Here is a 72,089-nt window from a genome sequence, read left to right as displayed (position 1 = left end):
GTGACGCACACACCTGCCCACGCTCAGATGCTCTTTAGACCAAAGCATCCAAATCCACCCCCATCATCAATCTCCTCCCCACCTCTCGCACTAAACCAGCAGGTGTGCAGGTGCCTCCTTTCCCCTGCACGGCTCCAGCTTCCATGTCAGCGCAGGTAGCCCACCCCTGGGGTTTGCTGCCTGCCTGGAAGCTTGGCTGGAGGTGAAGTCTTCTTGGCAGGAAATTGCAGTGGCCCCAATTTGTGCAGAAAGGAGTGAGCTGCTGCCGGGACCTGGGGGCAATGTTTTATTTACTTGAAAAGGAAAGAACCTTCCCCTGCAAATTCCACAGATTCCTCCAACTCTTTTATTCTCCCCAAATAAGCAGTCGTGTCTCATTTGGGCTGGACGTGAGGGCAGTGCTGGACGCTCCCAGAGCCAGTGAAGAAAAGGAGCAACTGCAGGGCTGGTTATATGTAAAATACACTAATCCCCCAGACCTCAGAAAGAAAGGAAGGGGCAGGATGTGTGATCCGCTGCACACAGGCAGGGGACAGCAAGGTGCACATTGGGCAGGGGAAATGCACACACAGACACAGCACTGGAGTGTGCAAGCTGTACAGCTGGATAGGGTTTTCCAGGGTTGCATTCCCAGCCAGAAATAAACAGAGACCTCGAAACTGGCTGCTGACATCAAGGTGCTGTAAATATGCCTACGTGGGCTGCATGAGCCCTATAATTTTGCCACTAATCAAATTACTTTGGGCACTAAAATAAAATGCAAGTCTTTAGACAAGGCTGACCTGACACCTCTTGGAGACTGGGTTCACCCCCAAGGGTAGGGTAACAGTAATGCACGCGCAGACACTGCCCAGGTGCACCAAGCAGACGGCAAACCAAACCAGTGTCTCAAGAAACAGTAACACTCTAATGATAAAAAGAAAAGGAGGACTTGTGGCACCTTAGAGACTAACCAATTTATTTGAGCATAAGCTTTCGTGAGCTACAGCTCACTTCATCGGATGCCTTTTCTTTTTGCAAATACAGACTAACACGGCTGTCACTCTGAACTCTAATGATACTTTGCAATTCTACAGCACCCTCTGGCCACAGAGCTCCATGCACTTGTGAAGCATGAATGATTTCAGCCTCCCAAGCTCCTGTCAGGTAACCTCTGTGCAGAAAAGGAAACCAGTGCACAGAGGTTAGGTCAGGCAGTGAGTCCGTGTCAGAGCTGCAAACAGACTCCACGCCCCCGGACTCCAAGTCCTGCACTTTAATCACAAACCCATCATCCTGCCTCCCTGCATGCCCAGAACCCACACAGGCAAAGACCCGTTGTCAGGGACTATAATGCTACAAGGCTCATTGCTATCATCTTCTAGTCTGACCTCCTACTTAGCACAGGCCACAGGACTTCCCTGAGGTAAATCCTGGCTGATCCAGAGCAGATCTTTTCCAAAAACCTCCAATTCTGATTTAAAGATTTCAAGTGATGGAGAAAGCACCACCCTTGGCAAGTTGTTCCAATGATTAATCATCATCACTGGGAAACATTTGCTCTTTATTTAGTCCAAATTTGTTGAGCTTCAGCTATTGTCTAGAGCAATTATGTTTAAATAGTCAAGTACTTAAGTTAAACGACCTCTGTTGCTGGGATTTCAGTCTGACATGGAGGCAAACGGACAAAAGAGAAGGCAAAGGGACTGCACATTCAAAATGGAGTTTGCAGCTTGGTAAAGCTACATACAGAGAATTCATAAATTGTACAGACAGATTCCCCAACTCAGACCTGTCCTCTTCATTATTTACCACTTCCGCCATCCTTGTGTTGCCTGCACACGTTATCAGCAAGGACTTATATTTTCTTCCTTTTCATTGGTAAAAACTTTACATAGTGTAGGGCCAAGACCCATTCCCTGCAAGACCCAATTAGAAACACACCCGCGCAATGATGACCCTCCAGTTGCAATTACAGTCCTATCAATTAGCCATGGCAGGAATGCATACATGGATCACACCCAGACAGACAGGCAGCAAGTGCATGAACATCCACGCTGCAGGAAGTGAAGAGGGCAATGGAAGGCCGGTGAGTTGGGGAGGCAGAGAGTCCATGCACATGTCCAATGGAGCCTTTGCAGCTGCAGAGAAGCAGCCACTGTACGTTGGGGCCCAGTAGGATGACCAGACAGCAAGTGTGAAAAATTGGGACAGGAGGTGTGCGGTAATAGGTGCCTATATAATAAAAAGCCCCCAAATTTGGGACTCTCCCTATAAAATCGGGACATCTGGTCACCCTAGAGCCCAGTAATCTAACAGTACTGTGTGTGGAAGTTTCATGGGAACACACGAGAGCGGTTCATTCATAGACACCAGCAAGGGAGTCCTGAAGGCCCTCAGTGTGTGAAGGAGGCTATGCAGCTGAAATTAGCAGAAGATTCATTAGCAGGAAAGGCAAGGTGCTGGACCAACAGGCAGCCATGGGCCCACTGTAAAGAAAGACGAGCTGAACAAATAATTTACCCCCAGTATTTCATCCTGAGAAATGGCAGGATTCCTGTGAGCAGGACCCAGTCCCTGCACATGTTCTAGTGATTGCAATTTGGTTAACACTATTCACAGACAACAAATATGCCACCAGTCAGGATAAGACTGTAACCTCTCATTTGAATCAGCTTCTGCACCAGAGGACTGGAGAATAGCTAATGTGACGCCAATTGTTAAAAAGGGCTCCAGAGGTGATCCTGGCAATTAGAGGCCGGTAAGCCTGACTTCAGTACAGGGCAAAATGGTTGAAACTATAATAAAGAACAATATCGTCAGACATATAGATGAACATAATCTGCTGAGGAAGAGTCAACATGGTTTTAGTAAAGGGAAGTCATGCCTCACGAAAATACTAGAATTCTTTGAGGGGGTCAACAAGCATGTGGACCAAGGGGATCCAGTGGATACAGTGTACTTAGATTTTCAGAAAGCCTTTGACAAGGTCCCTCACCAAGGCTCTTACGCAAAGTAAGCTGTCTTGGGATAAGAGGGAAGGTCCTCTCATGGATTGGTAACTGGTTAAAAGATAGGAAACAAAGGGTAGATATAAATGGTCAGTTTTCAGAATGGAGAGAGGTAAATAGAGAGTGGTGTCCCCCACAGGTCTGTTCTGGGACCAATCCTATTCAACATATTCATAAATGATCTGGAAAAAGGCGTAAACAGTGAGGTGGCAAAATTTGCAGATGATACAAAATTACTCAAGATAGTTAAGACTCAGGCAGACTGCGAAGAGTTACAAAAGGATCTCTCAAAACTGGGTGACTGGGCAACAAAATGGCAGATGAAATTTAATGTTGATAAATGCAAAGTAATGCACATTGGAAAGCATAATCCTAACTATACATATAAAATGATGGGGTCTAAATTGGCTGTTAGCACTCAAGAGAGAGATCTTGGAGTCACTGTGGATAGTTCCACTCAATTTGCAGCAGCAGTCAAAAAAGCAAACAGAATGCTGGGAATCATTAAGAAAGGGATCAATAATAGGACAGAAAATATCATGTTGCCTATATAAATCCATAGTACTCCTACATCTTGAATACTGTGTGCAGATGTGGTCACCCCATCTCAAAAAAGATACATTGGAATTCGAAAAGGTTCAGAAAAGGGCAACAAAAATTATAAGGGGTATGGAACAGCTTCCGTATGAGGAGAGATTAATAAGACTGGGACTTTTCAGCTTGGAAAAGAGATGGCTAAGGGGAGATATGATTGAGGTCTATAAAATCATGACCGGTGTAGAGAAAGAAGATAAGGAAGTGTTATTTACTACTTCTCATAACACAAGAACTAGGGGTCACCAAATGAAATTAATAGGCAGCATGTTTAACACAAACAAAAGGAAATATTTCTTCACACAACGCACTGTCAGTCTGTGGAACTCTTTGCTAGAGGATGTTGTGAAGGCCAAGACCAAGGGTTTAAAAAAGAACTAGATATATTCATGGAGGATAGGTCCATCAATGGCTATTAGCCAGGATGGGCAGGAATGGTGTCCCTAGCCTCTGTTTGTCAGAAGCTGGGAATGGGCGACAGGGGAGGGATCACTGGATGATTCCCTGTTCTGTTCATTCCCTCTGGGGCACCTGGCACTGGCCACTGTCGGCAGACAGGACACTGGGCTGGATGGACCTTTGCTCTGACCCAGTAGGGCCGTTCCTATCTTCATCTCAGGGCCCTGTCCAGCCCAGTACCCAGCTGGCCAGTACCAGTGCCGCCGCCCGCCACCCCCCGTTTCATACCCAAGCCGGGCTCCAGCTTGCTCCATGTGTTCGCGGCTGGGCATGCAGGAAGCGAGCGTTGGCCCTTGAAGACAGGTGTGCAGTGCTGTGTGTGTGTGCAAGAGTCACACAACCCCTCCGTTGAGCTGTCAATCAGCCGGCGGCTTCTTTGAGTCAACAGGCCGTGGCTGGAGCTCCTCTGCCTTGCTCGCACACACTGCTCTGCGTGGGACACTCCATGCCAGGCCTTTCCCGGCCAAAGCCTTGGGCTTGCATTACCCCAGGCTGGTACTTCACGAAACTTTCCTGGGGTTGTGGGGAGGGCAGGATTGCTGATCCCTGGATCCTGCAGCTTCTTCATCCTCCAGGCTGCGAATTGCAACCTTCCCTTCATCCCCAAAAGGGTTTGATCTAATGCTCCCAGACTCCTCTCTGCCCATTGGATCTGTCAGCGTGGGTGAGTTCATCATATTGCTGAGCAGTTTTCTAACCTTTCACAGTTGCGGTATATTTTGCTGTCTGCCACGCAGTCACTAGCCACCAGCGCTTCCCCTGACGCGATGCAGCACTATGGCTAGAATGCCTAGGACAGTGGCCTAAGGAATGGAAAGGAAAACACTCAGTGAGGGTAAATGATGCTCAGCAGCCAGACAGTGGGGTAGTTCTGAATTATCCGGGGGGGCTCTTTTCAGAGTTCCTCTGCTTGTAGGGTCAGCTCGTGTTCCAGCAGCAAGAGCTGCCTCCAGAAGCCCCTTCAGTAGGGGATGGTGCTAACTTGGGGTGTACATGTTTAAGGCTCTAGCCCCCGGTTCCACTTTATATCTAGGTACCTACCCCATTGTAAAATGGCTTGCTGTCCCCCCGCCCCAGTGAAAGGGTTCTGTGGTGGATGAGCTCCATACAGATGGACCTTTTACCATAGTTAATTCGTGGTAATTGGTCCTACACAAAGGGCTACTGGAAGGCAATGCTTGTTCCAGTCTCTACAGAAGTTTTACAAAGAAACCTCATCAAGTAAGTTCTGGGAACTAGGCACATTTTAAAACCTATGGTAAGTTGTGCGAAATGAATTCTTCGGTATAGTGAACTGCTTCAGGACGGGTTTTACCAGAGAATTTACCAGAGTCCATAGCTACCTATAGAACAGTTCCCAACAGACATTGCAACTAACAAACACAAAGGGCAAATTCTGCTCTCCTTAGCACAGCTGGAAAGCTGGAGTGAGCACATGGGTTTCAAGCAGTATTCTGCCGCCTGCCCCCCTCTGAGCTGGCACCTGCCCAGCCGTGATGCCCCATCTGCCCGGGATCCTGTCCATTAGCTCTCCTGGGTCACTCTCACTTCCTGCTACAAACCTTCTGTTTCCCTCTGGTCCCAGCTGGTTCCCCTGGTGAACAATTTGCTGTGCGCTGGGAAGGCTACATAAGGACACAAGCCGTGCTGAGTGAGGGGCTGGCTTAGCCTCACTGGAGATGGGAACCAATCACAACTGGTCACAGCTCTGTGGACATCGGTGCTGGAACTAGGGGTGCTGGGGGGGGGGCTGCACCCCCTGGCTCGACCTGGTTTCCATTATAAATAGTGTTTACAGTTTGGATTCGACATGCACAACGTGGCAGGTTTCTGAGTTTTCTATCGCTCAGAATGACTCTTATAAAAGCAGCCAGCCCATCTCTCATTTTTCTCAGGTACGGGCTCTCTCCTGGAGCCAACACCGGAAGCTCTCTGGGCATTCTTCTGATGTAGATTTTTGGTTGTTGTGGATAAGAAATCTTTGGCTGCTCAAGAAAACCCTTATGAACAACACCACAGACTTAGCAATAGATGCAGGGGAAGGGGGCCATATTCTGGGCCTCCAATGCTCAACAGGCTTTTCAGCCTCTCGTTTGGTAAAATTGCAGAGATTTAGGTACAAAAAAAGAAAAGAAAAAGAAAATGAATCTAAGCAGGGGGTGGAAAATCCAGAGCACCCGCCATGGAGGGAAATGGCTCATGCTAGGGACTGTGTGAATGGAGAGAATGGCTGGGGGTGGGTGCTGCGGAGGGGAGAGCATGTGCAGCTCTGGGTTTGTATGTCTACGTTTGTGTGTGTGTGTGTGTACTCACGTGGTAGGGTGAGAAATGCATCTCTCTCTCTCTCTCTCCTGTCTCTGGGTATGCCCATGACTGATGTACCCTCAGGAAAATACAGTTATCAATTCTTATAAATTGCTACCCGTATCATGCAGTAATTTGCTAGTACATTACAGCAGAGGTTCTGTGACGTGACATTAGGGGAACACATGTGAGAAACGACGCTTTCCCGAATCCCTCTCGACCGTCGGGGCTGAGATGCTCGTTCCTTTTGTCAGATCCTCCTGTTCAATTAACAATTGATCATTTCCCACAAGAGCGCTGCGGTTCACCAGGCGGCATTCTATGTCCCTGATTCCCTTCTTGGAAACATTGACTGCTTGGGGTGTAATTCCCGAACCCTTACTAGAGTAAACTGCTGCTAATGACTCAGTTTCCCTAACCAGGGGACTGTGCTCACTCTTCATTGCTACTCCTTTCTGCCTTAATTATGGCATATTTTAAGGCTTCCCAACATGCGGGCAGAGCCAAACAGGTCTTCACTGATTCATTGCAATCAAAAGTTGCATTCCAGGAATTCTGCAACCTAGGAAATAATCCTCTTTGCAGTCTGTAATTTTTGTAATGATAATGTTGTAATGATAATGCTGAACATTGTAGCAGTTTTGCAGACACTAACCGTGAGTTCTGCTTTAATGTGTCTAATTGTGATAATGACTCTAATGCCAGGTATTCCTGCAGCCTGGCACATTTACTGTAATAAGCGGGTGTTACTCTTCATGGCAGGATAAGTCATTACGGTTCCACAGGGGTCGAAGAACTGGTTCACGCCGTGTTGTACCTGCAGTAGAGTGGTGAATCTTGGTCTGGTTGCAAGCCCTGTAGTGAGCCAGTGTCTGCGGTGTCCTGCTGTACGTTTCCAGGGAGAAGGGGAGGTTTAACTCAGTGCAGATGGACAGCCCCAGCCTTAGTTGCCACATAAACTTTTGTCCATGTCAGTTTGTTAGAAGCTCAGGATTTGCCCGTTTACTAAATGGAGCGGCTGGAAGTGCACTGTCTGGGAGCCTTCGCCCCTCACACTCAGGTCCTCCAATGGGACCCGAACCCACCTGCTCCTTCAGCCTGGGCTGGGCCAAGCAATATTTTGTCCTCATCCCTAGTGAGAGACCCACCAACCTGGGCGCAGCAGCTCTGGCATCTGCCATACAGGTGACGTGACACACACCTATAGGAAGGGCCCAGTTTCTGCCCATTTCCCAATGCTAGATACAAGCCGTTCCCTGTGGGAGCTGGAACTGTCTGAACTTTGGGAAACACCTGTTGAACCATACGTGGGTTCAAACTAGCCCTCAGCCGGAGGCAGCCACAAAATAGCCGGTTTGTGGGGGACCAGCACAGGAGACCCGGCACTCTGGTTTATGGGACTACTGTGTGTAGTTCCCAGGCCATTGGATCTGAGTTTTCGTTGAAGGCCCTTTCTCATGGATGACTGTAGTGGGGCTGCGGCATAGCACGCAATGAGAACAGGCACTGCAGGCTGCAGTTAGAACACCACTTGCCCTGCAGGGTTGGGGGTTCTCTCAGGGGTACTGGTTTAACCCAAACTGACACCAAGTCAGCAAATGTCTCCAGTTGCATGTTTCTGCCAGGCAGCAAACAGGAAAACACAACTCCCCGGCCACCTCCTCGGTTCCCCTCACGTTCCCTGCCCCAGCGGGCAGTCAGCACCGCCCACTGCCTTGCCCCCTGCTTTCAGGATAGTGCGTCTAGACTCGGCTACACTTGCTGAGCTCCCAGCTGGCAGTGCCTCCCAGGGCTGCCTCGCACCCGCAGCTGGGAATTAGCCCCAGGCCCTGGGTTGTTGTCTGACTTGGCTCAGTACATCTGGATCCCCTGCCATGGTTGATAAAACCTGCAGCCTCAGACACACAGACCAGCCTCTTTTGTTTCATTAAGGCAGGTTCTCCTGCCCGTGGGCCTCAGCGAAAGCCATGGCACATAGCCATGAGATCCAGCCAGTGGAACTGTTAGCAGCCTAGTACTTTCTGGCAGTTTAGGGGAGGAGGCAGATCCATGTCTGCTCAGCTCATGCCTGGAGAATTATAGCTGTTATGTTGTTTTTGTGGGAAGCAAAGGGATAGTTCTCCTAACATATGTTTAATTTCTGCAAATAAATCCCCCTGCACCGAAACCTCCCACTTCCTTTACGTGCTCAGATATTTCCTCATGATTTGCAGGTAGAACCTATACCCTGGCTTGCACACAAAAGCACATGCTGAAGCAACGTGCCCTGGTAATATAAACATTTTCCCTGGAGCCATGGCCTTTCCTGCAGGGAAGACAGCAGGATGCAGTGTCTCACACACATCAGGTATGGATGTCTTTTCAAATGTATATTTCAGGACACAAATAAACACAGAACCATCTGATGTGCTATTCCCTGGGATTTCTGTCCAGCAGCTGCTATGGCAAGCACAGTTCCCAGAAAACAATCCAAACTCGCATGCAACTATATTTACAAACAGCTTATTAAAAAGTGCTTAAAATAGTAAGTACTTGGGGACTAGCTAGCTCCCTGGAGACTTGTGTGCTGTCAGTCACAAGAGGAACTATACTCTCTGGTCTCATTCTCATTTGGACATGGAAAGTCATCTAGCTACAAGGGCAGGGGGTGCTGCAGTGCAAAGAGGCTGAGCTGTGCGGAAAGGTGGAGGACTGGAATTATGGGGCTGCCCTACATCAAGAGAATTGAGGTGCACTGGCAGAGATGGGAAGAGAAGCCCACATTCACTATCCCTTGCTCTGCCCTGGGTCTTTGGGATCTCTCAGACTGTCTCAAATACTTTAACAATGAGATTCCTTCTGTTGTCTGACAAAGTGGGCAGGTTCTCTGCAGAGGGCCAGGGCTCTCCAGGTTCACCAGTCAGCACTCAATTTGCCATAAAACCCACTGTCAGGGAGCTCTGTGGGATCATGGATATGAATTGCTTTGACCCTCACTTATGTTGATAAGGTGGAGTATTAAATCTCTATTTTGGAAGCATTAAGTCTGTGTAATAGAGTGATGCCATGAGCAGTTTGCAATAAGCTGGAGGAATATTACTGTCCTGGGAGACAGACAATCCAACCACAGCCTCAAATTGATAACAGACATGGTAGCTCCAGCTCAGCCTGCCTATTAATTAGGATTATATTGTACATGTAAGAAGATGCTCAGTTACACCGGCAGCTACTTGTTGCTTTCCTCTCCCCATTGTAAACAACGTGCCTGGAGCCAGAGCACAGACAGGTACGCAGCTTTAACTCACTAAGCCTCGACCACATGGTTATATGCTTGAATCTTTGCTATAGAAAATTAATTTTGGTAGTCCTTAGTACAGCAGATGCAGGGCCTTTATTCTGCTCTTACATAAACAAGCAGGAATTGCTGGGGTCACCTGCATGCATGGACCAGGGATTGCTGGGGTCACCTGCATGCGTGGACCCACGAGGGATGAAGGCGTGAACCTTCCTCTCTCCCAGGCAAGGCATTCAGAGACCGTGCCGCTGCCATTGCTCTGAATGGCCACGGCCGAAGCGCGAAGAGCTAATGTGTCAGTATCCCGAACGAGCAGCGAAATAGCCGATCCCTGTGTGAGGCTCAGCACCTGCCTGGCGCACTGATGTCACCAGCTCCTTCTCCAGCTGGTTCCATCTCGCAGGACAAGAAACTTGAAAATGCAGTTTTAGCTTCAATTTATGTTTCCTCCTCCCTCTGCTCAGCGTCTGAGAGCAGCCACTGGCCAGGTGCGGGATCCGTCTTGCTCTGCCGCCACCGCCCGGCCCTCGCACACAGCCGCTTTCACACCTTGCAGCAGGCGTGGTGCTCACTCCGACTCGTGGGCACTCACTGATTTAGTCTGACTGCAGAGCCTCACTTGGTATCTAAATTACGGGTGTCAGTACTCTAATTTAGCACCTTTTGTTCCTCTCCCTGGGATTTATTGGCAAGTCTGCAACAGGCCAGGGAGGCCAAACTCCATGCGGATGCTAAGGGCTCATCAAGGCCTCTGCATTGCTCAGAAAACAGCTGATTTCTTTCAGGTTTCATGACAAAGTCCCTGCTGGAGAGGACCTGCCGTTTCATAGCACAAACAGCACTCGTCCCCCGGGAAAGCTCCGGGACACGCACAATCCTGAGCCCATGCGAAACTTCACAAATGGCAAAACAAGCGTCTGGCTTGTGTCAAGCTGCGACATTTCTTCCTGCAGCAATGCTAACATTCTGCCTTTCGCTGGAGTCTTTCATCCCAGCGGCGCCCACGGGGCCTTCCAAACTGTACTGAGCACTGGCAGTAACAGCCTCAAATGCACTACAGTGTTAAATAATACGGGTCAGCAGACAGAACAGGGTATAAATGACAGAGAGAAAGGCATAAAAGTATTGTATGATAAATAAATTAAAGCATCCGCTCCTGAAGACAGGAGCCAATGGAGAAGAACTCAGGCAGAGATAAATCAATGGGACAAGCTGGGGAAAGAGAGAGATTTTTTCCAGTTGAAATCTGAAAACAGATGGGGAGTCGATGTGGTTGGGAGAAAGAAGGAGGCTGCTCCAGATGGCAGGAGGTGCAGCAAAGGCAGCTTCTGGCTCCGTCCAGAGGGAGCAGCACAGAGGCCAGCGCAAGATGGACAGAGGGAGCGGGAAGCGATGCAGGAGAGAGAAGGCCGAGGAAGAGGAGGGAGCAGTTCCCAGGGCGACCCTTGAACAGGATGTGCTGATGAATGGGCAGCAAGTGGAGATGGGTGAGGCTGACGTGTTCACGTTCCCCGCCATGTGCGTGAAAGGGGCAGGGCCTGTCTGCCCGGGCTGGAGTCTGGAGAGCAGGCATGCGAGGAGGCCCCAGAGGAGGGAATTGGGATAGTCAGGGTGTGTGATGGGCTCAGCTGGGGCATACTGATTAGACTGCCCCTGCCATCAGCCCCAGGCCCTGCTTTGACGGTTTCAGCCTACATAGCCGCCAGTCCAAAAGCAAGATGACAAGCCCCTTCCACAAAATATATGGAAGGAACCAGCTGAGACACAAGCCCCTCTCTGCAGCTCTCAATGGTCCTCACAATCCATGGGGACCGGTCTGGGTACAACCGATGCACTGGGATGTCGAACACACTAACTCACACCCTCAGTGTGTTGCAAACCCGCTCCGGGCAGACCAGGGCCTGTCATGTGTCCCTCAAGCCTGTCGGGGAGAAGCTGCAGAACAAACCAAGGAAGGGTTCACGTTTACTGACTGTTCCAGGCAGGACAATGAGTATGCTAAGGAGGTGTGGAAGTAAAAAAAGGGATAAAGGGAATTTGGACGCAGACATCTTTGTTTTCTTAGGAATAGAGCAAGAGTCAGGCTAACCCTAACTCTAATAATGCGAGACTTTAAGGCAGGGCCTGGGCGAGTGGGAAGAGAGTGAGAAAAACTGTAAGAGCTGCTGTTTTGACCTTTCCTTAGACAAGAATGGAACACAGACTGTAGCAGGAACTGCTGAGAAAAGTGAGATATCAGGAAGGAACACGTATAAACAAGGCACAGCTGTTGATCATTATTGTATGCAACAAAAGGTATAAATGCTGGCCCTAATTGTTTATCTGGCGAAGATCTGCCTAAGGACGGGGGACTCCCTGTCTGACCGCAGTCTTCCCTTGCAATTGCTCATAATAAAGCGCCTCTGATTTGTTGTTGACAAACGCGGAGTGAGGACTTGTTTTCTCCCACAGAGGGCACCTGAGCAGGAAGAATCCAGTTATTCCAGGTTATCTGCAGGGGAGAAGGGGGAGAAGTGGAAACCCCCCCGAAAGGGAACAAACACCCCCAGGTGTTAAAAACTGAGCTGCTGAGAGGAAGAGAAACACCCAAGGGGGCTGCTCCCTGCGTGAGAGGGAACCGTTTGGCTGATGGACCAGCCAAAGCAGAAGGGACTGGCTGCAGGAGTCAGAGGGAGTCTCCATGATCTGGAGGAAAAGCCTGAGCTGGAGGAGTCTGGGCCCAAGGAATCAGCCTGGCAGCCAAAGAAAGCAGCAGCACCTGGAGCCCACTCAGACCCAGGGGCGCTTAAAGCACCTGGGCCTGGCATGTGGGTCCAAGCACAGAGCCTGGTACGTGTCCCAGGGGAGCTCGGCCGTGGCTGTGACAATGGCCTTGCAGTGTGCTCTGCACACCTGTACCCGGGGGCCCCTTCTGCGCTGAGGGCCCACTTGGGGAACACCTGGCCCCAGCCCTGCTCTGCTGTTTGCTCAAGCCATTTGCTGGTCACAACTGCAGCAACATGCTCAGGTCTCCCAGAAAGGCCTGTCCCCAGTCACTGTGGGCTTTTTAGATCAAACCAAACTGCTAATGCCTGCCTGGAGATTAAGAGGCAGCCAGGACAAGCGACAGAGCGCGAGGGTAACATGCAGTCAGCATCGAGCATGATTTACTCAGGGCCAGCCATGCCCCAGGCTCAGCGAGAGGAGGAAGGAGAGGGTTCAGGGTCAAGGGGAATGCAAAGCACTCCAGGAGGGACCTGGTGGCACAGGGATGGAGGAAGCTCCCTGTAGCCACAGTGGAGCAGTTGTGTCTTTGAAACATGTAGTTGGAGGAATTCAGGCAGACACGTGGGAGTGAGCCGAGAAAACCACAGCCAGGGGATGGCAGCAGAGAGCTGGGGAGTTCAGAACAAGTGGAGTTGCTGACAATCATAGAATATCAGGGTTGGAAGGAACCTCAGGAGGTCATCTAGTCCAACCCCCTGCTTGAAGCAGGACCAATCCCCAGCTAAATCATCCCAGCCAGGGCTTTGTCAAGCCTGACCTTAAAAACTTCTAAGGAAGGAGATTCCACCACCTCCCTAGGTAACGCATTCCAGTGTTTCACCACCCTCCTAGTGAAAAAGTTTTTCCTAATATCCAACCTAAACCTCCCCCACTGCAACTTGAGACCATTACTCCTTGTCCTGTCATCTGCTACCACAGAGAACAGTCTAGATCCATCCTCTTTGGAACCCCCCTTCTGGTAGTTGAAAGCAGCTATCAAATCCCCCTTCATTCTTCTTCAATGGTCCTGATCCAATAAAGCATACCTAAGCGGGAGCTTTGCTGAACAGGGATGGACTCCAGCACATGCTGCAAAGCTGAGCAGAGGTCTGTGTGGGGGTCAGGACTAAGGGGGGTCTGAAGGAGCCAGGAGCTGTCAAGGGTGGCAAGGGGATGGGAGAGAAGGACAGGAAAGCAGGTGAGTGTCGAGGTGGAAGAAAGAAGGGGAGGGGCAAATCCGGGTGGAGGGGACAATAAGGCCGAACAGGGCAAACCAAGACTGAACTCACCGTCCCATTTGCGTGCTATAGCTACAGCACTTCCATCTCTGTATTGAAATCCCACGGCCGCTCATTGAAGTCAAGATCCATACAGTTCCCTGGCACAGAGTGGATTCAGCATTTCAGCCTGTCTGCTGCAGCTCCACTGTGTGTGTGATCTTGGATGAGGAATTTCTCTTTATACCAAACTGTCTATTCAAGTAATAAAAATAGGCTTTTTTCCTCCTGTAAGTGCAACACTTTTCATATTTTTACTTCCAGCTGTCTAGATAGTATTTCACTTTTTTCATTTCTAGTGCTCACTTGCTGCTATCTAATGTGAATTCCTAGGGCATGGTGCCCTTAGCAGACATCAGAGCAATATAACACAAGAAATCAGATCTATACAATTTTAGGAGAAGGCAGGAACAAAAAGACAAACTAGGCTCTTAATACATATGGTGCTTTTGATTCATGGAATATAGAAAATTGTATTTGATTATATCTGTAATGGATCCTCATAACTTTAGATTAGGGTTATGCTGATGGCCCAGCTAATGGGCAGTTTATTGCAGGAATAGATTTCATCCTATCATATTTTTTTCCTGGTATCAATTACTTTGAATGTTTAAATGTCTCATTTCTCTGGATGTTTATTGCTCAATTTTCTTTACAAAAAACACATGAAAGCCCTGGTATTCCTCAGCTAACGTTGTAAGGAGCTAAAGTTTGTATATTCCTGGAATTCAGAAGCAGCTGTCATCTAGTGGGTGCATAGGTTAGAATAAGATTCATATTTGTGGCTTACAAATACTGAAATCCTTCCAAGATACATGTCGTGGGGGTATTAGAGTCTAAGCTCCCTTAGCAGACATTTGGATGCAACTGGGGAAAAAATAGTTTAAAAGACATGTTTAATTAACCTGTGTAAAAGGAAAAAGAGAAATCATGGGATTGCTGCGTGTGAGATTAACTGCAAATCTAATGATACAAGAGATGGAAGGAAGGATGGTTTGCGGGGGAAGGGGAAGCATCTCCTTTTCAGTCAACTTAGATTAGTAAATCTCCAAAGAATAAAGTTGTTAAATTATTACTCTGTTGCACTGCAGAAAGCACTTGAGGGAGGTGTCCTTATGGCGCTAGAGCGTAAGGAGGTGCCAGATCTGTTGCTTACTGGTTGGAGGAGTATGCTACCTCCAAGTTATTCAGGCTGGTTTTCACGATATCTGAAGAAACAAGATACCTGGAGGTAAGAATGCTGCCATTTTAATTCCCTAAGTCAGGGGTTGTCAATTATTTTTTGTCAAGGTCCAAATTTCTTGGTCCAGGTAGAGTCAAGGGCCACTCTCCAGAGAAAATAATAAAGAATAATAACAACAATAATGATAATAAGTAAGTAAAAAGATTTCAGGGTCCATTCAAAAGCATCTGGCAGTCTAGATTTGGCCTGTGGTCCACCTATTGACTACCACTGCCCTAAGTACTAGCCAAGTAGCTCCACAGGATTGACTTCAGAATGATCTCTGCTGTTTACATTATACAAAGATGCTTTGCCTGGCTCCAGAACTGACACCTGTCAGTTAAGAAATGTCATAGTGCAGATTTCCCTGAAGAGCTACAGTCCCCAATTAGGTGAAGATGCCTGCCTGTCCAGGGGCATTTGTAAAGGGCCCACTGGCTGACGGGCGTCAGTGCAGGAGCAGTCCAGGCAGAGCATTTAGAATGCAAGTGAGGGGAAATATTGCTACGAGATCGATTTAGAAGGGGTGCCTGGACCCTTTTGGGACTACAGAACCAAACAATATGGAGTGGTAGCATTTCATAGAATCATAGAATCATAGAATATCAGGGTTGGAAGGGACCTCAGGAGGTCATCTAGTCCAACCCCCTGCTTGAAGCAGGACCAATCCCCAACTAAATCATCCCAGCCAGGGCTTTGTCAAGCCGGACCTTAAAAACTTCTAAGGAAGGAGATTCCACCACCTCCCTAGGTAACGCATTCCAGTGTTTCACCACCCTCCTAATGAAAAAGTTTTTCCTAATATCCAACCTAAACCTCCCCCACTGCAACTTGAGACCATTACTCCTCGTTCTGTCATCTGCTACCACAGAGAACAGTCTAGATCCATCCTCTTTGGAACCCCCTTTCAGGTAGTTGAAAGCAGCTATCAAATCCCCCCTCATTCTTCTCTTCTGCAGACTAAACAATCCCAGTTCCCTCAGCCTCTCCTCATAAATCATGTGTTCCAGTCCCCTAATCATTTTTGTTGCCCTCCGCTGGATGCTTTCCAATTTTTTCACATCCTTCTTGTTGTGTGGGGTCCAACACTGGACACAGTACTCCAGATGAGGCCACACCAATGTCGAATAGAGGGTAATGATCACGCCCCTCGATCTGCTGGCTATGCCCCTACTTATACATCCCAAAATGCCATTGGCCTTCTTCGCAACAATGGCACACTGTTGACTCATATCCAGCTTCTCATCCACTGTCACCCCGAGGTCCTTTTCTGCAGAACTGCTGCCTAGTCATTCTGTCCCTAGTCTGTAGAGGTGCATGGGATTCTTCCGTCCTAAGTGCAGGACCCTGCACTTGTCCTTCTTGAACCTCATCAGATTTCTTTTGGCCCAATCCTCTAATTTGTCTAGGGCCCTCTCTATCCTAGCCCTACCCTCCAGCGTATCTACCTCTCCTCCCAGTTTAGTGTCATCTGCAAACTTGCTGAGGGTGCAGTCCACGCCATCCCCCAGATCATTAATGAAGATATTGAACAAAACCGGCCCGAGGACCGACCCTTGGGGCACTCCACTTGATACCGGCTGCCAACTAGACATGGAGCCATTGATCACTACCCATTGAGCCCAACAATCTAGCCAGCTTTCTATCCACCTTATAGTCCATTCATCCAGCCCATACTTCCTTAACTTGCTGACAAGAATACTGTGGGAGACGTGTCAAAAGCTTTGCTAAAGTCAAGGAACAACACGTCCACTGCTTTCCCCTCATCCACAGAACCAGTTATCTCGTCACAGAAGGCAATTAGATTAGTCAGGCATGACTTGCCCTTGGTGAATCCATGCTGATTGTTCCTGATCACTTTCCTCTCCTCTAAGTGCTTCAGAATTGATTCCTTGAGGACCTGCTCTATGATATTTCCAGGGACTGAGGTGAGGCTGACTGGCCCGTATTTCCCTGGATCCTCCTTCTTCCCTTTTTTAAAGGTGTTCACTACATTAGCCTTTTTCCAGTCATCCGGGACTTCCCCGGATCACCATGAGTTTTCAGAGATAATGGCCAATGGCTCTGCAATCACATCCGCCAACTTCTTTAGCACTCTTGGATGCAGCGCATCCAGCCCCATGGACTTGTGCTCGTCCAGCTTTTCTACATAGTCCCGAACCACTTCTTTCTTCACAGAGGGCTGGTCACCTCCTCTCCATGCTGTGCTGCCCAGTGCAGCAGTCTGGGAGCTGACCTTGTTCGTGAAGACAGGGGCAAAAAAAGCATTGAGTACAGTAGCTTTTTCCACATCCTCTGTCACTAGGTTGCCTCCCTCATTCAGTAAGGGGCCCACACTTTCCTGGACTTTCTTCTTGTTGCTAACATACCTGAAGAAACCCTTCTTGTTACTCTTAACATCTCTTGCTAGCTGCAACTCCAGGTGTGATTTGGCCTTCCTGATTTCACTCCTGTATGCCCGAGCAATATTTTTATACTCTTCCCTGATCATTTGTCCAATCTTCCACTTCTTGTAAGCTTCTTTTTTGTGTTTAAGATCAGCAAGGATTTCACTGTTAAGCCAAGCTGGTCGCCTGCCATATTTACTATTCTTTCTACACATCGGGATGGTTTGTCCCTGTAACCTCAATAAGGATTCTTTAAAATACAGCCAGCTCTCCTGGACTCCTTTCCCCCTCATGTTATTCTCCCAAGGGATCCTGCCCATCAGTTCCCTGAGGGAGTCAAAGTCTGCTTTTCTGAAGTCCAGGGTCCGTATTCTGCTGCTCTCCTTTCTTCCCTGTGTCAGGATCCTGAACTCGACCATCTCATGGTCACTGCCTCCCAGGTTCCCATCCACTTTAGCTTCCCCTACTAATTCTTCCCGGTTTGTGAGCAGCAGGTCAAGAAGAGCTCTGCCCCTAGTTGGTTCCTCCAGCACTTGCACCAGGAAATTGTCCCCTACCCTTTCCAAAAACTTCCTGGATTGTCTGTGCACCGCTGTATTGCTCTCCCAGCAGATATTTCCTGGCAGTGAGGCGGTTGGATGGACTCCTCTGTACCAGCTTCACAATACAAGAGCCAGAAAAGTCCTGCTTCTTCACAATAGACTTGTTAGTACTGATTTTCCCCCAGCAGTAGCAATCATTACATTCTCAGCATCAATTTCCAAGTCTCCAATCCATCAGTATTGTTGAAAATAAACAGTTTTTTGCACAGAGCTGGTGCTGCTGCATTTCTTCTCATCAGGTGGTGACTATGTGGACACAGAGAGGGGGATTCTGGAGAATGGAACAATGACTGTAACATTCATATTCCCTGAGTAGCAAAGCAGGGCAGGTTTCTCAGGTGCTCACTCTCTGAGGTGTGGCATAATTAGTCAGCGTGGATACGATGCATTCTCTGTGGGACCAACAACAACTAACGCAAAGGAAAAAAGCGGTTGTAACAGGATTGGTGCAGTTACACTGGAGAACTTCTGATGCAATGGCGTAGAGTCGAGGGAATGCTGAGCAGGTCTGCAGCTCAGGTGACTTCTCTCCTCATTTTATTTCAATCGCTCTCCAATCCAAACCTTGAATGGTGAGACTTGATTGACACACAAACAGCAGTCGCTGTTGGCAAGGGACGCTGTGACAGGATCCCTCTCCGGGAACACACAAGGAGAGAAACCGTGCTGAGCAGCACACTGGGGCACTTCCATGTCCCCTTCTTCACCGGGCTGGTCTCTGATAAGAGAAGTCTGGGAGCTGAGAGTGTCCCATGGCTGGAATCTGCCATCTGTCCCCTTGAAATGCTGCCACTGTGATCCTGGGCCAGTTTGGATGTAAAGGGCAACCAAGTGCTGGGGTAGGTGTGAGCTGCAGAGCGGCAGTGGTTTGGCACATTGTAATCAGCCACTAACATTATCATCAGGCACATGCCAGCACATGGTTGGTGCTTTACAAAACGTGACCTAGACAGCAACAGGGACTCCCAGCCTGGATCCGTAAGACTGTTGTGCCAAACCTGTGCCAGGCCCCGTGCTGTCCCTGGGAGACCTGAAGGCAGAGCGGCCTGAAAGAGCAGTCAGACAGCATTCTGCAATGTGAGCCAAAGCAGAAGGAAATGGTCATTGATATCAAAAGCTGTGGAAAGGCGAAGGGTGTAAGGACAGGGCCTAGCAATGGAGAGCTAGCTAGAGACTGTGGTGAGAGCAACTCCAGCAGAGCACTCAGGGTGGAAGCCTGCCTGGAAATAGACAATAAGAGGCAAGGCCATCACTGCAAATGGCCTGTTTAAAGAGTTGGACGCAGAAGGAGGAGGCAGTTGGCATGGGAGCTGGTGACATCGCTGCTGGAATGGGACTCTGGCAGGGACTGATTTACCTTTTCCAGCGTTGTGCAGGTGAAAGGCCCCATTCTGGGTTGTTCTCAGGATTGTGCGAATGACAAATCAACCCCCAGCTCAGCTCAGGATGCCATGCAGAGGTGACTCCATCTGAGATGCCAGGAGACCGCAGCGTCGCCGACGCTGGAGGGGGCAGGGCCTTTGAGGGTCCAGCCACTCCCTATCTGAACAAAGAACAACCTTCTTTGAGACACTCATGTGCAAATACCTTCTGGGTGCTGCTCGGGGCAGCGGCCCCACAGTGGAGCAGGAGGGTGTGGACAGAGTCCGTGTGTGCGGAAGCAGAGCAAGGGGCCGCCGTGCCTGGCTGTGCGCCAGTGGGCGGGGCTTTGTAGCATAATGTCGAATTGTCGTTGTTTTGGTGCACTTGCAGGCTCCTCGCCCAAAGGGGTGTGGTGCATTGCAGCCCTTGTCTGTGGGCTGCTAATGGTTCCTGCTCTCTCCTGCTTTCTCCTAGGCTCCCAAGCCCAACCCCAAGGGTAAAGTCCTTGGCTGTTGATGCTTTGAGGTGGCCTGATCACTCTGCTGTGTGACGTCCCTGCATGCACCTCGTTCCCGCGCCCGCAGATTGAGGAGAGAGCACAGAAGTGAGACCAGAACAGGGCCGGTGGGGTCCCCCAGCGCACGCTCTCTCACTGCGCTCGGAAAGCACTACACGTAGCCCTTCCCCCAGGACACAAACTCCCAGAGCTCATGGAGCCCAGCGCTGGCTCGCTCACTGCCCAGCCGCATCCGTTCACACAGGGGCTGCGTGATACTGGCTCACCAGGAAGGGAAGTGGATCTACTTCTCATTTTCATTAAAATGCAAATTAATTTAATAAAAAGTAGAACTGTAAATTAAAGAACCACTTACAAATTCTATATAGTACAAGTCTAATACTTACACTCCAGAATTTCCTCTAGTTAATAACACGACTAACTCTCAGGAGTGGGGCTGGCCTGACAGGTCCACCAGGCTAAATAAATCCGTTTGCTCGGGGATGAGTCGCTGTTGTTGCATGAGAACATTTTCTTTTTACTGCTGGCTGATTGTGGGGTGGTCAGAGAGTCGTTCTTCTCCCTAGAGGGGCCACATGTCAGCCACTTTGCAAGGTGGGCTAACACCTGTAAGTGTTTGCGTACCCCCCTGCTGGTGCACTAAGGAACATGGTCTGTGATACGGACAGGCCATGGGCCAGCTCCTGCCAGGGTCCCCAAGTCTCAGTTGGACACTGACAGCTACACAGCTGGAATCAGGCTGACTCATGTGTGTTAATATTGTTAAAACAGATGTTAGGATTATATATGGACGAGTTTAGTGCTTAGACCTTATTGAATGCCTGTGAGTTGCTGTCGGCATTAATTTCACATGCAGCATTTGTATCCCACACTGTAAGGTTATATTTAAGCATTCATACTGTGACCCTCTGTGACTGTAAATCACCAGACCGGAGAGAGACATTAGCTAGTATAAACTGCTGGTCTCCAGGCGCAGGTGTTATGTCCTGGCCAACAAGGGCGGCCCATCGACTCAGATAGACTATTGTGGAACATTAAAGAGAACAAAAGACTTTGTAGTTCTGCTTCCATCCCACCCACATGAAGAGGAGTCTTGCAAGTGGATTCCTCCCTTCAGCTGAGTTCGCAGCTCAGGGCACATGGGGGGAAGGGAATAAAAACTCCTGATGAGAAGGATCTGTATCTCTGTGCTGTCTGGGCTCTGCAGGGCAAGGTTTCTAGGCATAAACAAGGGATCTCCAGCTGCCTCGGCTAGGTTAGCCCTAAAGGACATTTAGAGCTTGCTTATTATGAAGCGTCTATTACCTTTTGAAACTTAAGACTATAACTCGTTTGTGTGTATCTATGTTTACCTTTTTAACCTTCTAAATAACTCTCTTGTTTCCTTTTCCTATACAATAAATCTGTAGATAGTTTATTATAGGATTGGCTACAAGTGCTGTCTTTGGTGTGGCATCTAAAGTGCAACTGACCTGGGGTAAGTGACTGTTCCTTTGGGACTGGCAGGAACCTGAATATTGCTGTGATTCTTAGTGTAAGGACCCAGCTATCACAAAGCTAGGCTTACCTGGGTGGTGTGACAGACTGGAGTGCCCAAGGGGACTGTCTGTGACTCCGTGTTAAGGCCATTTAGTGCCTGAGGGGTTTACACTTGGTAGTTGGTTGGTGAAATCTAAGTATAGAACTCACAGCCAGTTTGGGGTTGATGCCCCGGTTTGTAACAGTCTGCCCTGAGGTTGGTATTCTCGCTCCTAAGCCACACAGGACAGCTTGACCCTGTCATTTTCTCTTCCCCTAAAATAGTCCTGGAGCCCTATATTCTATTTCACAGTACTCGTTCACACCTAGGGGAGACAGGACTGGTGCCCTGAACTGGGAGCTTCAGGGATGGGGAAACCTCCCACGAGTGTTACTGGTAATAACACTAGTAAGAGGTGTCAAAGACTCATCTAGTCTTTGGACATACCAGAGTTCAGAGATTTTGGCCCATGGAGAACATTTCAGCCACGAAAAATCAAGACGTTTCCTCTCTCTTGTGACATGGGGAAGCCGGTCCCACTGGGCGGCCAGCCACAACCCTCCATCAGCAATCGGTTCTCTGATGGACGCAGCTATCCACTTGCAGTGCCCCTGTCCTGTGCTCACGCAGCTGAGCCCCCACCACCGTATGACATCACTGGAGGGAATGGCAGAGTAGATGGTGGCAGTGAGGTGGAGGAACCAGCCCTGCTGCCCGCTCCCACGGGTTGTTGGGTTTTCTCCCACCTGGCTGTGTAGCAGGGATACAGTTTGCGACACTGGGGCCTGCTGTTCATTCCAACCTTAATCACCCACACAGCCAATTATTGTCTCCATTGCCTGGAACATTCTCCCTTGAATAATGCTGTTAGGATATCAATATTTAGGCCTGTTTGTAAAGGTGAATTGGGATTCAAAAATAAGGAAAAAGGAACTTGAATTTAAGCTTGCTGGAAGGTCACCCCAATAAACATTGAATTGTTTGCACGTTTGAACTTCGGGTATTGTTGCTCTCTGTTCATGCGAGAAGGACTAGGGAAATGAGAGGGTGAAGGAATAAGCCCCTTAACAAGTGCCTGCCCAGCTCCTCCTGTGTGGTGGCAGTCATTCTTTGCTGTGTGGTCTCAGGTGAAGAGAGCAAGGAATGACTGTGACAGTGGGCGATTGCCGTTTACTTGTTAACTCCACTGGGCAGAGCACCTGTGACTGGAATATTCTCTGTAGCCCCGTTAGCAGCAAGAACAAACTGAGGCTAAATTCAAAGGCTGAAATCTATAGAGAGAAAACAAAAACCCATCAGGTTTTTAAGGCCCTGCTTGACAAAGCCCTGGCTGGGATTATTTAGTTGGGGATTGGTCCTGCTTTGAGCAGGGGGTTGGACTGGATGACCTCCTGAGGTCCCTTCCAACCGTGATATTCTATGATTCAATGATTCTATGATCACTAAAGTTCTCTTCAGTGGCTAGTGTGCATAATTCAGCCAAGCCCCATCCCATGTAACCGCCTTGCGGTGGGCCGATCCACGCAGCCACGGCAAGCCCTAATTTGCTACGAGAGAGAGAGAGAAGCTGCAGAGGAGCCTCTCACCACTTGAATGAAATCCCACGTCAGAACCCTTCCAGGCAGGGTCCCAGCAGGACAGCCTAGGTCCACTGAACCAAGTGTAGGTAATTCCAGCCCCCCTGCATCCTCTCCCCTCCACACACTGCTCAGGGTCGTTGTCACTGCCCCAGCAACCAGCCCTCCTCATCCCTGGGTCCTGAATTAACTGCAGCGTTTGAAAGTCTCTGGGCTGAGGTTTACTGGTCTGTGTCTTTTGCATTCGCACAGAAAAGACGAAAAGTTGTTTTTAAAGCCCAATCAATATTTACACACAATGGACAAAATTAGTCCAGATGCATCGTAAAGGAGACTTGCTAGAGATTGTCTTTACCCCAGAAAGGCTGAATTACCGGCTCACCATAACGTGACAATAACAAGACTGTGTCAGTTCGATGCTTCATAGCAGGACGTGATTTCTGAGTTCACTGCTAACAAAGCGAATGGCAGCTGCTGGGCAGAGTGGCAGGACCCAGGCTCGATTATTAGGGACTGGCTGAGCTGTGTGACTTGTGTAACACATGCTCTGGGGTGTTCACTGGCTCTCATGGGCAAGGGAAGCTGCTTAAGCTGCTTAGGGGTCAAGAGCGGGATAGAGGACCGGGGTTACCGGGCACTTTAATGGCTCCCCTCTGGGCAGTAGCTAAGAGCTGCATAGAGGAATTCAGACTTGCCCACCTCTACTAGCTGTGCAGGCTCTGGAGATGCTCACTGCTCCTTGGAGGACTACAGGGCACCCCCTGGGTTGAAAAGCGTGCTCCCTCTCTGAGCCAGCGTCTGTCTCACCCTGTGCGGGGTGGGTGGGCGTGCAGTGCAATGCAGTGGGGCCAGGCGCTGTGGGAAGCCTCCTTCCCTTGTACAGTCAAGCCCAGGCAAAACAGCAGCTCCTGCGCTCTAGGAGCAGAGCGGTTATCACTCCCTTCCCCACAGCATGCTCCAGAGGGGCCAGGGAAGCAGGACTCCAGCTTTGCCCACACCCCTGCTGGGCATCAGCAGGGAGTAACCTGCGCCCCTGTGAAGGGACCTGCAGGACGCTCCAGGAGCCATCTCCAGAGGCAGATTGCCTCCCGTGCCCATCTAGGTTGGTGCAGCGCCATGCTGCAGCGGAGATTGGTCCTGACAGAGCTGATGCTAGGGGCACAGAAAGTGCAGTCATTGACTCTGACGGTCTGCGAAAGGAGCAGCCAAGGAATCTGTGAACATTATCATAAACCGCAGACGGGCCACTCGGCATGAGAACAATCAGAGAGAAGCACAGCACAGCCCTGGTGCCCTCGCAGGGGCCGCTGGGCAAGGAGACACGCCGAATCAGCACTGCTGGGGCTGGTTGGGGTGACCAGGGCAGCAGAGCTGGGCCTGGAGTGGTCGGGGCAGCCATCCCAGGAGAGGGGTGTCTGGGGCAGCAGACATAATGAGATGACAGGCTATTCCACCCACCACTCCCTTTTTGGGGTCCTTAAAAAGAGACTTTAGTAGAAAAATTGGCGACTGGAGCAAGTTTCATGGTTCCCCTCCGCCCTCCCGCCCATCTCCTGGGACCCCGGGCTGTCCTCATCCTGATCCTGAGAGATGTCCTGACCAGACCTGGCAGGACAGAGGGACCCAGATGACATCACCACCTCCAATGGCTCCAGCTAAATCCGAAACACCACCTGGGATTTTTGTCACACACACAAACACACACACCTCAGTGTCCTTTTCTCTTCCCACATTATTTCTTCTCGTTCCTCTCTCTCTCCTTTCTATCTCTGTCTCATAAAAGACCAGCAGGCCTGTATGTTTTTGACAGTGCTATGAGCCTGTGACCAAAAAGTAGCAGCTGAGCGCTGTTCCCTAAGCAGCCCGACACTGCACAGGTGTACTGCTAACACACACACGGCGCACACTGCACAGACATGCTAGCATGGGGCCTTTAATTATTAACAATGAGGCCTGTGCATAAGAGATTAGCAAAGCAAACCCTGCCCATTATAACAGCGTGCCGTGTTGTCGTAGCTGCGAGAGAGGAGAAAACCGCAAGAAGATCTGTGTGTAGTTCAAAAGCTTGTCTCTCTCACCAGCAGCCGTTGGTCCAGTAAAAGCTATCACCTCCCCCTCCGTCTCTCTCCCTATAACGGCGGCAGCACAGGGGGAGTGCTCCGCATGGCGCTACCCTCCCGCTGCAAATCTCCAGGGTGCATCCAGCTGAGAATTACGGTAGCAGCTAAATTCAGCGGTGGGAACTTCAGCATCCGCCCTAATGAATTACCCTCTCGACCAGCTTCTGTCTCACGTGCCATCTTAGAATTCAGAATCCGTACGATTGGCTTTGACACTCTTACATTAATCACCGGGAGCTGTGATGAGGGACTGAATTCCCTAATTCTCTTAGTATCTGCACCCGACAGTGAAGCTGTCTGCTGCAGCACTACGCAATTCACTGTGCTCCTTCCGCGGTTTAAAAGCACGTGTCTAGATGACAATATATAAATTCTTTATTGCCCTCTGCTAGTGTCTGAACTTTGATTAGGGGCTGAATGACCTCAATTTCACAAGCATCAGTCATGTACTAGCAAACAGCCCTTGTTCAACACAAACAGATGTTAATCTGCAGTGGGTTCACAGAGGCTTGCAACAAGTTTTCTGTAAAGGTGGCTGTGGGTTTTTTTTAAACACAAGAGTTAGTAAATAAAATGCAGACAAGCTATTTTGCAGCAGGCGCCTTTGAATCATTAGAAATTATTATGAATGCCAATTTTTCTTCCCACCTTATGGCAGGATGAAGATACCCACTCAATTTTCATCAAAAGCACATAAAAGCAATCAAGGTTCCTGTAGTTTCTATGGAAATAAGGGATGCAAATTGGGATTGTGTGGTATCTTTTTTCTTGAATTTATCCATAAAAATGCAAATTCCCTTCAAACCGATACTAAAATATTTTTCTTGTACAAAGTGAGGCAACATATTTAGGTAAGAAGCTTTTGTCCATTGACATTTGTGGCAAGCAGACCCGACAGCTCACACAGAATGAGCCTGTCACAGCTCAAAGATGTCATGCTGGAATATAGAGTCCAAGGGATTGTGACTCGCTCCGTTGAGCCCCCACATTCTTGGGTGCCCCTTCAAAGCGCCCACTGTGAGGCAGTGGCCTAAGGGGCACATGCAGTCCTGGGAGGCACGAACAGGGGAATCTCAAGTAGGATACCTCTGTATCTGACACTGGTGCAACCGCTGCTGGAGTCCTGTGTCTAGTTCTGGTGCCCACAGATCACGAAGGATGTTGATAAATTGGAGAGGGCTCAGAGAAGAGCCACGAGAATGATTAAAGGATTAGAAAACCTGCCTCGTAGTGACAGACTCATGGAGCTCAATCAACTTAGCTTCACAAAGTAAAATTAAGGGGTGACTTGATCCCAGTCTGTAAGTACCTACATGGGAATTTATTGAATATTTAATAATAGGCTCTTCACTCTAGCAGAGAAAGGAATAGCATGAGCTAATGGCCACAAGTTGAAGCTAGACAAATTCTGACTGGAAATAAGGTGTTAATTATTGACTTGAGGGTGTTAAGCCTTGGAACAATATACCAAGGGTTGTGGTGGATTCTCCATCACTGATGATTTTTCGATCAAGATTAGAATTCTTCTAACAGATCTGCTCTAGGAGTTACGGTGGGGAAGTTCTATGGCCTGTGTTGTATAGGAGGTCCACGTGGTGGCACCTTTCTCTGCAAACAGTCACCCTGAATCTACTGCAGCCAGTGTGGCTGTACGCTCTGTGCAATGTGAGCTCAGGCAGCAGAACTGGCTCCGAGTGGATTTGGGTCCAGTCTGAAATGCCATTTCTCTGGGCCCTGCAAAAGCTCTACTCTTTCTAAGTCCCTGGTCCTGGGGTTGCACCCTTCATCGCTGGCCTGTCCTAGGTCATTTGCTCTGTTTATTGAGCTGAGGGGAGGAGGCAGTGCTTGGTGTGGGCATCTCCTCTCTGTCTGTCTGAATGTGTCATGGGATATTGGGACACACTCCCCAAACCAGCTTAGAAACAAGCCTGTGATCAATTCTGGTCCAGCTGGGGACATGCTCTAGGAGAAAGGCCTCTTAGCTCCTGTGCCAGGACTCCACCCACAATTAACCCAATTACTCTCCCCTCTAGCCTCAGTGGGAGCTAGCCCCTTATTTTATTACTAAGGAAGCCTCCGTGTTCTCCTCTTTCCACCTCACTTTGCCCTATCAGCCCTCCAAAGACAGAGCATGTACTAGTTCTTTGTCTCCGGACACTAGGAAGTTCCTTCCTTCCATGGTTACTGGTCTGTTCACATCATTGGCAGTTAATTCCCATAGCTCCTTGTCATTTCCTGCATGGTGGCCTGTCTCTTCCCATGTACTGCCCCATCCCCTCCCTCACCAGTCACCTTGCTCACTCATCCTGTCATGGGCTGGATCTCGACTGAAGACTTTACTTTTCATGCAGTAAATTCCTCTTGCCTCCAGGCCACTTTACACACTAAACTGTGGAACTTCGGAGCTTTTTTGTAAAACTTGCTGAAATCGACAAGCTGCAGAGTCAGAACCAGTGTGGGCGCCTGATAGAGTGGCCAGTGCCAGATGGTTCGGAGGAAGGTGTATAGACCCTGCAGCAGCAGATGTGGGATAATCTTCCTCCCACACTGGGTCTTGTCCTGCTCACCAAGAGCTAGAGATCAGCTCAGGCCCTGACACAGGAGGTTTAGTGGCCCTTCCATAATCATTAACTATTCTAACTCAGGATAGTCCTAGTTCTGGCTGTTCTTGGCTTTTCCACCAAGCATTCTCCCAAAGCAACCTCTCATCTCTGTGTCTGTCTTTCACTGTGAGCTTTACCATGTGCCTGGTACAGCACAGAGCGTAGAGTTGGCACTTAAGAAATTCATGATAGAATAGCTCTGGGAAATACTGATCCACAGCTGGCTCTGCTACCCCCCATTGGGGCGCCTGGTGTCTCAGCAGAGCCGCACATCTGTCATTGGGAACCCCGGCAGGAAGCTGTGACTAGTCACTAGGCTGTGCCATGGGCTCATGGGGCAACTGCTCTGTCAAGTGCATGGGGATGGGATTCCTGGTAGTTATTATTGACTGGTATTAACCACGCACCCTTGGAACTGTGAAGAGAGTAAAATTCCAGGAGTGAAACAGAGAAAGCTATGGCTGCATGATTATAAACTAGCAATTAATGGATGGAGCTGTCACTGCATCCACCTGAGAACAACAGCGAGATCAAAGAACTGAACTGAGATCAAACTGATTAGTAGATCACTTTACTTTCAGTTGAAAGTGCCAATTAGACACAGCAGAGAAATAGTCAGGATTAGTTACTTCCATTAACAGCTCAGGAAGGGAAAACTCTCACTCAGTGAGCGTAGAAATGGTGCATAAACCCCCACTGCTGACTCCCTGGGTGGAAACAGAGGTCACCAGTGCCTATGCAGGGGTTTCCCCCTTTCAGCAACCACATGCTGAATATTACATATTAATCACATAAAGATGCATTTGGGAAACTTGAAGCTTGCACATGTGTGATTTCCCAGGAGGAAAGGCCTCCTGAAACGGTGACTGCAAGTCACATGATGACCCAGGATCAGAGCTCTCCTGAAGACACACAACATACTTTTCAGATTTAAGCAAGTGTAATCAATTGCATGTATGTGAGTGCATCTGCACAAGTTATGTGTACAGCTACCTAGTGAGCATCCATGAACAGTGTATTTGTGCATGCAGCTAGCCAATTAGACTCCTGATGTGCCATGTGTGCATTCAAGTACCCAAGTCACCCACAAATGTGTAACTGAGGTGTGTGCCAAGACCTGCACCTGCATTTTAAAAATTGAGCCCTACCACCATTCGTTAACCCTTTCACAAACACCATGTCACTCCACTTTTTTTGCACAGAATAACTTCTAACGTATTTTGGCATATTTTGCAAACTGCTCTGAGGAAGCTCATAGTAGGAAGGTGATATGGAAGGGGGGGGTTCAGCTGTTGTGACCTGCACTGGATGTGCCATGTTTGTCTTTCTTCCACAGGACAGAAGCGACTTTGTCTGTACAAAGTGCAAGCTGGTCTCCATATTGGAAGAGAAGATTGAAGGTCTGGAGCAACAGATAACGACCCTGCGTTGCATACGAGAAACTGAGGATTTTCTGGACAAAACTCAGGATAGGCTTCTAGGGGCACAAAGCTCTACAGATATAGAGCAGGTTGCACAGAGGAGCCAAGAGGCCAGTGAAGAAGCTTGGCAACATGTTACGTCCAGAAGAGGTAAGCGGAATGTCCGGGTTCCAGTAACACAGACACAGGTAACTAACCGCTTTCATGTTCTCTCCACAGGTACCATTGCGGAGAGTGGACCAGATGATATGTCTGGGGCGAGAAAGCAGAAGGAGACTCCGCTGGTTGGAAGGCATGAGATGCGATGTCCTGAGGTTGGGGGTTCCACGACCACCACTCCCAAGAGGAGAAGGCGGGTGGTGGTGGTCGGGGACTCTCTCCTCCGGGGGACTGAGTCATCTATCTGCCGCCCTGACCGGGAAAACCGAGAAGTCTGCTGCTTGCCGGGGGCTAAGATTCGCGATGTGACGGAGAGACTGCCGAGACTCATCAAGCCCTCGGATCGCTACCCCTTCCTGCTTCTCCACGTGGGCACCAATGATACTGCCAAGAATGACCTTGAGCGGATCACTGCGGACTATGTGGCTCTAGGAAGAAGGATAAAGGAGTTGGAGGCGCAAGTGGTGTTCTCGTCCATCCTCCCCGTGGAAGGAAAAGGCCTAGGTAGGGAGCGTCGAATCGTGGAAGTCAACGAATGGCTACGCAGGTGGTGTCGGAGAGAAGGCTTTGGTTTCTTTGACCATGGGATGGTGTTCCATGAAGGAGGAGTGCTGGGCAGAGACGGGCTCCATCTTACGAAGAGAGGGAAGAGCATCTTTGCCAGCAGGCTGGCTAACCTAGTGAGGAGGGCTTTAAACTAGGTTCACCGGGGGAAGGAGACCAAAGCCCTGAGGTAAGTGGGAAAGCGGGATACCGGGAGGAAGCACAGGCAGGAATGTCTGTGAGGGGAGGGCTCCTGCCTCATACTGGGAATGAGGGGCGATCAACAGGTTATCTCAAGTGCTTATATACAAATGCACAAAGCCTTGGAAACAAGCAGGGAGAACTGGAGGTCCTGGTGATGTCAAGGAACTATGACGTGATTGGAATAACAGAAACTTGGTGGGATAACTCACATGACTGGAGTACTGTCATGGATGGTTATAAACTGTTCAGGAAGGACAGGCAGGGCAGAAAAGGTGGGGGAGTAGCACTGTATGTAAGGGAGAAGTATGACTGCTCAGAGCTCCGGTACGAAACTGTAGAAAAACCTGAGTGTCTCTGGATTAAGTTTAGAAGTGTGTGCAACAAGAGTGATGTAGTGGTGGGAGTCTGCTATAGACCACCGGACCAGGGGGATGAGGTAGATGAGGCTTTCTTCCGGCAGCTCACGGAAGCTACTAGATCGCATGCCCTGATTCTCATGGGTGACTTTAATTTTCCTGATATCTGCTGGGAGAGCAATACAGAGGTGCATAGACAATCCAGGAAGTTTTTGGAAAGCGTAGGGGACAATTTCCTGGTGCAAGTGCTAGAGGAGCCAACTAGGGCGCGCGCTTTTCTTGACCTGCTGCTCACAAACCGGGAAGAATTAGTGGGGGAAGCAAAAGTGGACGGGAATCTGGGAGGCAGTGACCATGAGTTGGTTGAGTTCAGGATCCTGACGCAGGGAAGAAAGGTAAGCAGCAGGATACGGACCCTGGACTTCAGGAAAGCAGACTTCGACTCCCTCAGGGAACGGATGGCCAGGATCCCCTGGGGGACCAGGAGAGCTGGCTGTATTTCAAGGAATCCCTGTTGAGGTTACAGGGACAAACCGTCCCAATGAGTCGAAAGAATAGTAAATATGGCAGGCGACCAGCTTGGCTTAATGGTGAAATCCTAGCGGATCTTAAACATAAAAAAGAAGCTTACAAGAAGTGTAAGTTTGGACATATGACCAGGGAAGAGTATAAAAATATTGCTCGGGCATGTAGGAATCATATCAGGAGGGCCAAATCGCACCTGGAGCTGCAGCTAGCCAGAGATGTCAAGAGTAACAAGAAGGGTTTCTTCAGGTATGTTGGCAACAAGAAGAAAGCCAAGGAAAGTGTGGGCCCCTTACTGAATGAGGGAGGCAACCTAGTGACAGAGGATGTGGAAAAAGCTAATGTACTCAATGCTTTTTTTGCCTCTGTTTTCACTAACAAGGTCAGCTCCCAGACTGCTGCGCTGGGCATCACAAAATGGGGACGAGATGGCCAGCCCTCTGTGGAGATAGAGGTGGTTAGGGACTATTTAGAAAAGCTGGACGTGCACAAGTCCATGGGGCCGGACGAGTTGCATCCGAGAGTGCTGAAGGAATTGGCGGCTGTGATTGCAGAGCCATTGGCCATTATCTTTGAAAACTCGTGGCGAACCGGGGAAGTCCCGGATGACTGGAAAAAGGCTAATGTAGTGCCAATCTTTAAAAAAGGGAAGAAGGAGGATCCTGGGAACTACAGGCCAGTCAGCCTCACCTCAGTCCCTGGAAAAATCATGGAGCAGGTCCTCAAAGAATCAATCCTGAAGCACTTGCATGAGAGGAAAGTGATCAGGAACAGCCAGCATGGATTCACCAAGGGAAGGTCATGCCTGACTAATCTAATCGCCTTTTATGATGAGATTACTGGTTCTGTGGATGAAGGGAAAACAGTGGATGTATTGTTTCTTGACTTTAGCAAAGCTTTTGACACGGTCTCCCACAGTATTCTTGTCAGCAAGTTAAGGAAGTATGGGCTGGATGAATGCACTATAAGGTGGGTAGAAAGCTGGCTAGATTGTCGGGCTCAACGGGTAGTGATCAATGGCTCCATGTCTAGTTGGCAGCCGGTATCAAGTGGAGTGCCCCAAGGGTCGGTCCTGGGGCCGGTTTTGTTCAATATCTTCATAAATGATCTGGAGGATGGTGTGGATTGCACTCTCAGCAAATTTGCGGATGATACTAAACTGGGAGGAGTGGTAGATACGCTGGAGGGGAGGGATAGGATACAGAAGGACCTAGACAAATTGGAGGATTGGGCCAAAAGAAATCTGATGAGGTTCAATAAGGATAAGTGCAGGGTCCTGCACTTAGGATGGAAGAATCCAATGCACCGCTACAGACTAGGGACCGAATGGCTAGGCAGCAGTTCTGCGGAAAAGGACCTAGGAGTGACAGTGGACGAGAAGCTGGATATGAGTCAGCAGTGTGCCATTGTTGCCAAGAAGGCCAATGGCATTTTGGGATGTATAAGTAGGGGCATAGTGAGCAGATCGAGGGATGTGATCGTTCCCCTCTATTCAACATTGGTGAGGCCTCATCTGGAGTACTGTGTCCAGTTTTGGGCCCCACACTACAAGAAGGATGTGGATAAATTGGAGAGAGTCCAGCGAAGGGCAACAAAAATGATTAGGGGACTGGAACACATGAGTTATGAGGAGAGGCTGAGGGAGCTGGGATTGTTTAGCCTGCAGAAGAGAAGAATGAGGGGGGATTTGATAGCTGCTTTCAACTACCTGAAAGGGGGTTCCAAAGAGGATGGCTCTAGACTGTTCTCAATGGTAGCAGATGACAGAACGAGGAGTAATGGTCTCAAGTTGCAGTGGGGGAGGTTTAGATTGGATATTAGGAAAAACTTTTTCACTAAAAGGGTGGTGAAACACTGGAATGCGTTACCTAGGGAGGTGGTAGAATCTCCTTCCTTAGAGGTTTTTAAGGTCAGGCTTGACAAAGCCCTGGCTGGGATGATTTAACTGGGAATTGGTCCTGCTTCGAGCAGGGGGTTGGACTAGATGACCTTCTGGGGTCCCTTCCAACCCTGATATTCTATGATTCTATGATTCTATGATATTACGGGAGTGTCTGCATCAACTGCACTGTGGGACTTTATATGCTCTTCAAAGTTCACCTCAGACACTTAGAAGAAAAGATCACAAATGTGGACAAAACCATTTCAAGTCCACTCCACCTGTGGTTCTCAACCTTTTCCATTCCCAGACTGCCCTCCTGCCCAGTGCGGATCGCTCTCCCACTTGGCAGCATTGGAAGAGCAGGAAGGGATGGTGTGGATTCTCTACCACTTGAAGTCAGTATTAGCCATCTTTCCAAGAGATCTGCTCTAACTCAGCCACAAATCATGGCTGGACACTGGAACCACTTGGTGAAATTCTCTGGCCTGTGCTATGCAGGAGGCCAGACTAGAGGATCATAACGGGCCCTTCTGGCCTTAAAATCCATGAAGGGCAGCCATGATGCTCTAGTCTCTCAAGCTTCTTCAGCTAATCTCTCCGGAGTCCAGACTGTTCACCAAGGGTAAGTCCCTCTCTGAGATTCCAGTAGGCAGACCATTGTCTGTGGTCACATGGCAGCCAGGTGCTGTTTGACCATAGCACAAGCACAAGAACAGCCGCTATGGGGCAGGGCAAAGGTCTCTCAAAGAATGATGTGTTCTGAGTAATTTAGTAGCCATCAGTCTCAGTGCTAAGATTATGCACATAGTCCATGGTCTTGGATCAAGCCTGGTGGTTGGTCAGTAGATGCCAGCTGCTATTCATGTAGTCGGTTACCTTCTTAGAGATGTAAGTCAGCATCCAACTTTGCCTTGTTCGTCTGCTGTCTGCCAGACTTTGGGATTTTTCTCTGTTGGGGTGGCTCAGACAGAGGAGCTGCTGGCAATAAGAACAAAAGAACAGCCATACTGGGTCAGGCCAAAGGTCCATCCAGCCCAATATCCTGTCTGCCAACAGTGGCCAATGCCAGGTGCCACAGAGGGAGTGAACCTAACAGGTAATGATCTAGTGATCTCTCTCCTGCCATCCATCTCCACCCTCTGACAAACAGAAGCTAGGGACACCATTCCTTACCCATCCTGGATAATAGCTATTAATGGACTCAATCTCCATGAATTTATCCAGTTCTCTTTTAAACCCTGCTAGGTTATAGTCCTAGCCTTCACAACCTCCTCAGGCAAGGAGTTCCACAGGTTGACTGTGCGCTGAGTGAAGAAGAACTTCCTTTTATTTGTTTTAAACCTGCTACCCATTAATTTCATTTGGTGGCCCACAGTTCTTATATTATGGGAACAAGTAAATAACTTTTCCTTATTCACTTTCTCCACACCACTCATGATTTTATAGACCTCTAACCTATCCCCCCTTAATCGCCTCTTTTCCCAGCTGAAAAGTCCTAGCATCTTTAATCTCTCCTCAGATGGGACCCGTTCCAAACCCCTAATCATTTTAGTTGCCTTTTTCTGAACCTTTTCTAATGCCAGTATATCTTTTCTGAGATGAGGGGACCACATCTGTATGCAGTATTCAAAATGTGGGCGTACCATGGATTTATATAAGGGCAATAAGATATTCTCCATCTTATTCTCTATCCCTTTTTTAATGATTCCTAACATCCCCTTTGCTTTTTTGACTGTGGCTGTCTTCAGAGATCTATCCACGATGACTCCAAGATCTTTCTCCTGATTAGTTGTAGCTAAATTAGCCCCCATCATATTGTATGTATAGTTGAGGTTATTTTTTCCAATGTGCATTACTTTACATTTATCCACATTAAATTTCATTTGCCATTTTGTTGCCCAATCACTTAGTTTTGTGAGATCTTTTTAAAGTTCTTCACAGTCTGCTTTGGTCTTAACTATACTGAGCAGTTTAGTATCATCTGCAAACTTTGCCACCTCACTGTTTACCCCTTTCTCCAGATCATTTATGAATAAGTTGAATAGGATTGGTCATAGGACTGACCCTTGGGGAACACCACTTTTACCCCTCTCCATTCTGAAAATTTACCATTTATTCCTACCCTTTGTTCCCTGTCTTTTAATCAGTTATCAATCCATGAAAGGATCTTACCTCTTATCCTATGACAACTTAATTTACGTAAGAGCCTTTGGTGAGGGACCTTACCAAAGGCTTTCTGGAAATCTAAGTATACTATGTCCACATGTTTGTTGACCCCCTCAAAGATCTCTAATAGATTAGTAAGACATGATCTCCCTATACAGAAACCATGTTGACTTTTGCGCAACAATTTATGTTCTTCTATGTGTCTGACAATTTTATTCTTTACTATTGTTTCAACTAATTTGCCCGGTACTGATGTTAGACTTACCTGTCTGTAATTGCCGGGATCACCTCTAGAGCCCTTCTTAAATATTGGCCTTACATTAGCTATCTTCCAGTCATTGGGTGCAGTAGCTCATTTAAAGGACAGGTTACAAACCATAGTTAATAGTTCTGCAATTTCATATTTGAGTTCTTTCAGAACTCTTGGGTGAATGCCATCTGGTCCTGGTGACTTGTTCCTGTTAAGTTTCTCAATTAATTCCAAAACCTCCTCTAGTGACACTTCAATCTGACAATTCCTCAGATTTGTCACCTACAAAAGACGGCTCATGTTTGGGAATCTCCCTAACATCTTCAGCTGTGAAGACTGAAGCAAAGAATTCATTAAGTTTCTCTGCAATGACTTTATCGTCTTTAAGTGCTCCTTTTGTATCTCGATTGTCCAGGGGCGCCACTGGTTGTTTAGCAGGCTTCCTGCTTCTGATGTACTTAAAAAACATTTTGTTATTACCTTTTGAGTTTTTGGCTAGCTGTTCTTCAAACTCCTTTTTGGCTTTTCTTATTACATTTTTACATTTAATTTGTCAGTGTTTATGCTCCTTTCTATTTACCTCACTAGGATTTGACTTCCACTTTTTAAGAGATGCCTTTTTATCTCTCACTGCTTCTTTTACATGGTTGTTAAGCCACGGTGTCTCTTTTTTAGTTCTTTTACTCTGTTTTTTAATTTGGGGTATACATTTAAGTTGAGCCTCTATTACAGTGTCTTTGAAAAGGGTCCATGCAGCTTGCAGGGATTTCACTCTAGTCACTGTACCTTTTAATTTCTGTTTAACTAACCTCCTCATTTTTGCATAGTTCCCCTTTCTGAAATTAAATGCCACAGTGTTGGGCTGTTGAGGTGTTCTTCCCACCACAGGAATGTTAAATATTGTTATATTATGGTCACCATTTCCACGCGGTCCTGTTATAGTTACCTCTTGAACCAGTTTCTGCGCCCCACTCAGGACTAGATCGAGAGTTGCCTCTCCCCTGGTGGGTTCCTGTACCAGCTGCTCCAAGAAGCCGTCATTTAAAGTATCCAGAGATTTTGTCTCTGCATTTCATCCTGAAGTGACATGTACCCAGTCAATATGGGGATAATTGAAATCCCCCACTATTATTGAGTTCTTTATTTTGATAGCCTCTCTAATTTCCCTGAGCATTTCATCATCACTATCACTGTCCTGGTCAGGTGGCCGATAATAGATCCCTACTGTTATATTCTTATTAGAGCTTGGAATTACTATCCATAGAGACTCTATGGAGCATATGGATTCATTTAAGACTTTTATTTCATTTGATTCTACATTTTCTTTCACATATAGTGCCCCCCACCCCCCCACCCCCCGCCCACACGACCTGTTCTGTCCTTCCGATATATTTTGTACCCCGGAATGATTGTGTCCCATTGATTGTCCTCAGTCCACCAGGTTTCTGAGATGCCTATTATATCAATATCTTCCTTTAACACGAGGCACTCCAGTTCACCCATCTTATTATTTAGACTTCTAGCATTTGTGTACAAGCACTTTAAAAACTTGTCACTGTTTATGTGTCTGCCCTTTTCTGATGTGTCAGATTCTTTTTTATATGAATGTTTCTTGTCTGACCTGGCCCATACTTTATCCTCTTCCATCCTCTCCTCCTGACTAAAACCTAGAAAATTTCTAACAATGGACTCTCCTCTAAAAGAAGTCTCTGTCCAATCCACATGCACCTTTGCAGCAATTGCCCCATCTCTTAGTTTAAATACTGCTGTGCAACATTTTTAATGTTAAGTGCCAGCAGTCTGGATCTGCTTTGGTTTAGGTGGAGATTTGGTTTAGGTCACAACATCTCGGAAATGCCACAGGCAGGGGAGTGTATTAGTCATTGCATGCAGCTCTTACAGTTCTAGGCTGCATCACAAACGGAGAGGTAGAAAACAAACAGTAGAAACAACTGATCCATTTTTAACATGACAAAAGGTTATTAGTGAGGTTGCCACAAGTCTCTCTGTGGGAACAGCTGTTGTTTAATATACACATGGATGATCAGGAAAAGCTGGGAGAACGGGCTAGTGGCAAAAAGTGCAGATCACACAAAATTATTTACATTAGTCAAGACAAGAGAAGACTGCGGAAGTTCAGAAGCTCCTAATGAAGCCAGGTGAAAGGTCTGCTCCCGGTGAAATTCAGAGCAGTCAAGAGGAAGGTAAAATGCCTCAGAAGAATAAATTACTAACAGTGCTGGGTTCTCTTGAAGGAAGATGTGTCATTTCCCATATGCATTATCCGAGAGCAGCCAATACAAGATCTATTAATGATGCATCTTCACAGTCCCCTTCCTGATAACAATATAATTGACATGTTGAGAGATTTTTGTTGTTTTAGTGCTCTGAGATGTCTTGAGATGCATGTTACTCTTTCCAGTTCTGTGTGCTGCATCAGAAGAATATGCTTGTTGCTGAATGGTCAGCACTCGCTGTTGGCTGCAGTGGGTTACCCGTATATAGCAAGCAGTTAGAACAGCAGATGAGGTATCGTACATGTATAGGCAAAAGAGTTCACAACCCCACACTGCCACCAACACACCTCTTCCCAATGGACAGCATCTGCCTCCGGTGTCCAATTGGTTTTGACTTGAAAGGGCTGCTACATGATGCTGATCAGCATAACTTGGCATCCAGAGAGTCTCAAGTCAACTGCAAATTATTACTCTTTTTTATTTACTATTTGTGTTACCACAGTGCCTAGGAGCCCTGTCATGGACCAAGACCCTATGGTGCCAGGCACTGTGCAAACACAGAACAAAAAGATGATCCCTGTCCCAAAAAGACAGCAGATGGATACAGACTGAGAGTACAAGGAAACAAGGAGACAATACAACGTAGTGGGGTGTTCATCGGGACTGGACTGGATGGCTTCAGATGGCTCAGAATGTGCTTCTGTCCACACAAACGTCTTGTTATATTTTATAGGTGCTTAAATTGGAGTCACTAGAGAGGGGAAATACATGTTGAAACAAGAGCAGGAAAGACTGTGGCTGTATCTATCTGGACAGTTATAAATGTCGGGAGATCTGCAGCTTTGCTCACTCAAGGCATTTGGTTAACAGCTTTGACCTTTATGGATTTGTGCAGACTCCCTTGGTATGAAAATATGTGCAAACAATTTCAGGTGAGGTTTCAAAATAATGCACCTGTCCTCATGTAATCTGGTTTGCCTGCAGACATCCTAGAACATTCTTGAATGGTCTTAGAATATTGTTTCAAAGACCGGAATGTCATCACCAGCTGCTACAGGCATGTAATTGAACATAACCAAGAAAGATAAATAATTGCTCATAAGAATGCAACAGTGATTTGCTATTGGAAATAGTCTAGTAAATAAATTATTCAACAAAATGTGGAAAAAATAATCAGATAATGCATATGATAAATAGAATTCAAATAACTCTAGTTGCTATAAATGTGGTCAACCATATTCTCTCCAAAGAGAACACCCTGCCTAACAGAAATTCTCTGGATTTATGGATAGAAATACCACTTTCTCCCTGTATGTCCAAGCAAGAAGCCAAAAGACATATATGTAATCAGATCATAAATTTTCATACTCCAGAACTTCATCCTAGACAAATTCCAAAAGATTCCCTGTGCAGAGACTGACTCAGGGTCTGGTTAGGATACATCTGAAGAAGCAGCTGAAACTTTTATGGACACAATCTGGTAAGTTTGAAGACCTTCCATTCCCAAAATGACTGTGTAATATTAAGCAGACACCAATACGTAGTTTCTCATTGATGTTGTGCACTCTGCAAAAGTTAAGGTACTTCCCAACATCGGGTATCCAGGACTTCACAAGCTGGAGAGATATGTAGCACCATGCATGTTAAGTAGGGAGTTGCGACTGGCATTCCCATCCTGGTACCCAAGTCTGGTTACAAAATACCCCAGGCAAACCAGATGTGAGCTTGGTTTGATTTTTTCGTAACATACATAAAAGTGTGTGTGTGTGTGTACGTATTACCAGAACAGGCCTGTTTTGGCCTGTGTACATTGTATCTCATCAGTATTCAGCACAGGACCACAATGTGAAGGCAAAAATAGTTCCTGAAAAATAAGAGAAAAAGAGGTGGGAGCAGACAGGAGCCATGAAAAGAGAAACCAGCGCCTTGCCTGTATTCCAGCTGCTCTGCGCCTCTATCACGCCCACTCCCTCACAGCTGATGTGCTTTTGTACTCATCTACCTGCAGAAACGTTCATACAAGCTACTCTTGGTGCTGTGAGTATTCCCTGTGTATCAATGTAAAGCAGGCAGGGAGGGGGAGGGGCAAATTTTTGGTGATTTTTTCTCTCTCCGCATTTAAACACATAGAACAATCTACAATAAGAAATGCTCACTTCCAAGTGCTTAAATGTCAGTATTATACTGTTTTAACAGCCTGGCCTTTAGGGGTATAAAGGGCACCATATTCCACTCAACAAGGCAATGAAGAACCCTGGAGATACAACTTTTCCCTTACCCTTTTAAGACTGCCAGAGGTCTAGTCCATCTGTCCTGTCCCCACCACAGAGGGTCACAGAGGAGAGTGTCTCTTCATGAAGACACAGCTCCTCCCTGATGACACAGGAAGTGCCACGCTATTATATATGGAATAGTCTCCCCTTCTGGAAGCTCTATCGCTTGGGACTTTCAGAGTTAGACTGGCCAGAACACCAGTAACCCCCAGTAGAGGCAGTTCTGCCCTTGTCCCCTGGGAGAAGGACGGGTGATGTAATGGGTACCTCCTGCCTTTGAGTCTAGAATTATGTTAGGAAATGGATGTGTTTTGGTAACTCCCTCTGCCCCGAGGACTGGCTGGGAAATGGGCAAGGAACAGACAGCGCAGCAATGCTGGAACAAACTGCTGCTTGAATATTTTAGCCTTGCCTTCTCTGTAACATTGTTGGGCCCAGCTGTCTAGGGGCAAGAGGTGAAGGTCACCTACCCTCGTGGTCCTGCTTCACTGCAGTCCAGGCCCAGTCCAACCAAGGATCTTCTCCTCGCTGTCTGGGCCTGCAGAGGCAGTTCTCCATTCTCCATCTCCTCTCCAGCCAGCTCCCAGAGCCATGTCAATCCACAACAGGAGGATGGGGCTATGAGTCCTGTGCCCCAGGACAAGGTGGTCAGTTAGAGGGGAGGGCGGGGCTCCTGCCACATGGGGAGGAGTCCGTTAAAGGGGAAGGTGGGGCTCCTGCTGCAGGGGGAGAGATCAGCAAGCTGGTGGCATCTGGGGAAACTTGTGACTAAAATCTAATAAAACGGATAAACAAATGCAGGGTGCAGCTAATTTGTGACTGTTTGTGCAAGACTCTGAAGATGCAGGGCCTGATCCAGAGCCCTTTGAAGTGAATGGAAATCTTTCCCTGGACTCGGGGGCTTTGACCCAGGGCCAGAGAGTGCAGTAGGAGCACTAGGGTGTATTTATTATTATTATTTCACCCCCCTGCCTTCTTTATCTGGAGCCATTCTCTGTGCTCTTGGAACCCTTCTCGGGCTGGGAGTGTGTGCGCGTAGCAGCCCTTGGCAAGGAAGAACGTTAATACCTCATTGACATTTTTTCGGAGGAAGCTCCCTATGAAATCACACAAGTGCAATTTTCCTGCAGTCTCCAAATCCTCAGCCTCTTCCAGCGGATGCAAATACAACCTTATTATTCTGTTTATAATTATAAGCCTGCCCTGGGAGAGGGGATAATCTGCAGCCGGGAGGGGAAACTGGCGGGTTAAACGTCTCTTCACATCCAACAATTTCACAGTTTGATTTTTATCAAGAAGTTTTAATTTCAGACACAAACAGTAACATCTCCAATAACATCAATGGGACCATCCCCGCTAGTCACTCAGCAGGAGAAGCAGAACTCGCTGGTCGCTCAGCAGAAGAACTCACTGGGACATGGTAGCTAGTCCTTCCCTTGGAGGAGTCTGTGCACCATTGAGTCCCATGTCAGCCACATTTTGGGGTTAAGTGGGCAGCCTCAGCCTTGGTCTGGCCCTGTGCACAGGGGGGAATTTCACCCAAGGTCAGTGTCTAACACCACTGCAGTGGCACAAGGGTGTATGTGTTTCCTGGCTGCATTGGAGCTATGTCAGGCTTTGTCCAGGAGACTCGTGATCGCTATGGATGGGAATCCTTGTGTCTGTGGTGAATATTTCCTGCCGTGCTGACCCTTTCTTTAAATGACATTTGGCTGCAGTGCTAAAAGCACAGTATTGAAAATCAATAAGTGGAAAGCATTTGAAAGCCAAATGAAATCAAACATCACAATATGGTGGAGTCAATCATCTGCAATTAACCTTATAACTGCTTGTACCTCTCTAATCGATAGAGACAATCAACACAGGCAAATCAAACCCCACCCAAACCTGCGGCCTGCACTGACTGCCCAGACAAATGGGAAAATCACCACTGAACACACGTGGCTCCTGGTCACATGTTGGCACTGCTAGGTACTGGCAAGATTTCCAGTGGGAAGTTTGCTATGTGATACAGATGAGGAATTCCAGCCATGCACATGCCAAGAAAGGCCCCAGCAAGCAATCACCAAGTCCTGTCCCTCCAGATTCCTGCAGACAGCAAATCACTTTACAAACCTGGCCTGCCCCTGCCCAGCCCGGCACCCAGCACCAGGAGTAACTAACAGCCTATTTCATGGGGCGGATCAAACACCTCAGGCGAGAAACAGCTCCAAGCACATGGCACCCTCTCCTACATCCCAAAACTCAGCCCATTCACGCAACCCAAGTCCAGGAACCCCAAACAGAAATCCAGGCTGCCACAGGCTCCATCCTCTCCCTTGTCCTAGTCAGCATTCACAGCGAGCCAGCAGGGACAATCATGGGGCAATAAGTGGATGACACCCAGCTCTGCATCTCAAACAGCCCCATCACCCAGCAGCACCTGGATGAAATACAGCTGGCTGCTGATGAACTTGGGCAAAACCTTGCTGATAGGGTCGGGGAGGTGCCAGGGTGACCTTGCCATCTCCATAACCTCATACCCTGTAGTGCTCAGCAGCGGTCTCGGTGTTTTAAATACCAAGGCCAGTTCTGGGACTCGGCGGCACAGCTGCCCTCGGAAGTCAGTGGGAGCCGCAGGGGACCAACACCAGGCACCTGAGTTAGGTATTTTGGCCTAGCCTCCAAAGGGAACCGGAAGAAACATCTTTCCATGTCATCCCAGCAGATATGAGCAGTTAGTCATTGCCAGCGTAATCACTGCCATGCTAATTAATTCCCTCAAACTGACTGAATTAATTATTGTCTTCATTTTAGTCTGGTGGTCAGTAACTATGAAAATCAAAGTGCAATAATAACCCACCCCAGAAGTAGCTGCAGTTTGGTGGTCAGTGACGTATAGTGATTTCCGTTTCTATCTAGCTTCTGGGGCAAAGTATCAGCCCTGCGACACTTCCATCATATCTGTCACTCTGTGTAAAGTCCAGTCAGGCATGCAGGTACTACAGTGAGGGGGAGCCAATAAGCATCTTGATGGGTGAATAAAAATCTATAAATAACAACAGCCTCTTCCAAAAGCTCATTTAGAGTAATGAAGGCATTTCCTGAAGCAACAAGTAGTTCAGACACTGTTATTAGAAGTGGGGGTGTCTTTCTGAGGTCTCAGTATCAGAGTCACGGGAGAAGTAAATCAATGACAAACTAAAAAAGTCCTTGATGCCCAAATAGTTTGGGAAGTCCTGAAACAGATGCTAAAGCAAACTCCGGTCCATACTCGTGGCTGCAGATCCAAGTCACATGTTCCAAACTGAATTCAAACCTGAGTTCATGAACAGATACAGCCCTCCAGGGAGTGTGGCAACTGCAAACAAGTTTGGTCTGAGTTCAGAATCCAATGCCCAATGCATGCATCCAAATTCAGCTCATTGGTAGCCCTGCCATTATATGCTAGCTCCCTTGGGAGTTGAATAATATTCTGCATTACAATGGAGGAAGGAAAGAGCGCCAGTTTTCCAGGCTGCCAATCTGGCATGGTTTAGCAAGGCTGCAGTACTCTCACATTCATGTCTATTAAACACTCACTGTTCCTATTTCTGGCAGTCTGATTCCTCATCCAGGCCAGTCAATTGATGTATAAACACAGCAGAAAGCCCTGCTGAGGTTGACATGATTTCACTGAAGCTCAGGAGTCCCCCATCCCCTCCCCGTGATGGCAGGTGAAATTCCACAGGACTCCTGCTCAGGGGAAGCTACAAGCATCCATCCCGGGTAAACCTCTTGCTCCACAAGTGTTCACAGCTTTGTTACAATTGCACTAACACTTCAGGCTGTTCTCTTTCGTTCTGGGTAGGAAGCAATCCAAAGGCAGCTGCAATATCTAATGTCACAGCCTGTAGGCTTGGTTCACCTTCTTGGGTTAAATTTTCCTTTGATGGGTTTTCTCTTTTAATCTCCTAATGCTAATTACAGCAGCTCCAGAAATGTGATTCAGGTTCTCCTGGAAGTCACAGTTGCCTCCAAAAATCCCCCTTTGCCATCGTCTCTTCCTGGCCACGTGCAGGAGGAATGGAGTGAAACTACATGGCTTGGGCCAGGATTTCAATCACCCCAAAGCTCAGGAACTTCTGGTTGGGATTAGGTTGTGCTTCCCCTGGAACGAGTCTCACACTCAAGTGGGACAGGGTTTGTAGGCCAAGGCAGAATCCCACAGCAACAGAGAGAGAGACAGCTGGACAGAGCAGCCACGTGTCCAAGCCAGCCTTCTCCCACAGTGCTGTGTGCAGGGTCCCAGCTCCAGCTGGGACAAAGGCAGGAGCAGTGGTGATGCCCTGCTGCTCACTGTAATGTCACTGTTATCGTGGGCCTGGAAAAGAAGAAACTTTCCAATAAATGGATCCATTTCAGAGTTCCTATTGCCTACAATTGGTGGAGGGCTGGTTTATAGTCACGTCTGGAGAGCATCCAGGGGTCTGGTGGGGAATTATGGGCTTTTCCTGAAGCCCGCCTTCCCCGTGTCTTGGGTCATAGGCACATTGCTTTAGAAATGCGGGTAATACACGGATACAAAAGCACATGCACTCTCGTGGGTTTGGGGCTCCAGCTGGGAGCCCATCTCTGAGCTCTAGCATGTGCAGGTTGTGACGGGGCAAGGCCAGATGGCTATAGAAAAGAAGTGGGAGATAGACATATTAGCTCCAGGCTAAACAAATCCCTGGTACCAGGTTAAGTGAAATGGAAGCTGCTCCAGGTCAATTAAGACACCTGGGGCCAATTAAGAACTTTCCAGAAGGCAGGGAGAAGGCTAGGTTGATTGGGACTGAAGCCAATCAGGGGCTGGCTGAAACTAGTTAAAAGCCTCCTAGTCAGTCAGGTGGGTGTGCATGTCAGAAGCGGTGGGAGGAAGTTGTGCTGTTGGAGAGGCTGAGTAGTACACACCATGTCAGGCACAAGGAAGGAGGCCCTGAGGTAACGGTGAAGTGGAGCTTGAGGAAGTGAGGGCTGCTGTGGAGGAAGTAGCCCAGGGAATTGTACATGTCATGTTTCTAAAAGGTCAGCTACCATAGCTGATACTGTTAGGGTCTCTGGGCTGTAGCCCGGAGTAGAGGGTTGGCCCGGGCTCCCCACCACTACCTTTGCCCCCTGATTAATCACTGAGACTGGGAGACAACAGAGACTGTGCAAGGAAGAATAACTTCTCCTCACCTCCCTCACTGGCTTATGATGAAAAGGCTCAGTAGACTGTGACCCTTGTCTCTAGAGAGAGAAGGGTTACGTGCAGGGTCACGGTGAGCCTCTGAGACTAGTGAAATCCGCCAGGAAACACGGGACCCATGGAGGCAAGGACAGAGCTTTGTCACAAGGTACACAAGGATTTTTGAGCTAGTGGACAGACTCACCAGCCAGGCAAGGAGAAGGGACCTTGAGGGGTCATATAGTGCATTCCCTCACGCCCAGGCAGGATTAGGAAACAAGCTCCCAGCTACTGGTCACTTCCCATCCCTTTGTCTAGGGCTGGCTTCATTTCTAAAAACACCAACTCCAAACCAGAACAAATTAACTCAAACTACCCAGCCCAGCAGCCCTGTACAGACACAGCTGTCTCCTATCACACCCTCCTCGATGCCAGCTTTCCCTTTCCTTGTCTAGCTCCTTGCAGATGAGCCAGGGGATAGCGCCCCTTTACATTTTGTCACAGGACTGCTGGTTTGTGCAGGATCACGTTACATTTGATCTCGTCTCCACACAGGGTGAGATTCAGGTGACACTATCTCTGGCTTCTGCACCTGGGGAGCCCCAAATCTACTGCTTCTAACAGGGGCACAGAGGCGAGTACCATTGACTGATCTTGGCTCGGCTGGCGAGATCTAAGTCCCATTTATCATTCCAAATGGGCAAAGAGGAGAGTTAGTTAAAGGCATATAAACATCCAAGCACCAATGGTTTGTACTGAAAATTGGAACTGACAGTTCAGGAGTCTGATCCGCAAATCATACAGCTGTTCTACTCCAGCCAGCGTGTGTAACAGCAGCACCCAGACCCCTGCCCCAGCTCTGTTTCACTGATAAATAGCCTGTTAATGAACATCAAGGTCTGACGTTGTTTTTTTAAATCAGGATGTAAATGATACAGTGCCCAAGGAGAAAGGAGTGGGAAGGCTGCCCTCCCAGGAGCAAAGGGAGCTGCTGAGATAGCTGGAGAAGCTGTTTGAAGCAGCAGGTTGCCACAGAGTGATTAAGAATGGCCCTTTGATATTGGAAATATGTTTTAATGAGTTTCCTGCATTATAAATACTCTAGTTTGCTGAGAAAGATCCTTTGCATAATCCTTCTTGCCAAGGCCCAGAGAGACACCAGGATGCACAAAGATGTGAATTTTTTTTTCAAATGCACCATGGAGTGCGATTCAAACTGAAATGGTTTTAAAGAGTTGGGAACTTTCCCAGCCATTGGGAGTCTCTTTATTTCTTTAATATACAAAGCAAAAATGCAGTTTCAAAATCAATACTCAGAATATCCAAACACCCTTTTAAGGTAAGGAGCTGTAACTAGCTGATCTTAGTTATTGAGAGAGAGAGATGCATTCTGTCCAGTAAGGCTTCAGTGTACAGAGACTGTCAGATGTGACTCAGGCTGGGCCAGGCCACCTGCATCACCTCACAGCTACCAGTGTTTGTTATGTTGTATTATGAGTGATTTTGGGCTCTGAGTTCTTTGGGGAGGGAATTCAGTGTGCTCTGTGTTTGTATAGTGCCTGGGGCCCTGGCCTGGTACAAACCCTGTACAAAGGAAAAACACATAAATAGCCGTAGTAATAGTAGTAAATTATGCTATTCCAGGAGCAGCTGCCATGTGCTTCACACAAGGAATGGGGCGCCAAAGGCTGTTATGTAGGGGAGACGGGGTTGTGGGGAAGGCAGAGGGGTCTGCACTACGGAGCTCAGCTGACCTGGATATCGGTGCTGGGGCAGGGCAGGGGGAGAGACAGGAGGCTGCCCTGCTTTGCCTCTTGCTGCTGTAGACACCTTCTTATCTAAATCTTGATCTGGGTGCTTGGCTCCTCAGACCAGATTCTGCTGCCCATCACAGAGATGCAGGTCTCAGTGACTGCCCACATCCCTGGCTGTAGGCTGGATTCATTAGAGACACCTGCGCTGACTCAGAAATACAAACTCCCAGGAAAGATGCCAGGTCTCTAGCGGTAACGTTGGTCAATGGCACACCTTGTGCTGAAGTTTAATGTCTCTTGTTCACCTGGACAAACCCCTAAGTCTCTGGCCAGTCTCTCTTGGGTTTCCTACCCCTCAGAAGTCCCACGGGGTAGAGTGGTACATGGAGGCTGGTATGTTGAGGAAATGAGGTAAAATCCCGGAGTGTCAAGAATTACACTGGTGTGAACTGAATGCAGATTTTGAACCAGTGTCAGTAAAGCCATATGCAGACTTTTGGAGGGGACTGTTGTCCCATTAGGACACTGACACTCTCACACTTCTCAGCCTCAGGGCTTGAAAGCAAGAAGCACTTACTACCTAATTAATTGTTAATATACTGGCAGAGTACAGCTCCGGAGGGCTGACCGGGCAGCAAAAGAATGGCTGCAATCCCCCTGCAGCCCGTGGTGTCTGCTACCTGTTCTCATGAGCCCAAGGCACTGCTTCGCATTGTGTTGAGTGCAACCGCTCCTATCATGCCATCACAACAGCTCCACACACCCTCTTTGTTTCTGCACTAGACATGTTGTCTTGGGAGCTTATGTCCCTCCCCAACTGAAAACAAAGAGAACATGAGTGCTGTGACATTGGGGAATGAAGAACGTCTCTCTCTTGCAGGCTAGATGCTCCCAGAGCAGATCCCCGGGGCAGAGGAGATGAAAGCCAGAGTCTCCACTGGGATTGGCTCATGCCAAAGGCTCTTCCCAGTGCACACAGTAATTTTCCATTTGAGTCTGTTACTCTCCATTGCTTGTTAATAGCCATTTAGCTTCAGAAATAGCATTGCTTCTCCTCGGAGCTTTGCCCTTTCCCATCTGCCAACTGCTGATCCTTCTACGTGTTCCTTGCAGGGCAAGCTGCTCCCGCTGTGACTCGGCCTCATTCCAGAGAGGTGAGAAATCTTTGCACCCATGGTACAGTCAGTTTTTTACACCCAAGACGAACTTGGCAGAAAGTTTTAGAGAAAATTTTAGAGGGACAAAAGCTACTTCCTCTGACAGCAAGAAGCCTATCCTGGCCCCTGGCAGTCAATCAACCATAGCCTCAGATCTTACGGGTCCCAGCCCCAGGGAGGCAGGAGGGATTTTAAATAAAACACCCACATCGGGCCCCTGACGGGCGCTCACAGCCAGGCCCAGTCCCACATCGGGCCCCTGACGGGCGCTCGCAGCCAGGCCCAGTCCCACAGCGGGCCCCTGACGGGCGCTCGCAGACAGGCCCAGTCCCACATCGGGCCCCTGATGGGCGCTCCCAGACAGGCCCAGTCCCACATCGGGCCCCTGACGGGCGCTCGCAGACAGGCCCAGTCCCACAGCGGGCCCCTGACGGGCGCTCGCAGGAAACCCCAGTCCCACAGCGGGCCCCTGACAGGCGCTCGCAGACAGGCCCAGTCCCACAGTGGGCCCCTGACGGGCGCTCGCAGAGAGGCCCAGTCCCTCATTGGGCCCCTGACAGGCGCTCACAGACAGGCCCAGTCCCACAGCAGGCCCCTGACAGGCGCTCGCAGACAGGCCCAGTCCCACAGCGGGCCCTGACAGGCGCTCGCAGACAGGCCCAGTCCCTCATTGGGCCCCTGACAGGCGCTCACAGACAGGCCCAGTCCCACAGCAGGCCCCTGACAGGCGCTCGCAGACAGGCCCAGTCCCTCATTGGGCCCCTGACAGGCGCTCGCAGACAGGCCCAGTCCCTCATTGGGCCCCTGACAGGCGCTCGCAGACAGGCCCAGTCCCTCATTGGGCCCCTGACAGGCGCTCACAGACAGGCCCAGTCCCACAGCAGGCCCCTGACAGGCGCTCGCAGGAAACCCCAGTCCCACAGCGGGCCCCTGACAGGCGCTCGCAGACAGGCCCAGTCCCACAGTGGGCCCCTGACGGGCGCTCGCAGAGAGGCCCAGTCCCTCATTGGGCCCCTGACAGGCGCTCACAGACAGGCCCAGTCCCTCATTGGGCCCCTGACAGGCGCTCACAGACAGGCCCAGTCCCACAGCAGGCCCCTGACAGGCGCTCGCAGACAGGCCCAGTCCCACAGCGGGCCCCTGACAGGCGCTCGCAGACAGGCCCAGTCCCACAGTGGGCCCCTGACGGGCCCTCGCAGAGAGGCCCAGTCCCACAGCGGGCCCTGACGGGCGCTCGCAGACAGGCCCAGTCCCACAGCGGGCCCTGACGGGCGCTCACAGACAGGCCCAGTCCCACAGCGGGCCCATGACAGGCGCTCGCAGACAGGCCCAGTCCCACATTGGGCCCCTAACAGGCGCTCGCAGACAGGCCCAGTCCCACAGCGGGCCCTGACAGGCGCTCGCAGACAGGCCCAGTCCCACAGCGGGCCCATGACGGGTGCTCACAGACAGGCCCAGTCCCACAGCAGGCCCCTGACAGGCGCTCGCAGACAGGCCCAGTCCCACAGCAGGCCCCTGACAGGCGCTCGCAGACAGGCCCAGTCCCACATTGGGCCCCTGACGGGCGCTCGCAGACAGGCCCAGTCCCACAGCGGCCCATGACGGGTGCTCACAGACAGGCCCAGTCCCACAGCGGGCCCCTGACAGGCGCTCGCAGACAGGCCCAGTCCCACAGTGGGCCCCTGACGGGCGCTCGCAGAGAGGCCCAGTCCCTCATTGGGCCCCTGACAGGCGCTCACAGACAGGCCCAGTCCCTCATTGGGCCCCTGACAGGCGCTCACAGACAGGCCCAGTCCCACAGCAGGCCCCTGACAGGCGCTCGCAGACAGGCCCAGTCCCACAGCGGGCCCCTGACAGGCGCTCGCAGACAGGCCCAGTCCCACAGCAGGCCCCTGACAGGCGCTCGCAGACAGGCCCAGTCCCACATTGGGCCCCTGACGGGCGCTCGCAGACAAGCCCAGTCCCACAGCGGCCCATGACGGGTGCTCACAGACAGGCCCAGTCCCACAGCGGGCCCCTGACAGGCGGTCGCAGACATGCCCAGTCCCACATTGGGCCCCTGACAGGCGCTCGCAGACAGGCCCAGTCCCACAGCAGGCCCCTGACAGGCGCTCACAGACAGGCCCAGTCCCACAGCGGCCCCTGACGGGTGCTCGCAGACAGGCCCAGTCCCTCATTGGGCCCCTGACAGGCGCTCGCAGACAGGCCCAGTCCCACAGCGGGCCCCTGACGGGCGCTCGCAGACAGGCCCAGTCCCACAGCGGGCCCTGACGGGCGCTCGCAGACAGGCCCAGTCCCACAGCGGGCCCTGACGGGCGCTCGCAGACAGGCCCAGTCCCACATCGGGCCCCTGATGGGCGCTCCCAGACAGGCCCAGTCCCACATCGGGCCCCTGACGGGCGCTCGCAGACAGGCCCAGTCCCACAGCGGGCCCCTGACGGGCGCTCGCAGGAAACCCCAGTCCCACAGCGGGCCCCTGACAGGCGCTCGCAGACAGGCCCAGTCCCACAGTGGGCCCCTGACGGGCGCTCGCAGAGAGGCCCAGTCCCTCATTGGGCCCCTGACAGGCGCTCACAGACAGGCCCAGTCCCACAGCAGGCCCCTGACAGGCGCTCGCAGACAGGCCCAGTCCCACAGCGGGCCCTGACAGGCGCTCGCAGACAGGCCCAGTCCCTCATTGGGCCCCTGACAGGCGCTCACAGACAGGCCCAGTCCCACAGCAGGCCCCTGACAGGCGCTCGCAGACAGGCCCAGTCCCTCATTGGGCCCCTGACAGGCGCTCGCAGACAGGCCCAGTCCCACATTGGGCCCCTGACAGGCGCTCGCAGACAGGCCCAGTCCCTCATTGGGCCCCTGACAGGCGCTCACAGACAGGCCCAGTCCCACAGCAGGCCCCTGACAGGCGCTCGCAGGAAACCCCAGTCCCACAGCGGGCCCCTGACAGGCGCTCGCAGACAGGCCCAGTCCCACAGTGGGCCCCTGACGGGCGCTCGCAGAGAGGCCCAGTCCCTCATTGGGCCCCTGACAGGCGCTCACAGACAGGCCCAGTCCCTCATTGGGCCCCTGACAGGCGCTCACAGACAGGCCCAGTCCCACAGCAGGCCCCTGACAGGCGCTCGCAGACAGGCCCAGTCCCACAGCGGGCCCCTGACAGGCGCTCGCAGACAGGCCCAGTCCCACAGTGGGCCCCTGACGGGCCCTCGCAGAGAGGCCCAGTCCCACAGCGGGCCCTGACGGGCGCTCGCAGACAGGCCCAGTCCCACAGCGGGCCCTGACGGGCGCTCACAGACAGGCCCAGTCCCACAGCGGGCCCATGACAGGCGCTCGCAGACAGGCCCAGTCCCACATTGGGCCCCTAACAGGCGCTCGCAGACAGGCCCAGTCCCACAGCGGGCCCTGACAGGCGCTCGCAGACAGGCCCAGTCCCACAGCGGGCCCATGACGGGTGCTCACAGACAGGCCCAGTCCCACAGCAGGCCCCTGACAGGCGCTCGCAGACAGGCCCAGTCCCACAGCAGGCCCCTGACAGGCGCTCGCAGACAGGCCCAGTCCCACATTGGGCCCCTGACGGGCGCTCGCAGACAGGCCCAGTCCCACAGCGGCCCATGACGGGTGCTCACAGACAGGCCCAGTCCCACAGCGGGCCCCTGACAGGCGCTCGCAGACAGGCCCAGTCCCACAGTGGGCCCCTGACGGGCGCTCGCAGAGAGGCCCAGTCCCTCATTGGGCCCCTGACAGGCGCTCACAGACAGGCCCAGTCCCTCATTGGGCCCCTGACAGGCGCTCACAGACAGGCCCAGTCCCACAGCAGGCCCCTGACAGGCGCTCGCAGACAGGCCCAGTCCCACAGCGGGCCCCTGACAGGCGCTCGCAGACAGGCCCAGTCCCACAGCAGGCCCCTGACAGGCGCTCGCAGACAGGCCCAGTCCCACATTGGGCCCCTGACGGGCGCTCGCAGACAGGCCCAGTCCCACAGCGGCCCATGACGGGTGCTCACAGACAGGCCCAGTCCCACAGCGGGCCCCTGACAGGCGGTCGCAGACATGCCCAGTCCCACATTGGGCCCCTGACAGGCGCTCGCAGACAGGCCCAGTCCCACAGCAGGCCCCTGACAGGCGCTCACAGACAGGCCCAGTCCCACAGCGGCCCCTGACGGGTGCTCGCAGACAGGCCCAGTCCCTCATTGGGCCCCTGACAGGCGCTCGCAGACAGGCCCAGTCCCACAGCGGGCCCCTGACGGGCGCTCGCAGACAGGCCCAGTCCCACAGCGGGCCCTGACGGGCGCTCGCAGACAGGCCCAGTCCCACAGCGGGCCCCTGACAGGCCCTCGCAGAGAGGCCCAGTCCCACAGCGGGCCCTGACGGGCGCTCGCAGAGAGGCCCAGTACCACAGTGGGCTCCTGACGGGCGCTCGCAGACAGGCCCAGTCCCACAGCGGGCCCCTGACAGGCGCTCGCAGAGAGGCCCAGTCCCACAGCGGGCCCATGACGGGCGCTTGCAGACAGGCCCAGTCCCACAGCGGGCCCTGACGGGCGCTCGCAGAGAGGCCCAGTCCCACAGCGGGCCCCTGACAGGCGCTCGCAGACAGGCCCAGTCCCACAGCGGGCCCTGACGGGCGCTCGCAGAGAGGCCCAGTCCCACAGCGGGCCCCTGACAGGCCCTCGCAGAGAGGCCCAGTCCCACAGCGGGCCCTGACGGGCACTCGCAGACAGGCCCAGTCCCACAGCGGCCCCTGAGGGGCGCTCGCAGAGAGGCCCAGTCCCACAGCGGGCCCCTGACGGGCGCTCGCAGACAGGCCCAGTCCCACAGCGGGCCCCTGACAGGCGCTCGCAGAGAGGCCCAGTCCCACAGCGGGCCCATGACGGGCGCTCGCAGACAGGCCCAGTCCCACAGCGGGCCCCTGACGGGCGCTCGCAGACAGGCCCAGTCCCACAGCAGGCCCCTGACGGGTACTCGCAGAGAGGCCCAGTCCCACAGCGGTCCCCAGAGGAGCCCTCACAGAGTGGCCCCATCCCACATCGGGCCCCTGAGGGGCCCTCACAGAGTGGCCCAGTTCCACATCGGGCCCCTGACGGGCACTCGCAGACAGGCCTCGTACTACAGCGGGCCCCTGACAGGCACTCACAGAGTGGCCCCGTCCCACAGCGGGCCCCTGACGGGCCCTCGCAGACAGGCCCAGTCCCACAGCGGGCCCCTGACGGGTGCTCACAGACAGGCCCAGTCCCACATCGGGCCCCTGACAGGCGCTCACAGACAGGCCCAGTCCCACAGCGGGCCCCTGACAGGCGCTCGCAGACAAGCCCAGTCCCACAGCGGGCCCCTGACGGGCGCTCGCAGACAGGCCCAGTCCCACAGCGGGCCCCTGATGGGCGCTCACAGACAGGCCCAATCCCACAGCGGGCCCCTGACAGGCGCTCACAGACAGGCCCAGTCCCACAGCGGGCCCCTGACGGGCGCTTGCAGAGAGGCCCCGTCCCACAGCGGGCCCCTGACGGGCGCTCACAGAGAGACCCAGTCCCACAGCGGGTCCCTGACGGGCGCTCACAAAGTGGCCCAGTCCCACAGCGGGACCCTTATGGGCGCTCACAGAGAGACCCAGTCCCACAGCCTGCTCCCTCCCACAATGGGGATGTGAAGAGCTGCTCAGACCAGTGAGATCCATCTTCCAGTGGTGCCAGCATGTGTATTATTAACCAGACACCCGCCGAAAGCAGGACACGGAAAAGGAAAACGCGGTGTTGTTCTGTACTCCCCTCAGAACGCCAGCCACCTGGCACTGCATCCGTCTCCTGTGAGCAGAGCGCGGTGTCTTGAGAAACGGAGAGTGAGCCTGTGCTATGCTGGGTCCCGCACTGGCATTTTCTGGGGGGACCTGGCGAAGGGAGTGAATGGGAAACGGTCCAGACCCTTACCCATGTGAATATTGCCAGCTTAGTGGGAAAGGGCCATTCCTCGGACAGACACCCTCCCTGCCCCCCTGCTGGTGCCTAAGCACCATGGTGAGGGGACCACAGAAATGTTTGCTTCAGTAACTGCAGCTGCTGCTGGAGCATGTCAGGCCTGCAGAGAGCTGCAGATGAGAACAGAGGACAGGCTCCCATCACCCCTCAGACCAGGCTTGGAGAAGCTGGGCTGCTTTGTCACTGGTCTTCTACTGAATCCCCCAGACAGATTTGAAGGGGATGAGCACCAAAGCATGCCAATAAGTGGCCCAGGGATAGAGGAAGGAGCAGGTCATATGGGCTACAAGAAGGTAGATGTATGTTAAATAGAAGAATTGTATGTTTTCATTGTGTCCCAGTGTGTGGCCCTCTCCGGGTTGTCCTTGTGGTATTACTGTGGCTTTCGGAGATGGAACAGACTCTCCAAGGGTGGGAACTGACAGTGGGAGGAGGCAGCTAGTTTTAGGTTAGACTGGTGGATTGACCTAAGTTCAGATGCTCTGTCTATATGTTCATTGTGTATCAAATAAAGATGGTTGTTAAGTCACTAGAAATAAATTATTATTAAGTGGGTTACTTGAATATAAAATCACACCTGGTGCCAGGAGTGGGGGAAGTGACAAAAAGAACTGGAAGAAGATAAAAAAATAAAAAACTGAGGTAAAAGTTACTCAGACTTGAAAAATGAGCTTCAATGAAATAAGATGGATCAAGTAAGAGTTCCCACAGTTCTAAAAACGTTGAGAAATGCTGCAGAAAATTGGGAAAGGATTAAACAAGTATTTGATTTATTTTTGAGGGAATTGGGAGCGACTCCTAAGGAAGAGGAACAAAAGATTGCCACTATTTTGAATATTGCAGGTACTGAATCAATTTCATTATATAATTCCTTTGAGCTTAAATGTGAGAGGGCCGTCTGATTATGAGTTTGTCCTAAAAAATTTGAGGAATACAGTTTATCAAAAAGAAATGAAACATTTGAAAGATTTTGGTTTCACTCAAAACATCAAATGGGTGGAAAGACTCTTGAATAATTTTTAACAGATCTAAAGATAAGAAGTCAGACATGTAATTTCCAGACTCTATCTGAGTCAATGATAAGAGATCAAATCGTGATGGGTATAAAAGATATCTGTATAAGAAAAAGGCTGTTAGAAAAGCCAGATCTAAATCTGGAAAAAGCAGTGAGAATTTGCCAAACTGCTGAATTTAATCAACAACAATTGCACATTTTAGAAAAAAAAAATGATGTGAAAATAGACTTAACAAGGAGAAGTAAAAAAACAGAACAACCCTCCCCTGCCCCCCTCTCCACCAAGTCTATGGAGAACAGAGTGAAAGTGTTAAAGGTAAATCATATGAGCGTATGAAAGAATGCTCTAGATGTGGAAGGAAGCACTAACCTAGACAATGTCCAGTGTATGAACATAGCTGTCATAGCTGCAAGAAACAGAAACATTTCACAAGTTGGTAAATAGAGAAGTCTGGAAAAATTTAGAAATATACATTTAGTTCAAAATTCAGAGGTCTCCAGGAAGATACTGAATAAGGAATACAAGAGCTGACATTGTAGATGGAGAAAATTTGTTTCTGGGTATTTTGAAGCAGAGTCACTCTGTGAACATAAAGGAGGACTTGACAGTTCCACTATCTATTAATGGAATATTTACAGTGGCACAAGAAGAAATTATAAAATGTCTAAAAGTAAAACCTGTAGTAAGAGAACAAATACATATTAATTTACAATTTTATAGTGGTGAAAAAAATCCTGTTATCGGTGTTTGTGAATTGCAAGTCATAGTTGAAGATAATTTAGAAAACATAAGGTTTGTAGTATTTAAGGGACAAGGTATTTCTATTTTAAATTTAAAAACATGTTTAGCACTAAATCTAATTAGTAGAATTTAGACTAGTCAGGATCCTGAAACACTGGAAATAGTCAAATAATTTACAGAGTTATTCCCTGGCATTGGTAAATTGGATACAATGTATAAAATAGAGTTAAATGAAATAAAGAAACCAACTATACATGCAACTACAAAAATACCATTCATTTTAAGAAATAGGGTACAAAAGGAATTGGAAAGATAAGTTAATTTAGATATAATTTTAAAAGTGGAAGACCCAACTGAGTAGGTCAATTCATCAGTAATAGCAGAGAAGAAAGATGGATCCTTCATTTATGTTTAGATCCAATAGATTTAAATAAGTATGTTAAAAGAGAATATTTTAAAATACCTGCCAAGGAAGAAATATTTGGGCAAATGTCAGGTGCAAAATATTTGTCTTCTTCAGATGCGTCAAATGGATTCTGTCAAATACCATTCATTGGAGCAAGAAAGTCAATTGCTATGCACATTTAACACACCTGTGAGACATTGCTATTTTAAAAGATTACCTTTTGGATTATGTTCAGCTCCAGAGGTATTTCATAGAACAATACAATTTTTTTGAAACTACAGATGGAACACAAGTGTAGATACATGATATAATAATATGAGAAAGAACTTTACAGGAACATGATAGAAGATTAACTAAAGCGTTATCCATAGCAAAAGAAGCAGGATTGAAACTTAACAAAAATAAATGTAAATTTAGAGTGCAAGAATTAACATTTCTAGGAGAAAAACTGACCAGTCAGGGATTAAAGATTGATCCACAATGAATACAAACCATTGATAATACTGCCTACCCAAAAGATAAGGAGTCATTACAGAAATGTTTGAGTAGGGTTAATTTTACAGGAAAATACATATATTACTTAGCAGTACAAGTACTGGAGAGTTTGTGCTGTTCAGGAAAGACAGAAATAAAAGACAAGGTGGTGGAGTAGAATTGTAGATTAACAATGAGGTAAACTGTAAAGAAATTAGAAGTGATTGAATGGAAAACACAGAATCTTTTGGGGTCAAAATCACAGTGGGGAAGAAAGCTAATGGAGCTTGGAATAGTGCTTGATCCTATTTGGACATGAATGGAGATTTCTTTAACATTTTAAATGAAATAAACACTACTGGGAATTGTGTGATTATGGGAGACTTTGGTTTCCCAGCTATAGATTGGAGGACAAAGGCTGTTAATAATGATAGGGACCAGGTATTCCTGGATGTGGTAGCTGACATATTTGTTCACCAAATAGTCATTGAACCAACATTTTAAATTCAGTGTTGGTGAGTAGTGAGGACCTCACAGAAGAACTGGTTGTAGAGGACAACATAGGTTCAAGAGATCATGAGTTAATTCAGTTTAAACTGAATGGAAGGAGAAAGAAAAATAGGTTGGCAACTAGGGTCCTTAATTTCAAAAGGGCAAACATTTAAAAATTAAAGGAGTTAGGGAGGTAGACTTGACTGAAGAACTCAAGGATCTGAATGTGGAGGAGGCTTGGAATTACTTTAAGTGAAAGTCGAAGAAACTTTGCCTGCATCCCAAGCAAGGGGGAAATATTCATAGGGAAGGGTTGCAGACCAACCTGAATGAGCAAGCATCTCAAACAAGTGATTAAGAGAAAGCAGAAAGCCCACAAAGAATGGAAGATGGGAAGTATTGGCATGGAAAGCTACCTCTTGGAGGTCAGAAAGTGTAGGGATAAAGTGAGAACTGCCAAAAGCCAAGCGGAATTGGACCTTGCAAAGGAAAAGGTTCTTTAGCCATATCAATAAAAAGAAAACAAGGAAAGAAGAAGTGGGACTGTTAAGCACCAAGGATGGGATGGAGATAAAAAATACTCTAGGCCTGTCCCAACACCCAAATGAATACTTTTCGGTAATGAGGGGATAAGGGTAGTGGCAGGGTGGCTAATTGAAATGAGGATATGGAAGTAGAAATTACCACACCTGAGGTGGAAGTCAAACTCAAACAGCTCAATGGGACTAAATTGGAGGCCCCAGATAATCTCCATCCTATAATATTAAAGGAACAGGCACATGCAATTGCAAGCCCAATAGCAAGGATTTTTAATTAATCCATAAATTCAGAGGTCAGATCCTATGACCAGACAATTGCTAATATAGTTCCTATATTTAAGAAAGGGGAAAAAAGTGATCAGGAATCAACAGGCTCATTAGTTTGACCTAAATTGTACGCAAGGTCTTGGAACAAATTTTGAAAGCGAAAGTAATTAAGTACATAGAGGTAAACAGTAATTGGGATAAACTACAAAATGTTTTTACAAAAGGTACATCATGCCAGATGAACTTGATCTCTTTCTTTGAGAAGATAATGGATTTTAGACAAAGGAAATGCAGTAGATCTAATCTACCTGGATTTCACTAAAGCATTTGGTACAGTTCCACATGGGAAATTATTAGTTAATCGAAAGATAGATAAGGAACTGGAGAGTACAGCGGGTCATATTGAAAGGTGAACTGTCAGACTGGAGGGAGGTTACTAGTGGAGTACCTCAAGGATCGGTCTTGAGGCCAATCTTATTTAACATTTTTATTAATGACCTTGGTACAAAAAGTGGGAGTGTACTAATAAAATTTGCAGATGACACAAAGTTGGGAGGTATTGCCAACAAGGAGGAGGACCAGAATGCAAGAAGATCTGGGTGTCCTTGAAAACTGGAGTAAAAGAAATGGGAGAATGGGAGAAATGGAGTAATAGAAATGGGATAAAATGTAATAGTGCAAAATGCAAGGTCATGCATTTAGGGACTAACAGCAAGAATTTTTGCTATAAACTGTGGCCTATCTATTGGAAGCAACAGAGAAGGAGAATGACCTGGGTGTATTGGCTGATCACAGGATGACTGTGAGCTGCCAATGTGATGCAGCAGTGAAAAAAGGCTAATACAATCTTAGGATGCATCAGGTGAGGTATTTCCAATAGAGATAGGTAAGTGTTAATACCATTATACAAGGCATTGATAAGACCTCATCTGAAATACTGTCTGCAATTCTGGTCTCCCATGTTTAAGAACAATTAATTCAAACTGGAAAAGGTGCAGAGAAGGGCTCCGAGGATGATTAGAGGAATGGAGAAAGGAGGCACAAGGAGCTTGGCTTGTTTAGCCCAAACAAACAAAGGCTGAGAGGAGATATGATTGCTCTCTATAAATACATCAGAGAGATAAATACCAGGTAGGTAGATGAGTTATTAAATTAAGCACCAAAGTAGACACAAGAACAAATGGCTATAAACTAACCATCAGTAAGTTTAGGCTTGAAATTAGATGAATGTTTCTAACCATCAGAGGTGTGAAGTTCTGGAACACCACCCAAAGGGAGCAGTGGGGGCAAAAAACCTCCCTAACATGTTGCAACACAGGGCTTGCTAAGTTTATGAAGGGGACACTGTGATGAGGTTGCCTACAATGGCATGTGGCCCATCTGCAACTGCTGCTAGCAAATATCATAGAATCATAAGACTTTAAGGTCAGAAGGGACCATTATGATCATCTAGTCTGACCTTCTGTACAACGCAGGCCACAGAATCTCACCCACCCACTCCTGTAACAAACCCCTAATTTATGTCTCAGCTACTGAAGTCCTCAAATTGTGGTTTAAAGACTCCAAGGTGCAGAGAATCCTCAGCAAGTGACCCGTGCCCCACGCTGCAGAGGAAGGCGAAAAACCCCCGGGGCCCTTGCCAATCTGCCCTGGAGGAAAATTCCTTCCCGACCCCAAATATGGTGATAAGCTAAACCCTGAGCATGTGGGCAAGACTCACCAGCCAGACATCAAGGAAAGAATTCTCTGTAGTAACTCAGATCCCACCCCATCTAACATCCCATCACAAGCCATTGGGCATATCTACCACTAATAGTCGAAGATCAATTAATTGCCAAAATTAGGCTATCCCATCATATCATCTCCTCCATAAATTTATCAAGCTTAGTCTTGAAGCCAGATATGTCTTTTGCCCCCACTGCTTCCCTTGGAAGGCTGTTCCAGAACTTCATTCCTCTGATGGTTAGAAACCTTCGTCTAATTTCAAGTCTAAACTTCCTGATGGCCAGTTTATATCCATTTGTTCTTGTGTCCACATTTGTACTGAGTTTAAATAATTCTTCTCCCTCTGTGGTATTTATCCCTCTGATATATTTATAGAGAGCAATCATATCTCCCCTCATTCTTCTTTTGGTTATGCTAAACAAGCCAAGCTCTTTGAGCCTCCTTTCATAAGACAGGTTTTCCATTCCTTGGATCATCCTTGTAGCCCTTCTCTGTACCTGTACCAGTTTGAATTCATCCTTCTTAAACATGGGAGACCAGAACTGCACAAGTATTCCAGATGAGGTCTCACCAGTGCCTTGTATAACGGTACTAACACCTCCTTATCTCTACTGGAAATACCTCGCCTGATGCATCCCAAGACCACATTAGCTTTTTTCACAGCCATATCACATTGGCGGCTCATAGTCATCCTGTGATCAACCAATACTCCAAGGTCCTTCTCCTCCTCTGTTACTTTCAAGTGTCCCCAGTTTAAAACAGAAATTCTTGTTATTAATCCCTAACGTCCACAGAGGGGACCATAGATGGGAAGAGCTCTGAATTACTGCAGTGAATTCTTTCCCAGGTGTCTGCCTGGTGGGTCTTGCTCACATGCTCAGGGTCTAACTAATCACCATATTTGGGGTTGGGAAGGAATTTTCCCCCGGATCAGATTGGCAGAGACCCTGGGGGGGAGGGGAGCGGCTTGCCATCCTCTGCAGAGTGGGATCACTTGCAGGTTTAAACTAGTGTAAATGGCAGATTCTCTGTAACTTTGAGTCTTTAAACCATGATTTGAGGATATCAGTAACTCAGCCAGAGGTTTGGGGTCTGTTACAGGAGTGGGTGGGTGAGGTTCTGTGGCCTGTGAGGTGCAGGAGCTCAGTCTAGATGATCATGATGGTCCCTTCTGGCCTTAAAATCTATAAGTCTATGAGAAAAAACAACAAATTTAAGGGCTTTACTTTGTAAAAATAATCAGTGGAAATGGGACTGTCAACACCAACAAGACTTTAAGCAGCTTAAGCCACAAATAAAAACAGCTCCAATAATTATCTGATAGTTACAAAATTGTCTTCAGATGCATCCAAACAAGGCCTCAGAGCAGTTCTGTTACAGAAGTGTGGTGCTCTCTGGAAAGCAGTTATTTATGCCGCTACAGCCATGTCAAAAACAGAATGCCAGTGTGCTCTAATAGGAAAAGGGGCTTTGGCATTAGTTTTTGCAAGCAAAAAACTTTACATATTTCTGTACGGTAGATCTGTACTGTCAGAAACAGCTCATAAACCATTAGTGACTATTTCAAAAAGGAACATGACAGATACACCCCCTCAGCTACAAAGATTTTTTTTTCAATTGCATTTATATGATTTCAAATTAGAGAATCAGCCAGGACAATCATTAATGGCTGATGATACTCTTTCTACAGCTTAGTATGTAACCACTGTAATTGAAAAAGAAGATAATATGGTACACACAGATATGCTTTAAAATTGTTTCCTATATCAGAAAATATGGGAAGAAATTGTACTAGCAACTAGACAGGATGAGAATTTACAAAGGGCTATTACAGTTATTGAAAAAGGATATAATAAAAAAATGATAGTGAAGCCATGTAATCAATTTATTCAAGACATCAGTAATGTAAGGAATTCTGTTTAAAGGTAATAGAGTAATAATTGAGGGACATTTGGGCATAGAGAAAAGAAAACCCAGAGCAAGAAAGGTTCTGTATTGGCCACAAATGAACCAAAAATGAGAGGACTATATAAAAGAATCTGACAGATGTCAAAAATATAAAAATCTAAACAACCCAGGACTTTTATTCAAGAAAACTTAAGACCTTAGTCTAAATCAGGTTTATATCTATTTGAATACGAAGGACATGGATATGTTATAGTTTTTCATTATTTTTTGCATTTTCCTGAAATCTCTATCCTAGAAAATACACCTGTCAAACAAGTCATTAATAGAATTATATCAATTTTTGCAAGACATGGCATTCCCAATACAGTAATAATTGATAATGGACCTCAATTTCACAGAAAAGAGTTTTAAAGTTTTGCCACAACATATGATTTCAAACATATTACATCAAATCCAGGTTACCCACAATCTAATGAGCTAGCCAAAAATGGTGTTAAAATAGTAAAAAGATTACTAAGAAAAGCTGAAGAAACAAATACTGATTTGTATTTGGGATTAAATTATTAAATATCACTATTACAACAAGGTTTATTGTTAGGATATAGATATTCAGGCCTGTCTGTAAAGGCCTGTACTCTAAGAATTTAGGTGTATTCTTATCACTTAGCTAGTTATAGAGGTATAAAAGAGAGAATCAAAATCACTGTGTGACTATATAATGCCTTTTCTCACTGTGACGGTCTGAGGCCCTGTTCTTAGGCCAATGCCTTTGGCTAAGCAGCAGAGGCAGCCATAAGCTGGGAAGCGAACGGTCACCTCCTCACATTGCAAACTAGTCACATTGAAAGAAGGTGCTGTTGGGCTGTTCGGAATACAATCCTGTCCTGATAGTGCCTATCGCCTCCAGAGAAAGGGAAGAGCCTAGAGGATGTAAAAGGAAGTTTAGTTTGATAGTTTTCTGTTTGGTAAGAACTCACTTATCAATAGACACAGCTGGGAAACCCTTATGTCTTTATAGAGGTAGTTGTGAAATCCTCACTTCTGAATTGTTTTGTCATTAGAGTTCCCACTTTGTTATTGTTTATTTGCATGGTCTCTGTCTGGTTCTGTGATTGTTTCTGTCTGCTGTATAATTAATTTTGCTGGGTGTAAACTAATTAAGGTGGTGGGGTATAATTGGTTGAATAATCATGTTACAATATGTTAGGATTGGTTAGTTAAATTTCAGTAAAATGACTGGTTAAGGAATAGCTAAGCAGAACTCAAGTTTTACTGTATAGTCTGCAGTCAATCAGGAAGTAAGGGGGGGAAATGGGAACAGGGAATGGGGGTGGGGAAATTGGAATCATGTTTTGCTAAGGGGGGGAATGGGAACAGGGACACAGGTAAGGCTCTGTGGTGTCAGAGCTGAAAAGGGGGACACTAAGGAAGGAAATTGGAATCATGCTTGCTGGAAGTTCACCCCAATAAACACTGAATTGTTTGCACCTTTGGACTTTGGGTATTATTGCTCTCTGTTTATGCGAGAAGGACCAGGGAAGTAAGTGGATGAAGGAATAAGCCCCCTAACATTTATCTTCTTCACAGTTGTTATTTAACAGACATCTTTGACACAAATTAGCTAGGTTTTTTCAAGAAGGACACAAGGAAAAGGATAAGTATAAATATCTGTCGAGTTTGTATCAAAAGAACTAGTATGAAAAGAGGATTGCATAAACTGCCTTATGTGAAACTGAATGATAGAGCATGTATCTATCATGGAGAAGTTGGGCTCAGAAAGCCAGTGTAACAGAAGAGATAGCACCTCAGTCTTATGATGTAATGACGACTAACAGTCAAGTGTTTGAATGAAATCAGAGACATCTGCAATTGCTACCTGCAAGGCCAGACTCATTTGAAAGAAGAAATGCGATAGTACAACAAGAGCAGCAAGACAATGAAAATTATATCGTTTCTCTGAAGAATAAGAGCAATTTCAATGAAGTTAGATGGTCATTTCATCAAAGGAGACCCATTAAAAGACTTATATCGGAAACTGTTAAGATAATTCCAATACATCTATAGCTATACAAGAATAAGTTTGTTCTAAAATAGTTAAAAGAAAGGAGACGTGGTGTTACTATGGCTTTGAGAATGATACAATCTCCAAGGGTGGGAGCTGACAGCGGGAGGAGGCAGCTAGTTTTAGGTTAGACTGAGAGATTCACCAGAGCTAAGATGCTTTGTCTATATGTTAACTATGTATCTAACAAAGACTGTTGTTCGGTTACAAGCAATGAACTATTATTAAGAGTAGTGGGACACCTGACTATAAAACAACCCAATCCTTGCACGGGAACTGTTTATGGTAGTTTCCCATAGCAATGTTTTGTCAAAGCAAAGTGTGTTTGTGCTGCTGTCACCAGGAGCTGTCATTATTATTGTCTCATTCTTTTTAATAAAGAGATGAGTGAGTCTCTGCAATTACGCCAGTAACTCAATCCAAGGCTGTGCTGAGAAGCCAGAGAGAATCAGGCGAGAGTCAAGGCCCAAGGCTGGAATAACCACTAGACAGAGACAAAGAACTAGTGGGGTTGGAAATGCACTTGCAACTTTCTAAACCCTTAAGTAAATAGGCAGGAATATTCTCACCAGGATCTCAGATTCAAACATCCCAGAATCTGGGGGATGTCTAGATCCAAACACTGCAGCTGCCACTTACCTCTATAACACAAAATCTGAAGCCTAGGTCTAAGGATAGCCTTTCCCCCACAAGCACTGGGAAAGCTGGGACCCAAATCCACACTCATCTCCTACCTTCTCCGCAGCCCCCAGCTCCCTGGGGCAGCCCAGACCCAGCCTGTGCCATTCTAGCCCTTCTGTACATGACAGCAAGTCAAGGTAATTTTCCTGGGTGTAGGGGTAACATCTGCTTCCCATTCAGGGAACAGCCGACCATTTAATTCAGAGAAAATAACCCCAGGAAAACATCTGTGTTAGAGCCACTGGAAGGCGAGGCAGGGGCTCCAGCCGCCACTCCTGCACCTCGCTGAGCCACCTGCATGCAGTACAAAAAGCTGAACAATCGACTCACTTCAGCCCAGCCAAGGAACCGGCAGCTTTGAATCAATATTTTCCACAACAGGGCACCTCGAAATGATAACTGCACTTGTGGGGAAGAGGAAGAGATTAAACTTTTGGTGCAGATGGCAGCCGGTGACTGGGGAAAAGACGGCTCAATTCAGCAGGGAAAGAAGGCAGGGGCCAGTAGCAGACATTCCGTGGAATCTGAGAGTATATTTCAGTGCCTGAGAATCATTAATGGAAATCAGACTCTCGCCTTCCCCCGAGATACCCACCCCCACCGCATCCAACAAGAGAGAGGAGAGAAGAGCAGGCACCATCTCAGCCAGGGTCATCACTGTTTGTCTAGAGAAAAAGCAGCAGACAGAGAGTCCTTCGTGCAGGAAGCAGGAGCTGCTGAACCAGTAGGAAGATAATATATATACTTGGGGCTGCTGATGGATGAAGACCAGGGAGGAATCATGCTGCAACAGAGAGCATGTGGGAAGATAAAAGGCACCTAAACGAGAACTTTCCCAACATAAATCCTTCTACTAGTGACAAATAGCTCAGAGACAAGGTAATTCGCCAGCAGGCAGGATCAGAGATTACATCAGAGATTTCTTACCCACAAGGCAATGAAGAGAAATCCAACTGGATGCAAATGGCAATAAGCTAAGATGTGCCAAGAGCATAAGCGTGAAAGGCAGTGTGTTTCCGACCAGCCAGTGGTGCAAGAGCTACCAGGCAAATCAGTATCAAGGACCAAAGGCTTGAGTCATCAGAGAAAAGAAAAGGAGGTAGTAAGGCAGCACCTGGGCCCAGGATTTACACAGAATAATAACTCCTTCGCACAAGCCTCCGGCCACCAGCAGTGCTGGGCCTGTGGAGGAGGTCAGTTAATTGGGAAGGGGGTCTGGAGACTTCACAGCACTCTGACATGGAGAGATGAGGAGATTAAACACACAGCAGGATTTTGAAGACGTCTGGCCTTTCCTTTTGGACACATACATGCAGGGCTTAAATTCAGCCAGAGCTGTCCAGAGCAGAGCTCAAACCCATGGGGCAAAAGCCTCGAGCCTTGGCGGTGCCCCATGGGGGCTAAAGCCCCAAGACCCCCCACCCCACAGCTGAAGCCCGGAGCCCTGAATGGAAAGGCATGGCGGGCTCCGGGAAATACTCTATGAAAATTTAAGCCTTGCATACATCTGTCTAGAAACAGGGCTAGTGTTGTCACTCTGTTCCCAGGTGTAAACACCAATGGAATTAAGTTCTTATTTCAGCACAGATTGTGGATTTGCATTTGTTGATACTGGGAAATAAGCTGGTGCTGCAACAATGCTGGTCACAAGAGAGCAGCTAATGGTCCCCTATACCTGACCCTGCTCAAAAGCTCTACAGAGACCCTGTCGACTCTCTCCACCCAGCACCACTCCTTATAGGGCTGCCAGCTTAACCAGCTTTTGACTCTGTGTATCCTAGAACTTGAGGATCCAAAATATGGGAACCCCGGAGGCCAGACTGCGTGCTATACCTCACTGTAGTCAGTTGAGTTTCCTGTGTATAAATGTGTCTAGATTGTAAATTGCACATGGAATGTGATATCCACTAGTAATGTCCCATTGAGTCTCACCTGCTGTTAACACATGTGGCAGTGGCTGGGGACTAAGGACTCCCCTGAGAAAGTGGGACAAGGAGAAATAACTAGCAATATGTCCATTGTGAAGAGAACCCTGGAAAGCAAGATGAGTGAGCAAAGCGTGTAGTTCAGCACACAATGGAACCGCAGCTCTACAGAGCACGGGCGGACCGAGCGTCTGACTCATTGTGAGCTCTGCTGGGGCGCCAGCCTTAAGCTTAACAAAATTGGGTTACACTTCCTTGCTGCTCTCAAGTGCTAGATCGTATCCTATTAAACTATACGTGTTCCACACCGCAGCCGCCCAGGGCTCCAAGCTGCCCTGCTCTCCCGCTGTGAGCACTGGCATGGAGTGGTTTGAGCAGACAGTGCTTCCAAGTGCACCAGAGGTCCCTAGGGACTGCAATAATGGAGCAAGCCATTAGTTTATCTAGCCTGTCTCCTGTCTCCAGCTGTGGCCTATAGGTGATGTTTGAGTGGACCCACAATACATATGACCTACATGGGCAATCCCTGGGTGATGAGAGAGGTTAGAGCCCATGAGATGCCACAAGACATGGCCTAGGCAAAAGCTATGCCGCTCTGCTATTTGCAGACTTCCTGTCATATATGAGCCCGCACTGATTTTAACAGGGCCTCTGAGCATCAGTGCGGGAGCCCATAGCTAGCTTTACTCCTGTTGACAGTATAGTGAGCTAATCTGAACCCTAAATAGTCAATGAGGCCTCACAGAAAGGAACTCTTCAAAACCATTCTCTTTGCAAACAATTCAGCTGTCAAATGAGACTGGGGTGGCCGTTCTAATGCACACTGCTGCTTCCTCACCCTGGGATGGCGAGAGAGCTGGAGTCCCCCAGCCCTGGTTCCTTATTCCCACCTGACTTCACAACAACCTGCTTGTGACAGTACAAGCCATTGCCATGGAAATGACTGTGACATCACATATAGATTATTACAGAAGGAGAGACTCATGACATAAAAGTCCTAATCAAATATCCCCCATGTTAAAAGTCTAGCAAGGGAAATAGAGAAAACATGTGATCTAGCAGCAGGATGATCTGGAAATGGAACAAATTTCAGAAGTTCTCCCTGAGGAAGCTGCAAGTCCGTTCATTTCCTGGTTTTCATAAGATTGCAGGAACAAATACTCAGGATCTGATTTTACTGGAAATGCATTAATTTCCCACATTTTCCCAGTAAGTTACTTTATCAAAGAGCAACTTTATTAAATAGCACTGACAACAAAGTTGAAAATTGATTAAACATTGATGCAAGTGTATATTGATTTGCACATTCCTGTGTCTTTGTGTGTGACACATCAATACAATTAAATAATATCTTAATAAAATAGTGTGGTAATTAGGCCTGCTGTTCTAAGTCGGCGTTGCCTTCAGCAATGTCATTAAAAGCAAGATATACATTAACCCCTTAATAACCATTTAACAATGGATGAAAAGAAAGAGCCCAGAGGGCTCCCAAATCCATGGACTCCCAGATAGGTTGTTTTCAAGATACTGGACACAATTCTCCTCTCACACATACCACTTCATAGAATCATAGAATATCAGGGTTGGAAGGGACCTCAGGAGGTCATCTAGTCCAACCCCCTGCTCAAAGCAGGACCAATCCCCAATTAAATCATCCCAGCCAGGGCTTTGTCAAGCCTGACCTTAAAAACTTCTAAGGAAGGAGATTCTACCACCTCCCTAGGTAACGCATTCCAGTGTTTCACCACCCTCCTAGTGAAAAAGTTTTTCCTAATATCCAACCTAAACCTCCTCCACTGCAACTTGAGACCATTACTCCTTGTCCTGTCCTCTTCTACCACTGAGAATAGTCTAGAACCATCCTCTCTGGAACCACCTCTCAGGTAGTTGAAAGCAGCTATCAAATTCCCCCTCATTCTTCTCTTCTGCAGGCTAAACAATCCCAGCTCCCTCAGCCTCTCCTCATAACTCATGTGTTCCAGACCCCTAATCATTTTTGTTTCCCTTCGCTGGACTCTCTCCAATTTCTCCACATCCTTCTTGTAGTGTGGGGCCCAAAACTGGACACAGTACTCCAGATGAGGCCTCACCACTTGGACATGTCTGACCCAGAGTTGAATGGAGTCACTTCTGATTTGCACAAGTTTAAGTCCCAAGAGGGTCAGACCTGCAGTGTCACTTCATAAAAAAAATGTGTCCCCGACTTTGTCTTTTCCTGACCTCTGAGAGTTTCATTTTGGTACTGTAAGGTTCTTTTTATGCAGGTTTTTCCTATGATTTTTACAAATAAAAGTGGCATACCAAAGACAACCCCCATGTGCCATGATTTGCTAGGGAACAGCAGGATGCTGCCTGCTGGGCAACATGTGCAGTCAGTGAGCAGATGCCCATGCTTCCTTCCATATGCATTTGCATGGAGCCCTGCCCATCACCACTGGCACAAAGGCTGTGGCCATAGATGTATTTTCTGAAGCGACGCACCGACACTTTGCCCACCGAACCCCTTCTCCCATTCGTAGACACAAAGCCCTGCACCCACAGCCTACCCTGCTCTAGAGTCATAGGCCAAACCACTGAGAATAGCCCTGTTTCCAGGAGGGTGCGCCGGTGCCCCCAGATGAACCGGAACATATATGGTCTCCCTGCACTGACATGAGATATCTGGGTGTCTGTCTGCCTGCATTCACTCCCATTCTGCACTTTGCTGTCAATAGCCCTGAGCTATACTGAGTTTACTTCATTTCTGCTTGTCCATCAATTGTTTCCTGTCTCTTGCTTGTGAGGAATGTGACCCAAGATCCCAAAGTCAGGATTCTGGAGACATCCCTAATATTATGCTGAAAATTATTACCATCATTTCAGGAAACTAAGGCCTTGGTCTGACTTTCCCTCCCATCTGGAAACACTCTAAATTATTTAACCTTCCTAGAATTATGCAGGAACCAGCGCTCCTATCAGACACCCAGACAAACAGCATCTGAAATGATCTCCCTGTGCTAGTAAGACGAACACCTTCTTGGAGGAAATCAGTTTGCAAGGGAGGAGCTGAGCCAGCCAAGCCAACTGGGCTGGAAATGAACATTTACCAAGACGTATTAGAGATGCATTTAAAAAATTGGATGACTCAAAGCAAAAAAAGCTAATGAGGGCCTTGTTGGCTGCACGGTGTGGAGACTCAGTGTCAGAATTCCTGGCGCTAACCTGCCCCATGAAGCCCCAGACGCAGGAGAAGCCATTGGCAGCTTGGCAGGCTCAGCGGGAGCAGCAAGAACCTTGTGTCGGTGGGTTTCTTCCACTGGAAGGGAACCCTTTCTCTGGAAGATGTTTTTCTTTTCAAGAGGCATGGGTGGGGACAGACTCCCCCCCACCCCCCAAGATATCAGACCCACAGCAAGGGCCTAGCCTGGCCAAGTAGCTAGAGTGCCCCGCATGTGTCAGGATGACAGGTCTGCGTCACTCCTGCCGCCCTTGTCTCTTCACACCATTCCCCTCCCCTCCACTCTACCAGTGATGACCTGTTTGTTTGCTTCTTCCACACACATCTCTGTGCCACCTCTATCCTGCGCGGTCGCCAAGGGCACCACCCGCTCCTCCTTTAAGACCCAGCCAGCCGGCTGTGCTGAGGCGTGGGACACCTGGGGATGGTCCATAGCCCTACCATGGCCAATACCCCCTGACCATGCTGCTTGTGTGTGGTGCCCCTTTCCCATCACTCTCTGTTTTGTCTGACAGAGGGTGAGCACTGCAGGGCAGGAAAGGAGTTTCCCTGTGTTTTATGCAGCACCCAGCACTTTGCAGGCTCTATGGGAACAAATCGTTCACCAGCCTAATAATAGAATCATAGAATATCAGGGTTGGAAGGGACCTCAGGAGGTCATCTAGTCCAACCCCCTGCTCAAAGCAGGACCAATACCAACTAAATCATCTGGCCCGTTGAATGTGCTGTTCCTTTTCCATCTGCAGCTGGTGCCAAGGTCCTGTTCGCAGAATGCCTCAGACCCACACTGCTCCTCCTTGGATGCACAATGCTGAGACATCACCTCAAAGAAGTGGCAGCTTCTTGGATCAGATCTGGGGCATTTTAAAGAGCAAACTCTGGGCTGATGTTGGGATGGAGCTGACACCGTGGACCCAGGCACTCTCTGTTTGTTCCAGGAAAGTCTCCAAAGCTCTGGAGTCTGAGATCTCAGGAGGAGACGGCAGCTTTCTGAGGGAGCCTTAGGATAGATCTGACGTGGATGGGGACCAAGAAGCATTGTGCTTGTGAACCTGCAGGGGATTCCCCTGTTCAGTGGGTGAGTTCTGCCAAGCCCTTAGCAGATCAGACCACGGTGCTGGCTGTGCAGCAGCTGCCTGGAAAAGTAACCAAGACACTTAGTTACCCTCTGGAAATGCTGGAAGCCATGTCAGCAATTCCATCACTAACCTCCTGGGGCACCAGTGTCCCTAGTCACATCCCATTTGGCTGTGATGAGCGGCAGGTTTCCTTGCAGAGAGAGACACTGAAAATACAACCTTCCGGGCATTACTGAGCAATCCATTTGCCCAGACTCCGCTGTGTCACGCTGTCAGCTCATCACCAAGCCTTGGCACTTACGTAACCTATTAGTTGTCCTATTTGTCTCTCTGTTGGGGCCCTTGAGATTCTGTCCTGTGACTCGGTGCATTTTTAATACTCTGGTTAGTTAATACGAATAATACCTTGGACATTTTAGGTGGCAAAGTAAACTCAGTTGCAGCAAATCTTGTTAGCATCCAGCACTCTCTGTCCCTCCCTTCACCTCCATGTTCTGCCCAGGGCACACAGGAGGAGAAGCCATGGCACCAGATGACGAGATCAGTGAGGGGGTCTGCTGCTGCTCTGTGTCTAATGGAGCCTCTCCCTCCTCAGTAAAACACCGGAAGGGAGTCAAGGTCAGCAGCCAGATCCCAGGGAACGGGATTTCCTGTGGCCAGTAGAGAAGACAGATCCAGCATGTGAGGCGGCATTTTTCCCACAGTCAGACTCTGGTGATGGGAAAGGGCTGGAGTGAGACAGATACCAGTAATCCCCATTGCTATCCAAGTTCTTCTCAACTCTCTACTGTGTCTCTACTGTGTCTGCTCGGCTTGGGCACATCCACTGCTGGATGGGCCCGAAGAAAGAGGAGCACAGTCCTCGAGGTATAGCAGCTGCCAAAGAGGTTCTTGGAGCCTCAAAACCCATTCATATTGAGTCTTACTTCATGAGAACTGGGAGCTGCTGATTAAGCCCTGGAATGCCGAATAGGCTATGTTTGTGTGTGCAGGGGACACCCCATGTAGAGATCACTCGGCTCATTCACAGATGAGATTCAGCAAGGGTCTCTTTCTACTCTTTACTAACCATTGCAAACCACACAGTTTCTGAATCTGTAATACGAGTCTTCATTGCCTGGCACAATGGGGTCCTGGCACCCTTAACTGGCGCCTCTGGGTGTTCTGACAGTAAAAACAATAAATAATAATGCATGGGTGCACTTCACAGTGTTTGGTAGATTGCTGTTGTGCAAAAGAGAGCTTGATGGCCTTTCTACACGAGTAATATTGAGCTGCATATATTACTGGAGCCTCTGGAGGCTCGGCACTGACTGCATTGTGCAGATCAGCGGCTCTGGATGCATTTACATCAGCTATGCTGCAGTGACAGATCAGCACCACACACCAACCAGCCCTACAGTTTTGAGATAAACCACCATTTAGAACCCAAAAAGCAGGTGTCCGTCTGCTCTATGGATGATCCCAGCAGAGGAAGCGGGACAATGGAGCTGGTGACAAAAAATAAAGCCAGACCTCCGAGGGACACTATCAGTTAGAAAGGCAGGAGGGAAGCAGACCATATGTGGCTCCACCAGCATTTCTCCCCTGAGAAGTCCACTGGTGACACGTCTCTTACAGAGCATGCGATCTAATATTGAAAAGAAATTCTCCAGTTTATTATTATTATGATTTAACATTTACGTTGGGGTAGTGCCTAGGGGCCCCATTGTGCTGGGTGCTGTGCAAATATATGGAATATGACCATCCTTGCCCCAAGCTGATAGTCTAAAAGCCAAAGCCCTGACAAACAAGTGGGCCTGGGTGGGGAGGGACAGGAGAGGTGGGGAACAAGAATAACTGGGAGTGTGTAGCTCTTTGCCAGGCAGGAGCAGTAAGTTTAGCCCTTTTCCCTGAGTCAGAGCTGATCACCATTTGCTGCGGATCTCTGCAAGAAGATTTGTGATTCA

This window comes from Lepidochelys kempii, chromosome 10 (genome assembly GCF_965140285.1).
Source record: "Lepidochelys kempii isolate rLepKem1 chromosome 10, rLepKem1.hap1, whole genome shotgun sequence".
Classification (NCBI taxonomy): Eukaryota; Metazoa; Chordata; order Testudines; family Cheloniidae; genus Lepidochelys; species Lepidochelys kempii.
The sequence above is the reverse complement of the archived record's forward strand: the minus strand, read 5'-3'. Positions refer to the sequence as shown.